This window comes from Bactrocera tryoni, unplaced genomic scaffold (assembly GCF_016617805.1).
Source record: "Bactrocera tryoni isolate S06 unplaced genomic scaffold, CSIRO_BtryS06_freeze2 scaffold_25, whole genome shotgun sequence".
NCBI classification, from domain to species: domain Eukaryota; kingdom Metazoa; phylum Arthropoda; class Insecta; order Diptera; family Tephritidae; genus Bactrocera; species Bactrocera tryoni.
Genome location: NW_024395977.1, coordinates 15,156,471 through 15,228,559, shown reverse-complemented (window position 1 = coordinate 15,228,559; position 72,089 = coordinate 15,156,471). Strand labels below are relative to the sequence as shown.

The window sequence follows — 72,089 nt, the reverse complement described above, 5'->3', positions numbered from 1 at the left end:
AATTGCCCGCCTGAAGTACAACAAAGCGGCAGGGGCCGACGGATTGCCGGCCGAGCTATTCAAACACGGCGGCGAAGAACTGATAAGGAGCATGCATCAGCTTCTTTGTAAAATATGGTCGGACGAAAGCATACCGAACGATTGGAATTTAAGTGTGCTCTGCCCAATCCATAAAAAAAGAGACCCCACAATCTGCGCCAACTACCGTGGGATTAGCCTCCTCAACATCGCATATAAGGTTCTATCGAGCGTATTGTGTGAAAGATTAAAGCCCACCGTCAACAAACTGATTGAACCTTATCAGTGTGGCTTTAGACCTGGCAAATCAACAACCGACCAGATATTCCCCCTGCGCCAAATCTTGGAAAAGACCCGTGAAAGGAGAATCGACACACACCACCTCTTCGTCGATTTCAAAGCTGCTTTCGACAGCACGAAAAGGAGCTGCCTTTATGACGCGATGTCTGAATTTGGTATCCCCGCAAAATTAATACGGCTATGTAAACTGACGTTGAGTAACACCAAAAGCTCCAACAAGATCGGGAGTGACATCTCTGAGCCGTTCGATACTAAACGAGGTTTCAGACAAAGCGATTCCCTATCGTGCAACTTCTTCAATCTTCAATCTGCTGCTGGAGGAAATAATTCGAGCTGCAGAACTCATTCGAGCAGGTACAATCTTTTATAAGAGTGTACAGCTGCTAGCGTATGCCGATGATATTGATATATATATTTATGGCTTAGTTATGACACTTTATAGGTTTTCGGTTTTCGCCATTTTGTGGGCGTGACAGAGGGCCGATTTTGCCCATCTTCGAACTTAACCTTCTTATGGAGCCAAGAAATACGTATACCAAGTTTCATCACGATATCTCAATTGTTACAGCTTGCACGGACGGACGGACGGACAGACGGACGGACGGATGGACGAATGGCAGACAGACATTCGGATTTCAACTCTACTCGTCACCCTTTGGTATATATAGCCCTATATCTGACTCTTTTGGTTTTAGGACTTACGAACAACCGTTATATGAACAAAACTATAATAATCTCCATAGCAACTTTATTGCGAGAGTATAAAATTAAATTTTAATACTTTTAGATGGCAGAAAATAATCAACGCACCGTTTGCTATCCATTTTTCCATTATTCTTAACTTTTTATTTCACTTTTTTTTAATAAATAAACAAATTTCACTATCAGCTGTCTAAATGCACAAGTCTGCCGTCTGTTACCATAAAATTGCAAAGCGCCTTAGCGTTGCTTAAGGCGCATTAATTTTGCTCGTCTGTCAGGGCTATAAAGCTTTTACAAAACACAAACGTTCACATCCGTACAAAGAAAACAAACGTCATCTTTTTACTATGTAAAAGAGGGCATAAACTTATATCTAGCGAGAAGTTTAAAAACTTAAAAGTTAACGAACGAAGTAATTTTCTCAGGTCAAAAGGACTTTGCACAAATTTTCTGTCACATGCCCATACATATACAAATCGCCAAAGCAAATTTAAATGTTTATATTGTCAGAAAAGACACCACTCAATGCTTCATTACAGCACATATTCCATCTCACCCCAAAGAAGCGCTTATAAAACAAGAACCACGGGTTTAACTGCAAAAGCATATCTCGAAAACCAAAATTCGAAAAATAGCCAAAAGACACCATGTTGCTCAAAGGCACAAAGAGTTCAAACGCTGCACAGCGAAACACAAAGTGGACTAGTTACAGAACCAGTTATCACCATACCAACTCAAGTTGAGAAAAAATACCTTAATTCACAATTAAGTAAATTGCAAACGTTAAGAAAACTTCCAATAACAAACAAAACTATAAAAGATCAGTATCGTGAGCACTTCTCTAAAACCACATTTGATCGAGTAAATAATGGCCGGTACATCGTACGACTACCACTAGAGCCACAATTTTCCAATACACCATAAATTGGTATAAAAAACAAAGTCAGAGTTACCTCTGACAGTTCAGATTAATAATCCGCGGGATGGCTTTCGCCAATAATGAAAAAACAATTCTGAACAAATCCTAGAGAGGAGGCGGGCTACTAAACGTCAAATTAGTGCATACGCACTTAATCATAAAACATAACAAAAGTGAATCAAAAGGTCAAAAAAATTGACACTCTTCATACAATATTGCCCCAAGGAGGCTTAAACTTTCAAATAAATAGAATCTCAAGAGCAAGTTAAGGGATCACCATACTCCCAATGCGATACAGTGACGTCGCTAAGGTCGCTCTTATTGTATTTATCCAAGCGCTCCTTATATGGGTGGATTATAGGAATCAGCTATACAAAGCATCAAATTAATTGTGAAGGATTCTCTACTGTACGAATCGAAGCCGTTCTCCATTCACGGCCACTCTCTCGCAAGATCCCTCTAATTTCATAGTCCTAAATCTAGGGATAAGAAGTACCCATTCTGGCCACATTTGAGCCAGACGTGGAGTTATTATCCTTTATAAGCCGAAAACATAGAAAAGGCAAATAATAAACAACCGGTACAACATACTGATGAAATAAGAAATTTTAAATAACCTCTAATGAAATAAATAAAATCAAACCACGTATACACTTTTTTGCCATAGTAATGAGTCGTCAAAAAAGCAAAATCAAATAAGCACGCAAAATAAAGTTGCTTCTTTTAAATACCTGCACGCAAATTAAAATGTATACAAAATACATGTATCATGTTTAAATCAAAATCCGTTCTCGGCATATCCGGATAAATGGGAGTATATTACAACTCCATCATCAAATACTTCTGCTGTCAGAATGTATTCTTCGCCTCGGCTACTCCACCAGCAGTACGCCAAAATACAGACAACAACATATTCGTGGAATACTAGGCAAAATATTTGCCTAGGGGGCCCAGGATGTTTAAATGAGTTCAGCCTGCCCCCACTCTACCCAGGAAAACTGGCGCACCCTAATAATAAATCAGCTCAATTCACCATCTGATGACACCATACTAATACATTACCACTCAACACAACTCACCACACTTCTACATCAATCAACCCACCCAACAAAAAGATGGGCAAAAAGGAAAGCGGACGCTATTCGATTCCCCACTGCGCCGCGTAAACATTACATTGGGTCGGAGATTATATCTTCCGACCTCCATCCGCGAGAAATCGATTGCCAGCTCCAGCAAATCGGAACAGGATTCTCGCCGCCCGTTTGTCGACTCTTATTTTCATTAAAATTAAATTGTGTAACATTTATAATTATAAAAATTATAATTCCGAGAATGAGATTGTGAAAATACAAACAAAATTCACTTTTATCAAACATAAATTTCGTATACTTTTATTCAAGCAATATAATGGAATAGCTAAATTGGAAATCTACTGGTACATATCTGGCTGACTTCGCAAATCACTTAACCCTCATCGAGACCCTCGGGTCTGGCCAGGCATATTTTGTTTTTAAATGTTATTAAATATATTTAGAGTGTAGCAAACGACTTGCGCTTCCAGGTAGCTTCCTAGAATTTTATTGTCTATAGAATTCAGGAAAAAAATTCAAGGATATAGTATCGAAAAGGACGAAAAATGGATATTATAATATTACACCTTAGTGCACCAATGGTGCTTGGCTAGACCCCATATATTTTGTATGAAAATATGTGAACTATGGTATGTTTCTATCACCTCGCACGGTTGATTTATCTGTTTTCATGTTCGTTACATGTCCAAATTGGTTTGTATGTTTATCTAGCACTCATATAAACATACTCACATGCATAAATATGTTCATTCGGGTCTATAGCAAGCTCTTTGCGCTCGACTTGTTCGTGCGAAAGCAGAGAAAAAGAGGGAAACAGTCAAAAGAAAAGTGTGTTTACAAACATTTTCGCTAGTTGGCGCTGAAAGCGCATAGTTCTAGTTTTATTCATCGCATCGGGTCATGCTATACCTTTTTGGAAGGCTCATTTCACGCGCTAAAACGTGTTTGATTGATTGTCGTATCTTTTAAGTCGTTCGTTAGTTATAGCGTCGCAAACATGGAGCAAAATAAAGAGAAAATACGGCATATTTTACAGTACTACTGCGATAAAGGCAAAAATGCATCTCAAGCCGCCAATAAAATTTGTGCAGTTTATGGACACGATACAGTTTTCATTTCCACCGCACAACGATGGTTTCAACGTTTTCGTTCTGGTGTAGAGGTGGTCGAAGATGCGCCACGCTCCGGAAGGCCTGTCGTCGAAAATTGCGATAAAATCGCTGAATTGGTCGAAAAAGACCGGCATAGTAGCAGGCGTAACCTCGGTCAAGAGCTGGGCATGAGTCATCAAAAATTCATTTCAATTTCAATAAAAAAAAAATTCAATAAAAATACCTCAAGACTTTTTTGACAACCCATTATTACTGTGAAAATACGCATATTTCGCTCCAGTTCTCATCTTGTTTTTTTATTATTCTGTTCGCTTTGGTTATAATAATGAGTGATGAAGTGGAATATGTGTATAATACACGATTACGTTCTAAAAACATCAGTGCAGATTTTTATGATCGCTTAACATCAGCATTGGTAAATGACATTCAAAATGAAAATAATGATGTTGTGCGTGAAGAAGTGGATCCATTCGAAAGCGATGACGATGATAGAGATGTCAATTATGTGCCATTTGAAGATGCTTTGGATATTGAAAATGAAATCGAAATCGAGCCGAATGAAATATTAGATAGCGACGAAGAGGAAGTAATCGATGGTGTACAAGAAGAAGAGCGTTAAACTCCAGCTGCTACTGAAACTTCTTACTACGGTAAAGATGGGACGGAATGGAAAAAAGAGGCTAATGAAGCAATTCGTACTCGTGCACACAATATTATGCGCTTTAGGCCTGGACCGAAGCAACAAAACTCTGTTCCTATTGAGGTATTCAAACAGTTTTTTACTATCAATATTTTATTTATTATCATCAGTCAAGGAAATCGTTATGGAAGAGACCAATTTACAAAATGGAATGCAGGAAATCTAACCTCAAAACCTAAAGTTTCGGTGGATTTCACTAGCACCGAACTTGATGCATTTATTGGCATTCTTATTGCTTCTGGTATATGCACAATAATATGCAGTTTACACCACTTTTGTGGCAAACAGATGCTCTTCCCATCTTTCGATCGGCGATGACACTCAATGGCATCACACGTTCATTCTGCCTACAATCTGATAAGGCTGCCGCAATTCGCGATATATGGAATTTTTTAAATGAAAACCTCGCCAGAAACTATGAGCCGCATGAAAATGTAACGATTGATGAGCATTTGTTTCTGTATCGTGGCAAGACAAAGTTTACGCAATAAAAATAGCCAAATACGGTATGAAAATCTGGTGGGCATGTGACTCACAAACAAAATACCCATTGCAAGGTATATTGTACACGGGAAAAAAGGATGGCGGAGAGCGTGAAGTGAACCATGGAGAAAATATATTGCTCAAACTTGTGAAACGGTACGAAAACACCGGCAGAACAATAGCATCTGACAACTTTTTCACAACACTGACAGGAGCCAAACGATTGGCTACCATTGGACTTGCTTTCGTCGGTACTATTCGCGCCAATAAGAAGTGTTTACCCGAAGAATTGAAAAAAAAAAATCCGTCTGGTCCGTTGCTTTCTACTCTTTTCGGGTTTCACGATAATCTCGTTTCGATTTGTAGCTATGTTCCGAAAAAGAAAAAGGCAGTCAATTTGATTTCAACCCTACACTACACAAAGGATTGTGAAGGTGAAGCCACGTAGTTTGCAAAGAAATCGACCATCTAGATAAAAAGGATGCACGACGCACTTTTCTTTACAATTTATCGAGAACATTGGCAACGCCCAATATCGGAAATCGTATGAACAATCACAATGTCATCAAACATCTATCTTGTCGTTTGGCTTTTGAATCCTTTTTCGGTCGTTCACTCAACATCCCATCACGATTAGTAGCTTCAACATCAAAAAGTGCTTACACACTCAAAGGAAGGAAAGATTGCAGACTGTTTGCAAGAAAGCGATAAATTGCGTCTTAAAACTCGATTTTTCTGTTCTAAATGTTAAAATCCAGTTTGTCAACAGCATTCGAAAATTGATTACATATGTTCTTAGGACCCATCATCATAAAATCAATTGAAAAATCGCTCAAAAAAGATTCATATGCTCCTAAATAAATCAAAAAATGAACTAAAAGGAATGCGTTGTATTTCATTTTAAAAGCCGCATACGAGTTTCATTTTTCTTTTTCAGGTAGTTCAGAGTAGCCGAAACCAAATCGAGAGGTAAGAAATTTCAAAAATGTGTCTATATTGTACATATATGAGCGTAAATACAACACGTATTTCCATACAAATGTATATAAACACATAGGGGTCGTTGGTCTCGACCAGGGTTAAAAATATATCATTATAATAGCATAGCTGCATCTTCGCCTAGTGCCTTTGCAGCCGCCAGTATTGCTCGCAGCAATTTTTTCTGAAATCGTTTTTCAAGCACATCCTATGTTCAACAGAGTGATTAAGATTTAACTGCAAAATCTTTAATTATTTACTGATGTCATCGTCTTCAGATACTTGTGGCCAGTCGTACTCAAGACCGAATAATCAAATTTCCAGAGCATGCATCTCGTAGCGTTTGTGCATAATATTGCAACTTGTGTTCCAGTTTCAGTTCCATAGGTCCCAGGTTGAAACACCTAAAACAACGAAGTGTTCCCGGAGGCGACAGATAGACTACACTATCTTAACTTAGTCCAAGTTGAGTGAAGCCTTGGAATCGGCATACAAAAGCTTTTTGTATAAGCCTGCGGGGTTTTCTCATACTTTTGACGCTTGTTTTCTCAAGGTTTTTATCCCAAACTCCTTTAGTAGTGCCTCGGAGATTTATTCAAGTGTTGTAGTTTCGTCTAGATCCTTACGCAATATTGTAACGTTCTGAGGTTTTTCACTCACCTCTTCCTCTAAGACGATTTTGAACGATTCTTGTGTTCTCTAATTTTTTAGTTCAAGAAGTATGTAGGTCTCTTTTTCCGTATGAGGACCGCTGTCGCTTTTTATTTTGCAGATAATGTCAGCACATGTACAGATATACATATGTGCAATCGTGTAATATCTTTTCTCCTTATACTAGTACAAATGCATCAGTAACTCAAATTAAAGGAAACCAAAATCTATTTTGGCAAATGAATAACTTTGAAGTCGTAGATAATTTCGTCTATCTTAGAAAAAGTGTCAACACCAACAACAATATCGGCCTTGAAATCTAACGAAGATTCACTCTTGCCAACAGGTGCTATAGTAGACTAAGTAAGCAATTGAAAAGTAAAGGGCTTTCTCGAATAACAATGATAAAACTTTAAAGTCCCTCATCACTTCCGTCCTGCTATATGATGGGGAGGCATGGGCAATGACATCATCTGATGAGTCGGTCTTAGGAGTGTTCGAGACAAAGGTTTTGTGCATTGGCAACACTCCAGCTTTGAAGGTTTTCGATTCAGCACCCGCCGGTGGAAACAGAGGAAGAGCTCCATTCCGACAGACCGGGTCGAGAACTACCTACCTGCACTTGATATCTCGAATTGGCGCCATATAGCGGAAAGAAAAAGAGACCGACGCGCTGTTGTTAACTCAGTTATAACCGCGTAAGCGGTGTCTACACCAGTAAAGAAGAAAAAAGTTGCATACTTCAAAGGCACTAATGATGCAACATTTTATCTCTTTATATTACCTATTTCTTAATTTATAAACTAGAAAGTGAAAGAGGCGTGGTTGTTCGATTTCGCCCATAACAATGTTACTTATGGAATTTGGTAGAAATCGGTCTAGCAAGTCTTGAGATATGTGATTTTACCTAAAAATCGGACGAAAAATTTGAAACCGGCTCATATAAAGCTTTCTCATACCGTGTTGTTAGTAAAATTTAATGTCTTTAACGTGTTTCGTTATTGATTCATCGTGTTTTTAGAAGTTTTTAACGGCATCGTTTATGGGGAGATGGCAGGGTTGCCATGTTATCCATTATCAATTTTAACTCTGTCGATAAAAGTTCCTATAAGAATTGTCCTAATCGAACCTATAACAGGTTTAGTGGTCTAGGATATATGTAGTTACAGTAAACCTATTAGAAAGATCACGCTCCCTTTTTCAAAATTTTATTTCCTACAAATGCCGCTGTGCCAAATTAAAGTTTCATATCTTAATTTAGTGCTTAGTTGTAGCACTTTATATGTTTTCGGTGTTTTGTGGGCGAGGCAACGCACTATGGTCGGAAACATCACTTTTCTTGGCCAAAACTATTAAAGCTTAAAATAACGGAATTTTTAATTGGAATTTGAAGTTGCAGTATAGTTTAAGTGTTTTTGTATAAAATAATTAATTTTTTTTTTAATTATCAACATTTAGAATTAAAATTTAAAAAAAATGTTTACATAAAATGTTTGTTTCTTTTCTTTCTGAGTTTTTATTTTTTTTAGTTTTAAATGAGAAAATATACGATACTTACAAGTAAATATGTTGTTTCTGGAAATTGAAAATATAATTTACATACGTATTTACGAAAATATTAAAATTTTATTAAACTCTTTAATTTAAATACAATTCATTATCCAAAAATGTATTTTCATGTTCAAGTTCTTCTGGATAATCGTCCTCGTCGCCCTCGTCGCCATTCATATTTTCTAAATTCTCAGTCGCACATGTTTCACCGATATCCTCACAATACAATAATTCCTTTACTTCTAGTGGCAGCGTTAAACGCTTCCTTTGGCGCACACGTGTATTTAAGCGAAGAGATGAAATTAATGGATCCGATGTGTCGAGAGCTCTATGAAATACATCGAAAGGATTATCAATGCGGCTAGTCTTACGTGCATGGTGCAGTCTGTCGCTTTTACATATTTTGTTTCGTGACTCAGCTGCATCCTCTCCGAAGTAACCAACAGGAAGTGGTGTATTCTGCATTATTTGCTTTGAGTGAACTATAACTTTATGTACTGTGGGAGTCATTAGCAACCAGGGGTACTTTCTTTGATATAATTGACCAGTTTGAAAGCAATACTCTTCAAATTTATCTAAATTTAGGGAAAATTGACAAGATAAACATATTAATATTATTCTCATTCGAACTATTAATTCAGTGTCTGCTCCTAAAATTTTCGAAAATTTATCATATTCCGTAAATGCTCTTCGCGACGTGTTGCCGTCATTTGTGGAACCACAACCACCTGCTTTCGGAACATCAACATGAAGACTTAGTTCTTTTCACAACTCATTCCGGATATACTCTTTTCTTATCTTAATTGCATCTTTATCTTCCTCCGATCTAATTTGCCATTTCTTTACTTTCATCTTGTATCCTAAATGTAGTACGAACTCAAAAAATCTAATCCAGGAGTGCAGTGGACTAATTCTGTACTTTAGATTTCCATCGATAGGATGAAATTTTACGCTGTTATAATCTGTGGCTTTAACAAAGTCAGTTTGGGTTCCATGGCATATTGGACATTTTTTATTTGATTTTGTATCGGTTAAAACATTCAAAACTTTTCCATCTATAACACTTAAAAACACTCTGAACGTTATTTCGATTATCTTACCAGCTTCGATTTCAACACGTAAGTTTTCAAGCTCTTGAATTTGTTTATTTAAGTCAGCAGCTTTCCTTAGTTTCACTCGTGTATTCTAATTTTAAAGGCCGAAAAAATCGTGTGGACTGCGGAAAACAATTATTCTAAATCGGAGCTCCCGCGCTACTCAAGAGTCTCAAGAATCACTGTTGTGGCCAAAAGACATGAATCAGCATTTCGTGATGTACTTTGATCAAGGAAAGATTGCTTATATTGAGATTGACCAGAGCTGCTGTCAAAACCGGAGCTAAATATCATTTCCGTTGATATGAAGTTACCCGTAATTGTCGCAAATACTTCCTTTTGCATCTCTATAATTCTTTTAGCCGTATGGTTTAAAGCATTTGTAAAGGAACCTTTGCACATTTGCCATCTACAAGTACACCATCGGGTCTGCACTTACTTTTTATTGCTAATATATTATCATAGGGTGGATAAATATTAGCGTTACGTTCCTTGCTAGAAGTCCGAATGGAACAGTATTGCCTCTTCGAAAAATTGTTTTCGAGAAGAAATGCTAACGCTTCCTTATCAGACATTACAATAGGTGCTTTTACATCATCGACATATAGCTTCCTAATCTTGGATGGTCTTGATGGACTTTCGATGGTTTCTTTTAAAACAACTGCCTAATCTACTTGTCCTTCTTTTCGAGCCGAAATTGATGCTGCTTGAACTAACAGATTTGTTTCGTTGTGTTCTGACATCGAGAGGTTTGCTGCTTGTCTTCTCTTACTTCGTTTAGATTTCTCAGAGTACTTAAGTTGCGGGCGTGCAGTTAGTGATACAATTTTTTCATCTGGGCTTAGTTCTACTGTGCATTGAGTCTCTGGGGAAGTGTTTTCTAAATTTATTTGCCTGTTTATTACAGTTTCTGAACAAAACCAGCCAGAATATTTAATTTTAAAATCATCTAATCTTCTATGACACTTTTCCCACTTTGCAGACAAATTATTGTTAAGCATGTGTGTTTTTTTTGTTAAATATTTATAGCATTCATCTGAAATGTCATCGGCTCCACATTTTTGTATAAAATAATTTATTATTTTTTCCTTTTTTCTGCTTGGTCAACCAAATAACAAAAACTGCTGAATTCTATAAACAAATGACGACTGAAAAAAAAAATTTACTCAAAAACCGCAAAAAACCGCAAATCGAGATAAACATTTTCAAAAACTAAACACTTCAAAGTAATTTGGTTTTTAATCTTATGCTTAACACTCCTAAACAAAATGTGTTAAGCTTACTCAAACTTAAAAAATAAAATAAATTCCAAAATGTTAAAGACTTTTGGAAAAAGTTATTTTATATTTTAGAGTATCCAACTTTAGAGTATTATATTTTACAAAATTAATAAACTTACCATCACCTTCGTATTCCATTTAAACTTTTATTTAACACGCTTTGTTTTCAGCTTTAACAAGCAATTGAAGTAAGCACTATAAAACACCGAACGCAATTATGTTTACAAATGAAGCAAACAAATTCAACTTCGATGACTCACCGAAAAACGGTGAATTGCATACTACAACAACAAAATTCATTTTTGGTTGTTTTGGAGCGTTGACTACTAGATTTCAGAAACAACAACATATTTCGGGACTGCAAATATTTTGACTTTTGGCCAACGAAATGAAATTTCCGACCATAGTGCAACGGTGTGATTAAAACTACTTATTCCGCCTTACTTTTTTGGCAATGAACGCTTATACTACAAAGTTGGATCAAGATAGGGTCGGCTTTAGTATACCATCCCAGGATTTCGGGAATAAAATGGGTATGGTCGGATAGAGGAGATTCTCCAGATCACGAATATATATGGTTTTTTTTAATGTTTATCAACGATTATGTTTCCTGTATTTAGGGTATAATATTTCTTAATTTTTTTTTTTTTATTTAAGTTTGTATAATATTTTGCTATAGTAACACTGATTATTTGACACATTTATTTTTACAAATTTGTTTGTAATTCATTTGTTATTCTTAAATAATCAAATTCAACAATAATTTAAATGTTTATTAAAAGCTATTTTTGCACTATATTATATAAAATAAATGTGTGCAAATGAATAAGTGATGTGTTAGTGTATATAAAAGTGAAAAATATAAGTGAAAAATTAATTATATATATCGAAAATATGTAATTAAAATATTGCAAATTTTCAACTTAAAACGCGAATAACTCGAAAACTATAAGCTTCCTGCGGCTATAACCATATATATTCGTGATCTGGAGAATCACCTCTATCCGACCATACCCATTTTATTCCCGAAATCCTGGGATGGTATACTAAATTCTTCCCTCAAGATATTTTCATTTTCAGTCAAGTTACAATTACAGTTTTGCTCTACGTACGGTCATCCGAACAGACATTTTCAATTCGTAATCCTGCTTATTTATATAGCTCAAGGCCGCATAGAAATAGAAATAGTTTTTGGAGGGGGCAAATAATTATTTTCTTGAAACATGAAGATTAATATATGAAATACTAGTCTAAACCCGCTCGCTCCTTGTTGTCAAAGACATCATTTATCGTGATAGCAATGTTTAAATGACTTCAGCCTGCCCCCCCTCTACCCAGGAAAACTGGCGCACCCTAATAATAAATCAGTTCAATTCACTATCTGATGACACCATACTAATACATTACCACTCAACACAACTCACCACACTTCTACATCAATCAACCCACCCAACAAAAAGGATGGGCAGAAAGGAAAGCGGACGCTATTCGATTCCCCACTGCGCCGCGTAAACATTACATTGGGTTTTTAACAATTCGATCTACACAAGTCACACATGGACATTGCGCTCATCAACATTTCGCTCCCGAGGATCCTGCGCACTACGGTCAAGTCGACATTAACGTAATACGACGAGCCTGCATGATAAAATCTTTTGGGTATTCGGTTTACTTCTGTAAAGCAATATACTGTAACGACATACGTAATTTACAATAAATGAATTAAAGTGTAAATATATAATTGTATTTCGATTTGATACGGATGTTTTATTTTAATCAACGATATTGTACGTATGTGATGTGTGCTTCCCATTACATTGGGTTCAACTTTAAACATGGTCCTTCGAGCCTTTCCGAAAGGCACCTCGGGTACTTTATAAAAAAATAAATAAAAACATAAAACTGTTGCGGAGGCGAAGTAGTTCGTAGTAAATAGTATTAACTGAATATGTACTTTAATTTACAACTATGTACCTCTTGCAACTCTGTATTCCTTTTCTATATTCTCTTTTCTTATATCCTTTCATAAACTGTAAAGACATGTTTATCCATATTGAATAAATTCAGGCGTTATTTAACCTTATCGCGAACGACTTCTTCGTGTTAAAATTCTCGAAGAACACGAGTCGCGAAAGTCAAAAGAAGACAAAGTGGAAGACAAAGTGGAAGACAATAAAGTGCTTTACATAAAGAAAAAGCAATGCTAATCGTATGTTGATCGTAATTTGTCAAATTCAAAGGAAACAAAAAAGTGCTATCGGTGCGGTAAGCCGGGACATTTCGCGAGAAATTGTAATGACAAACAACAAAAACAAAATACGTGTGTGAGTGAAGAAACAAACGAAAAAGCAAAAGTGGCTTTATGTTCAGTGGAAAAAGCATTTGCCGTCCCTATAGGAAATATGAGATGGTGTTTGGACAGTGGCTGCACATCTCATATGAGTGCGAATAAAAACATTTTTGAAAGTGTTAAACTAGTAAATGACGAACTAAGTTTGGCAAATAATTGCTCAACGAAGATAAGTGGTGTTGGTAAAGTGTGCACCACAGCAAACGTTCGCGGAAAACAAATTGACTCAGACTTAGAAAACGTTTTACATGTGGCCGATTTGGGTACAAATTTGTTGTCTGTTGCTAAAATTACTGACTGGGGTCAAAAAGAACGAAGCCGTGATTATGAACAAAGATAATGAAGTGGTATTGGAAGCCGAACGAATTGGCAATTTGTATTATTTAAAAACTTCGAAAGATTTCGCAAATTTGGCAAATTACAAAAACAATATTGATTTGTGGCATTATAGAATGGGACACGTTAACGAACGCGATTTGAAATCAATGGCAAACGGTTCGGTATATGGTTTAAAATTTAATCAGACTGAAGTACTCTCCGATTGTGAAATTTGTGCAAGTGAAAAGCAAGTGCGTGCAACTTTTCCTAGATCAGATGGAAACAGAGTTGGCGATCTGCTAGAGATTGTGCACAGTGACGTGTGTGGACCAATGAGGTGTAAGTCCCATGGCGGTGCAAAATATTTTGTGGCATTTATTGACGAAAAGTCAAGGTGGTGTGAAATATTTTTCATAAAACAAAAATCACACGTACTGGATGTTTTTAACCCTCATCGAGACCCTCGGGTCTGGCCAGGCATATTTTGTTTTTAAATGTTATTTAAATATATTTAGAGTGTAGCAAACGACTTGTGTTTCCAGGTAGCTTCCCAGAATTTTATTGTCTATAGAATTCAGAAAAAAAATTCAAGGATATCGTATCGAAAGGGACGAAAAAAGGATATTATAATATTACACCTTAGTGCACCAATGGTGCTTGGCTAGACCCCATATATTTTGTATGAAAATATATGAACTTTGGTATGTTTCTATCACTTCGCACGGTTGATTTATCTGTTTTCATGTTCGTTTCATGTCCAAATTGGTTTGTATGTTTATCTAGGTCAAATACTTTAGCCGCTAGAACGTTTTAAAGGTTAAGAAAAATGTAATTTTTCTCAAAATGTTACATTTTTTGCGAACACTATTGCCACGCCCATGGTTGGGATAGAGAGGAGGTTGAGGGCTTTCCTGAAAGCCCCAGATGTGAACTAACTCGCAAAATGGTTTTGATCCCTCCCCGGCCCCATACCCCCCAAACTGTAGTTAAACAAAATGGGGGGTATGGTGAAAACCCTTTTTCGCCTATTTCCACGCCCCTGGTAGGGCCTTCGTGCAATTTATTTGACCCACCTAGGTCAAATACTTTAGCCGCTAGAGGTTAAGAAAAAATTTAATTTTTCTCAAAATGTTACATTTTTTGTGAACGCTATTGCCACGCCAAGCGTGAACAAGGCAGTCAATTTGATTTCAACCAAATCGATAGGTAAGAAATTTCAAAAATGTATCTATATTGTACATATATGAGCGCAAATACAACACGTATTTCCATACAAATGTATGAAAACTAGCCTAGGTCTAGCCAAGCACCATTGGTCTCGACTAAGTGTATCAGACCGTTGGTCTCGACTAGGGTCAAGGTATCGTGCCAATGTGAAATTTGCGAGAAATAGATTTTTTGTTGCAGTACTTAATACTGTGCATTATAATAAACATTCCTTCAAATTTTGAAATCGAAATTCAAATTATTACGGTCGCTACAGCGTTTCTTGTATAAAGGGACAGAGTGGGGAACATAGCGACTCCAATCTTTAAGCGCGGTTTTCTCAGAATGGTGTTTTTCAAAACGGTTTTCAAATAAATTGTTCAAATAGTTCGCTATCTCGCTGTGGAAGGTTTAATGGTTTTTTGAAATCTTACTATTTTTGTTTACGAAAAAAAGGTCAAAAATCGATACTTTTTGTTCAAACCACCGTCATTCGTCAAATTTCAAGAAAACAAAAAAGTTTCTATTGGGCGATAGCAACTTTTCTACAGCTTAATAGTCTTTTTGAAATTTTTGCTTTAGACTAAACTTGCGGCCGCAAGCGTGGGCATCGTACAGGACCTTTTCTTTTTGTACGTGTCATTTCAACCATTTATTTAACTATTGTTTACCCAATAAATAAACATAATAGAATTTTTTGTATTCGTCATGAACGTATCTGTTTATAAAAAAATCGGAGTGATTAGTTAACATTAAAGAAAAATTGCGAAAATCAGTGTTTTCTCGGAGGGTCACACTAAGACGATCCCTTAAGGAATAGTACATACATATATATGGTCTCTACACATATATACAAGTATGCTTTTAAAGTGAATAGCACTGCAGGAGTAGAGCAGAATGTTTTGTTTAACATTCATCGAATGTAATTGCAAAATCGACTGCGAAAACCCAGATACTCCACGACAGAAAACACAGGAATATTTGTCGGCTATTAAGTGCTCATCTCTATACAACTATCACTATAATTCTAATACATATATGTATGTGTAGTTAAACAAAAACTACAGTACCCTGCCAGTAGCTGTATGATTTTGTTTTGTATTTTAGAAGAAAAAATGTTCAAATTTTTCTTTCATGAATATTGAACACATGATTATGTTTTGAAATCAAATTTTTTTTATTTATGAATTGTTGTGACTTTTAACATAAAACGATAGAAAGTAACCTATGCATGACACGAGGTTCCAAGTTACCTCATCACCAATTTTCAGGCAAATCGGTTCAGCCGTTCTAGAGTTATAAATCATAGCCATAAATTGCGAAATCGAGGGTGATTTAATATTATGGTGGAAAAATTTCAAATCGACCTCTGCATCTTTCCTACTAAATTGAAAAAACACATTATAAATCGTAGACAAGCGGGTGACATATGATACTTAATTGCAATGTATAATAAACAAAACCATGTGGGTCAAGTTTTTAGAATTTTTCGAGAACTTCTTCTGCAGTTCCTTCTATGTCATGATGCGTGTGCAGCAACGCCAGGCCAATCAATCTACTATACCACGTTACCATGTGACGAAGTATCGAAAAGAGCGTTCAGTGCTCGCATTCGTCACAGGAAGTATGCAGAATAAGCGAGGTCTAAATCTCAGTTCTTCAACGTTTTCAAAGCAATAGTCGGTAACTTGTTGTCTTTTGACTTTAGCTTCTGCCACCAATGGCGCTGCCAGTGATCAAGTTCATCTTTGAGTTTCAAACGTCACACGACGTTGTCATTATCTAAAAGAAGTTCGAATCTATCTATAAAGCAGCCAATAAGATTTTCCATTTATTTGGTTTCCAAAGCACAAACTTTTTCTGGAAGCAGGAAACTCAATGGAAATCCATCCAATACTTCTCTAGAAAAGCGCATCCGCAAATTCACCGATTGTATCGAACAGAGGAATGTACAGAGAGACCCTTTAGAATTATTCGCAAGTTCTCACACAAAAATGTTTAGAGTTAGAAGACCGAAAGAGGTTTGGAGGATGGAGTCATGTGTAGAAGTTGGAGGAAGGAAACATGTGTAGAAGTTTGGAGGATGGAATCATGTGTAGAAGTTCACGCAAGTGAGGAAAGTTCTATGATCGCCATTCACTTGGGAGTGGCCAGAAACGATTCTTTTATATATGACTCAAGCAGCTCACAACTTCCGGTATTTGACCAAGTATCCTCTGGGTAGCCTAAGAACATCCGTTCGAAGGCGAGATAAAGTCAGAAGGCGAAGCATCCCTACATAGGGTTGTGCGCTGGGTTTGGGACCCGCCACGTAAAAAAAATATAACAATGAAAAACTACCAACAGCCTCGGATGAGAAACCCCCCTTTTGATAACGACCATGGCAAACGAAATAAGGACTACGATATTAGAGCATACACCTGGAATGTCCGGTCCCTTCATTGAGAAGGTGCCGCTGCCCAGCTGGTTGATGTCCTCGTGAAAATAAAGGCTGACATCCCCGTCGTCCAAGAAATGCGATGGAAGGGACAAGGACAGAGACGAGTAGGTCTTTGTCGCATTTACTACAGTGGCCACATAAAGGAGCGCAAATTTGGTGTAGGATTCGTGGTGGTAGAGAGACTCCGGCGCCGAGTACTATCATTGACTCCGGTGAATGAACGTCTAGCCACAATCCGCATCACAGCTAGGTTCTTCAACATATCGCTGATTTGTGCCCACGTCCAGACGGAGGAGAAGGACGATGTGACCAAAGATGCCTTTTATGAGTGCTTGGAGCGCACTTATGAGAGCTGTCCCCGCCACGATGTCAAAATCGTGCTTGACGACTTTAACGCCAGGGTGGGTAAAGAAGGTATCTTTGGCACTAAGGTCGGTAAATAAAGCCTCCACGAGGAAACATCCCCAAATAAGTTGAGGCTGATCGACTTCGCCGGGGCCCGAAATATGGTTATCTGTGGTACTAGATTCCAGCGTAAGAAGATTCATCAAGCTACCTGGCTGTCTGCGGATCGAAAAATTACTAACCAGATCGATCATGCTGTGATATACGGAAGACACGTCTCAAGTGTTTTAGATGTGCGTACGCTCCGAGGACCTAACATCGACTCAGACAACTATCTTGTTGCAGCCAAGAATCGCATCCGCTTCTGTGCAGCAAAAAACGCAAGCCAACAAACATAAGGAAGGTTCGACGTCGAGAAGCTGCAATCACAAAAGACAGCCGAACGATTTTCTACTTGGCTTGCACTCCTGCTCTGTGAGAGCACTCGTCAACAACTCGGTATAGGGGAACTGTGGGACGGCATTTCAAATTCCTTACGTACTGCTGCAACCGAAACCACTGGTTTTCGGAAAGTACAAAAGAACAGCTGGTACGACGAGGAGTGCCGTGTCGCAGCGGAGAGAAAACAGGCTGCCTACCTCGCAACGTTATGGTTGACCACAACAGGGGCGGGATAGGATAGATACCGAGAGTTGAAGAGGGAAGCGAGACGCATTTGCAGACAGAAAGAGAAATAAGTCGAAATGCGTGAGTACGAAGAGCTTGATAAGCTACCCGACAGCGGTAATGCTCGAAAATTCTACGAAAAAATGCGGCGGCTTACAGAAGGTTGCAAGACCGGAGCATACTCTTGTAGAATACCCAAAGGTGATCTAGTCACCGATGCCCAGAGCATACTTAAATTATGGAGGGAACACTTCTCCAGCCTGCTGAATGGCAGTGAGCGTACAACGCCAGGAGAAGGCGAACCCGATTCCCCAATCGACGACGATGGAGCAGACGTTCCATTGCCCGACCATGAAGAATTTCGAATAGCAATTACCCGCTTGAAGAACAACAAAGTGGCGGGGGCCGATGGATTGCCGGCCGAGCTATTCAAACACGCAGGCGAAGAACTGATAGGGAGCATGTATCAGCTTCTTTGTAAAATATGGTTGGACGAAAGCAAGCGCAACGATTGGAATTTAAGTGTGCTCTGCCCAATCCATAAAAAAGGTGACCCCACAATCTGCGCCAACTACCGTGGGATTAGCCTCCACGACATCGCATATAAGGTTTTATCGAGCGTATTGTGTGAAAGAGTAAAGCCCACCGTCAACCAACTGATTGGACCTTATTAGTGTGGCTTTGGGCCTGGAAAATCAACAACCGATCAGATATTCACCATGCGCCAAATCTTGGAAAAAACCCGTGAAAAAGAATCGACACACACCACCTCTCCGCCGTTTTCAAAACTGCTTTCGACAGCACGAAAAGGAGCTGACTTTATGCCGCGATGTCTGAATTTGGTATCCCCGCAAAACTAATATGGCTGTGTAAGCTGATGTTGAGCAATACCAAAAGCTCCGTCAGGATCGGGAAGGACCTCTCCGAGCCGTTCGATACGAAACGAGGTTTCAGACAAGGCGATTCGCTTCTTCAACCTGCTTCTGGAGAAAATAGTTCGAGCTGCAGGACTAAATAGAGAAGGTACAATCTTCTATAAGAGTGTACAGCTGCTGGCGTATGCCAATGATATTGATATCATCGGCCTCAACATCCGCGCCGTTAGTTCTGCTTTCTCCAGACTGGACAAGGTAGCAAAACATATGGGTCTAGTAGTGGACGAGGGCAAGACGAAATATCTCATATCATCAAACAAACACTCACGTCACTGTTGACAGTCATAACTTTGAAGTCGTAGATAATTTCGTCTATCTCGGAACCAGCGTAAACAGCACCAACAATGTCAGCCTAGAAAACTTTTGCCAACGGGAGCTACTTCGGACTGAGTAGGCAATTGAGAAGCAAGGTTCTCCCTCGACAAACAAAAACCAAACTCTATAATTCACTCATAATTCCCGTCCTGCTATATGGTGCAGAGGCTTGGACGATGTCAACAACTGATGAGTCGACGTTGCGAGTTTTCGAGAGAAAAGTTCTGCTAAAGATTTATGGTCCTTTGCGCGTTGGCCACGGCGAATATCGCATTCGATGGAACGATGAGCTGTACGAGATATACGACCACATTGACATAGTTCAGTGAATTAAAATACAGCGGCTACGCTGGCTAGGTCATGTTGTCCGAATGTACGAAAACACTCCAGCTCTGTTAGTATTCGACGCTGTACAGGTCGGGGGAAGCAGAGGAAGAGGAAGACCTCCACTCCGTTGGAAGAAGCAGGTGAAGAAGGACCTGGCTACGCTTGGAATATCCAATTGGCGCCTGTTGTTAACTCGGCTAAAATCGCGTAAGCGGTGTCTACGCCAATTAGGAAGAAGAAAAATAAAACCGAAAGAAGCGATTTTTTAAAGATTTTTTTCTGAAAAAACTTTTAATCCAAAAATTTTTACCATTATTGGGTATTTTTTAACTGTATTTTAAGACTTAGCAGTAGTGAAAATATTTATTTGGAAAGGAACTACAGCCAATCTCAGAATCCACTATAACTGGATCCTGGAAAAAATCTTCAAATATATACTAAAAAATATATTTAGGAAGCTCGTATTAAAATTTAAGAGAAATCGGCTTAGACGTTTTCGATTAATGGTGGTAAGTGACTTTGAAAACAACATATTAAGAAAATAAGGCATCTGAAACGCCTTTTCAAATTTGCGTTTAACTTCGAAAATATTCACTATAGCGATATGAAATTTTCTGTGTGGATTCTTAAATATATGTACATTAGTAAGATAATATTTAAAAATATAGATTTTTTTTTATTCTAACAGTACATAACCCCTTAAGAAATCCCGGGTATATTGTTCAATTGCTTATGATAAACGGGCAGCATCAAGCCTAAATACAAGCCCAATCTGAATATGATACAAACTCTAACTCATTTTTCCGAAAAAAAATAAATAAATAAGTATTATATAAGCACAAGTTAGTTACAATAGTAAAAACCCGAAAAGGTTTTAATTTAGAAATACTTAATTCGGATTATGCATTTTTATTACTAGAATTAAATTAATATTATTAATTTACCTCCAATGGCTTCACATTTAAGTATCACGAAATCGCCTACATTGTATGGTCCAGCCACTGTTGAGCGTTTAAAACCATTTTCATCTCTTATGATGATTTCTTTAGGCAACGCTACAATAAAAGACATTAATCTTTAAATTATCGTAAAAATTTTGCAAGTAAAGATCTTACCAATTATTATTAACATAACTCGACTATTGTAGGTTTGTGCTTTGATGAAATCAACCCGACATCTGTACACCCCGGTGTCTGATATTTGGCTATTCCGAATAATTAGTTCCCAAGGATTACCCTCGAATAAAAAATAAGCTCGGTTGCCAAATATACTTTCATCTGACCACCTCCTTGCGGTTTTTGTTATTCCAGATCGTATATCAACACTACAATAACAAAAAAAATAACATATCACAATTACTATACATACATATCAATACCACTGCACAACACTAGGTTAAATTATTTTTCAATAAGCCTATTTCAAAGGTCAAAGACAAATATTTAGATTTCTGAAGGTAACTTCGAGAAAGGAGAAATCACTTTTTATACTCTTGCAACCTGTTGCTACAGAGTTTAATAGTTTTGCTCACATAACGATTGTACGTTTCACTTAAAACTAAGCGAGATAGATATAGAATTATATATACAAGTACATACATATATGAGTGATCAGGATGACGAGAAAAGTTGAAATGCGGGTGACTGTTTGTCTTCCCGTACGTCCGTGCAAGCTATAACTTGAGTAAAAATTGAGGTATCTTCATGAAACTTGGTGTGCGGGTTTCTTAGCACAAAAAAAAAAAAAATACGAGTTCGTAGATGGGCCCCGCTCTCTAATAAGTTCAATGTACATATATCTTATACCACTAAAGCTACAAAATTTACCCAAATCAAATACTACAAGAACTCCTACCGACGCACATATATAGGAGCATTTGCCTTCAAAAACCGGACAAAAATTAAAATAACAAACTTCAGCGACGCTACACAAAATTGATTTATTTAATACCTAAGTAACCGTTCTACAATGAACCGATTAAATTAATGACCTTCAGCCCGCTATATTGCCACACACGTAGTCGGAACCTAGATTTCGTTCAGAACGCATGTGCTTATTCTATTGTTCTCGAAATTGCAAGTGATTTTTTGTGTTGCGTGAAGTGAATTCTGGGAAATATTTTTTATGGATTCTGGACAACATGGTATGTATTTAATATTAATAATATAAAGATTAATTTAGTTAATATATTATTTTTTTTTTTTTTCGGGATAACAATTTTTTTTTAATTTTTTAGAAGTTAGTGTTTTTGTTATAGTGTCGGGCGAGGTCGAACTTTGAATTATTTTTCTTAGTAAACTGAAGGGTTTCTACTTAACATATTCCCCGTTTTTCCCCCCTTTAAAAAAGGGCGTTGAATTAGGTTGGTCACTTGCATAAAATGAGTACTGCTTTATTTATTTTTTTTAAATTAAATACAGAAAATCTGCTAAATAATTATATACTGGTGGTATATAGATGGTATAAGAGGGCTCTATCAGAGCCGGTGTGAAAATTGGACAATGAGCGTGGCACCGCCCACTTTCTGGTGAAATCCCATATCTCGGGACCTGACTGACCGATTTCGACAAAATTTAGAACGTGACATTCCTTTTATTTTCTTATGTTAGTATGTGAAAATGAGCAAAATCGGAATACAACCACGCCTACTTCCCATATAACACAATTTAAAATTCCCTTCGATTCTTTCACTTTCCAGTACACAAATAAAGAATTACTATAACGGAATAAAATTTTGCCGTAATAATTCCCTTAAAGTAAGCCACCTTTTGACCAATAATTCTCCAAATCCAACCAAAACTGCTCAAGCCCCTAGGTACTGAACATGTGAACCCGATACCAATAGTTGACTTTTGACCGAAAATATCTTTCAATTGAAATTCGCACAGAATCCATTTCCGGCAATAGTATTTCATTCTGTCAAAAATGGGTTGAATCGGGTCAATACTTTCCTGAGCCCCCATATACCTAATATAAAGATTTTAGAACTTATAGGTAGATACAGGTAGGTAGGTTGCTTCATATGATTGGTGATTGTACTCGTATGTAAGGTTCCTAAATGAAACCGAGCTAAAATTTTTTTGCGTATGTAGCATATTAGTAGTATGAGGGATAAGCAAAAATAGATAAAATCTGGTCGGCACTACCTCCCCTCAAATAAATACATATGTATATTAAATTTTAAATGTTCGGTTGCACCCCAAATTAGCCCTTCCTTACTTGTTTTATTTTAATAGGTATGTATATTGCATTATTATATTCAATAATGCATTTTTATTCATTTTCATTCATAAAATCACTTTAAATAATTTTGACCGGTTTTTGAGACCAAATGCTCATATATGCGACTGTGTGAAAATGGATGAAATCGGAAGATGATCCCACTCACCCTCCAGATAAGGTATTGCAAGGTATTGTTCAAAACTGCTAAAAGTGCAATAAATCAATAACTAATTACGACAGAGTCATTACATTTTGCCACCGAGATGGTGTGAGAAGGCTTTACGGGAGCCGATGTGAAAGTTTGACGATGGGCGTTAGGGTGGGTCGATTCCGGACTTTTTCGATTCGGGATTTCTAATAGTGCGGAAAAGTTGCCTTAGTACTTCCTGATTCCAATGCAACTTTTTGTTTTGAGATCGCATTGCATCTTCAACCCCAACTCCGGCCTTGAAATTTCGGAAATTCGCCTAAAATCGTGAAATTGTTTACCTAGCGCCTGAAATACGCATCTCATGGCAAAATGTATTAAACAAAAGTTATTTGTCACGTCATTTGCTACCGAAATGGTATGTGTGATCATGGCCGTAGGACGAACCGTTCCCGAGATACGAACGAAAAGGCGGCGCGCCACAGCGCAAGGTGTAAATTGTTGCAGCTCTCAGCTAACCTGTATTGATCACCCAGAACCCACCGTAGAGGTGGCTGCTCTCCGGGTTCCTCCTAAGCTCAACCCAACCAACCAACCATATGTAAGGCTTGTTTTAGTCTGAATCTGTGTCAAATTTATTGATAAAATCAGATTTTGTCCTAAACTTTGGCACTTGTTGCCTAGATTTCAGTGTAGAGCGTATAAAACGATCACGAGATTGGGCCAATAACTTTAGAAGATGCCTCTGTCACCAGTTTGACGGTTCTCTCGACTGCCACGGTGTGAGAGGGGAATTCACTAAATTTCCATACCTCTGCAGTATCTCCCGACAGCCCTTTTATGAGTTCTTCGTTAGAAACTGAACAAAGAACTGGTGGAACAGTCAGGGTAATAGTCTTCCAGTTAATCATATCGTAATAATTATTAGCTTTGAAATTCAGCTTTGGCACTTTATTACATCTAACCCTACCATTTACAGTGTCAGACTCTGCTTCTCTGGCTGCCAGAAGACGGTCAAGGGCCAACTTTCTGATTTCTATCCGTTCTTCAGTCGTCATACTAAGGAGAATGTTTTTTGGAAGAGCAAAGAAAGCATTCTGTTGAATGGATGAATCGACAACCTTGCGCAGTTTAGCAGGTAAGTATCTCGACCTCTGAATTGCAACATAGAGATGGCGCGAGCCATCTTTGATTGAACTGTTGAATCTTATTGAGAACCACAAAGGTGAATAAACTGTAAATATGTACTTGACCAAAATCTTTATTTCCTTTGTTGGTTTGTCAGTAGAAATGTATAATCTCAGAATTCTATTTGCACAGGTGAGTCAGCGAGATTTGCACATGTTACCTGGATGCATCGACGCTAAATCTGAGGAACATTGACCGGAAATAACAGCTTCTGATATTTTATAGAGATAAGCTTGGTCTGTGCTAAGTTGGGTCGGATTAACAACCTCAGAAGGTAATTGGCAGGATGGAAAACTTTCAAATTTGACAACAGGCAACTTCTCACAATCAGGGAGCAGTTTACCTATGTCGCCAGAGAATGTATTTGGACTCTTTGAGACACCATCTATGTGTTCGAAAAGAGCACGAAATGGAAGTTCGTTGAAATGTAGAAGACAAACAACCCACTGTAATGGCCTACCTATTCTTTCTTCTAGTTTCCGAATGATTCCACCTTTCCAACCTGTGTTCGTGTTGGTGCCATCAGCACTGCCAACTTCTAGATGTTCCACATCAACTGAATTGTCTTGTAAATGTTGCCATATAGCTTGCGTCTCATCCTCCGCTGACCCGGAAGGAGAGGTGACGTGGCCAAAGTAATGACAACCACGTTCCCCTATAAGAGAAATATGTTCCTCTTTGACAGTGTCGCGGTAGTACTTTTCACCTTCGCTGACTTGTGTAAGTGTATTGTCTTTGCGGTCGTCAAAATACAGCCCATATACAGAGTCATTACTTTCGGTGTTTTGGAGCTTAACTCCAAAACTTTTTTTGCTCGACTAATCTTGCATTTGTCAGTGACAAAGCTAGCCTGATCCTCTGTTATCAAACCTGCTTTTTTGGCATCCAGAAAAGCAGATGAAATAATCAAGGCCGCTGCTCTATCACTTACTCCATATCTTTGGGCAGCTAAAGCAGTGTGTTCTAATACTAGTGTGTTTTGTTTGATCAAACGTGCTTTTTTGGCATCCAGAAAAACAGATGAAATAATCAAAGCCGCTGCTCTATCACTTACTCCATATCTTTGGGCAGCTAAAGCAGTGTGTTCTAATACTAGTGTGTTTTGTTTGGTTTTAGAGGATGGAAGAGAAAATTCATCATCAGCATCGTTTTTGGAAGAATCCATGTGCGACGCACCTACATTGTTGTCGTCTGTATGAGAGTCTGGCTGATCTGAATGGTCACGTGTTCTAGCTGATACTTTTCTGGTAAGTGTTGATGTTGAATGACGTTTTGAAAGCTTTTCTTTACGTTCATTTTTCTTTGTAATTTTTTTTGTTTCAGGTAGATCAACACTTCCAATGCGATCAATTCTTCTGGTTCTCTGGTCCAAGAGAAATGGTTGTTCATTGATAAGAACTTTCCTTTCCTTTGGACAAGTGCAAGAAGAAAAATAAATGTATTTACAAGCAGCGATGTCAAATAATTTTCCGGCAGAAGTGACAAAGTCGTCTCTTTTAGGGCTCAAACCTATTGGGTTCCTTAAAAACATTTGTTTAAGAGTCAGAAATTTCTTATGGTATGTGGTGAGCATTTGTACAACTCTGGTGTGTGAAACTATCGCAATAGATGACTTTTTGAAAGAATTTTCAACCTTTTTTGCAACTATTTCTGTAACCTCTTTACTTCTAGTTTCATAGTTGTCGCCTCGGAGTCGCCCTATACGAAATCTTTCAAACTGATAACACAAAAGAACATCCTGGTAAGTAGGTAACTGGGACTCAGAGAGATTGTACGGATATATGCCAAACACAGGGCATTTCTGTCTAAATTTAAATTTAGATACAGACATTTTGAGTTCTGTGTTCTGTTGAGAGAATATAAGTGATAGCACTCGGCGAAATCAACGACAAGAGTGAAGGAACTCGATGAAAAAATATTTATGTGGAGACCAGTCCGAACGTGTCGTATAGCGCAGGGAAATGAATGTAAGTGATAGAACTCGGCGAAATCACCGACAAGAGTGAAGGAACTCGATGAAAAAATATTTGTGTGGAGATCTATCCGAACGTGTCCTTTGGCGTAGGTGAATGAATGTGAGTGATATCGCTCGCCGAAATCAACGTCAAGAAGTGTGGCCGCAAGCCGATTTTCAACTTGCGCTGTGGCGCGCCGCATTTTCGTTCGTATCTCGGGAACGGTTCGTAGTACGGCCATGATCACATATACCATTTCGGTAGCAAATGACGTGAACAAAAGTTATTTGGTTTTATACATTTTGCCATGAGATGCGTATTTCAGGCGCTAGGTAAACAATTTCACGATTTTAGGCGAATTTCCGAAATTTCAAGGCCGGAGTTGGGGTTGAAGATGCAATCCGATCTGAAAACAAAAAGTTGCATTGGAATCAGGAAGTACTAAGGCAACTTTTCCGCACTATTAGAAATCCCGAATCGAAAAAGTCCGGAATCGACCCACCCTAATGACCGTGACATTGCCCTGATCCTCTTTTTGACGTTTTATATCTTAAGGTATTTTGCTGGCTTTGATTCATCCAAGTTGCAAGAGTTTAAATGTGTGGTTGCACCTGAACTAAGCCCTTTCTTGCTTGCTTAATAATACTTTCAGATGTTATCTGTGTAGCAAACAAGTACGGAAGGGCTCAGCTACGGTGTAACCGACCATTGTATACTTTCGCAACTTGCAAGGATTAAGGCTAGGGTCTGAGTTAGGATGTAACCGAGCATTTTATATTTTGCAACTTGCAAAGCTCGGAAAATTCCTTTAAGTGGTTAGCCAAAGAATTAAACTTGGTATTATTGTTATATTTTATTTTCCGGCAGCTAAAATTATATTTAAAACATCTTCAAATGAGTGATATGCATGTGATATTAACTCGACCGAAGAGGCTAAATTTAATATATTGAGTTTATTTTGAAAACGTCAACCAGAGGATAGAAATTCTTTATATTAAGGATATGATCATTTTTACGAAAACTTATTTAGTTCCATTAAAATATCACAATTTGGCCAACTTGAACTTGAATTAGATAGAAAAACGGAAATCATTATCATCATGTTTTTGGGGCTGAGAAAGGGGCGAATAGGTCGGATTAATTTGTACATTGCTAACGTATACTTGAAAATGTATTTTTAAGGATTTTATTGCAATATACAACTCACAGACCTACCGTCTTATTCTCATTAGGTTTATTAGAAAAACGAAAATGAATGCATGGAGTATGTGGGAGTTGGACATGTTTTCGATTTCGTCTATTTTTGCCACTACCACATACTATTAGCATACCGCATACTAATAAAATGTCCCCACGATTTAATTGGGGAATTAGTCAGCCGTATGTCCTCAAATCGTTATATTAGTTATAAGGGGATAGGTCAAATTTTCGTCCGATTTTATTCATTTTAGGTACGAAGTCACACGATCTCTCACTTTATTGAGATAACTCACATATTGACCGATATATGCGGTACAAAGTGAACCGGAAGTTCAAAAATCTTTGTACTAAGTATATGAGAAGTAAGGTAACTTAAGTATTAACTCAATTCAACCATTAATATTATCATAGCCATATACTACAGGCAGTAGGGGTAGTACCGGTTTTATTTATTTTTACCACTACCATATACTATTAATATGCTACATACTAAAAAAATGTTCCCTGGGTTTCAGAAAGTACCTCACAAACAATCATATGGAGTAAAGTTGGCCGGATATTCGAAACTGCTGATATTATGTAGTAATATATGAAGCTTTCAAGTTTTCGTCAAATTTATCTATTTTAGGAAAAAATATACAGAGTTATGTGTAAAACTCGCTCTCATTGATATAACATACATATTAGCCGATATATGCAGTATGAGGTCACCCGAAAGTTCGAAAACTTCCATATTACGTATATGGGGATCAGGGAAGTATTGACCCGATTCAAATTTTGGTACACAGAAATACTACTGTCAGGGAAAAATTCTGTCTGAATATCAGTTGCATATCCCATATATTGATCGATATTTTTGGTCGAACGTCAACAATAAATACTGGGGACCACATGTTTGGTATCTAGGCGCTTGAACAGCTTTGATTGGATTTGGACAATTTTTGATCATAAGGAGACATATTCTAAACACATTTTTCGTTTAAAGTTTTGTTCCGTTATTTTTATTTCTTCCTGATTTGTACCCCAAGGAATTGAAAGTGCTATAGAAGTACGCGTGGTTGTACTCCGAGGCCTGAGATATGTGATTTGACATGAAAGACAATACACCACACCAACGCGATGCACTAATGGAGCCACCACACACTAATACACAAGAACATATACCACCCACGCAGACATCACACCTATACACGCAGGATGCTACACATCACAACTCTACACTACCCAACAATCAAAACAAACTGTCCGAGAATCTGAGGCTTCAACCGGCAACCCAGCTTCCGTAGCAGCATCATCACGCTTTTCGAACAGACATTAAAATTTAAATTTTTAAATTTTTTTTTCTAAATACCTTCGGACAAAATAGAAGTTCGTGGCATACTAAATTTGGTTATAATCCGTCGAGCGGAAACCCGCGGCCCGTCTTCCAATTTTTATCCCGCCTTCTAAAGCCTTCTCCTACTATCTATGGGTAAAATTTTACGTATATGACGCATTTAGTTATTGAGTTATCGCGCTTTTACTAGTTTTAAAGAACACCTAATATTGGAGTAGCGTGGGGTTATCAGCCGTGTCAGTAATCATGCCTAAGAAATTTTCCCTGAGCGAATTTGGTTATTATAGCTTAAGTGGTTTAGGATATATGTATATACTTTAAGCCAACTAGCGGGCAGAGACATTTCTTCAAAAATTTTAACCCGCAGGTGCGCCTTGCTACTGCGAGCCACTGTGCCAAAATACAGTTCTATATCTTAAATTAGTGCTTCGTTATGATTTTAAATAAGTTTTAGCTTAGTAGAGTTTTGTGTATGTGGCTGTGGTCCGATAAAGCTCATCTACGAACTAGTCCTAATTTTTTGAAGAAGAACACGTAAACAAAGTTATATTACGAATCGTAATTCAACGCACCTCTTTATCCTGATAATTTATACTACTGTGTTCGCGTGTTTTCCGAATCGGAATTACGCGTCAAAATATTCATTAGTATTTGAGATACGTATCGTTTTGTGAGGCTCTGAAAGTGAATTCTTCGATTTTTACTATGTCTGAATTTATTGAACAAAGAAGAAAAGCGATAATGCACCATCTCATACTGCATTGGTTCTTCGTGATCATTTCGCCACATTTTCAACTAATATCGTGCCGCAACCACCGCATTCTCCTCATTTACCTTCGTGTAACTTCTGGCTATTCAGCAAATTCACATGACCACTCCGAGGACACCGTTTTGACCCAGTTGAGGATATAAAAGCTGAATCGAAAAAGGTTCTGATCTGAGAACGACGGAAGATTTTTCCGTCACTGTAAAATTAGTTAGCATGAGTGTATTGCAGCTGGAGGGGATTACTTTGAACGAGATGAAATGGTCAAAATTCACCTTTCAATTTGATCATAGTAGTGTATATAAATACATACATACTATGTAAGGCTATATCTATCTCGATTAGTTTGAGGTGTTCGTAAAAGTTTACAATCAAATTTGATATCTTATTAACTTATGGTATGTTTATTATAAGTAGTATACACACTTTCACCCCTATTCTGTGCACTTGAAAAATTCAACATATTTCTAATTTGTCAAAATTTGAAATTTATCAAGCATTTCTAATTCTGTGTCTGAAATAAAAAGCTCTTTTCTTTATCATTTGTTAAGATGTGAAATGCTCTTGACAGTGCTCGTTATGAATTAAATATCTGATTGTGCATCTTGTTGTGAAAATGGAAGATATTTTACTTTTGTTATTGTTGTTAAACGAAGATGAAAATTGTGAGAATAGTGATCGCGCGCGACATTTAAAAAGTTTACGCGACGATAGCAATCCATTTTCTTTGAGCGAGAATACCTTTGTGCAAAATTTTCGATTAACTCGTGAAATTTTCCGTCGCCTAATTGATGAACTAGCCCCACACGATAATCAGAAAACTTCGCTACCTTTAACTGTAAGGGTTCTAGCAGGTTTGAATTTCTTTGGACACGGCTCATACCAGAAATGTGTAGGTAACAACGACAACTTGCCCATGAGTCAGTCGTCCCATTCGAGAAGTGTGCGGGCTGTAGCAAAACTTATTGTGAAGGTGAAGGGAGGAGAAATAAAATTTCCCAGTCCAAAAGAGGAAGAAACTTTTGTAAAAACAGGTATGCTGTTGATATGAATAATACTTGTTTTTATAAAAGTTTCTTCCTCTTTTGAACTGGGAAATTTTATTTCTCCTCCCTTCACCTTCACAATATTGTAATACAAATAATAATATACTAATTTAAGGTATTTTATTTTAAATATATTTCTAAAAAATTTGGAATAAAAAGCCCCATAGGAGCAATTGACTGCACGCATATTGCTATCAATATAATTTGAATAGAAATCAGATGTTTCTATCGGGTGATTTTTTAAGAGCTTGATAACTTTTTTAAAAAAAAAAACGCATAAAATTTGCAAAATCTCATCGGTTCTTTATTTGAAACGTTAGATTGGTTCATGACATTTACTTTTTGAAGATAATTTCATTTAAATGTTGACCGCGGCTGCGTCTTAGGTGGTCCATTCGGAAAGTCAATTTTGGGCAACTTTTTCGAGCATTTCGGCCGGAATAGCCCGAATTTCTTCGGAAATGTTGTCTTCCAAAGCTGGAATAGTTGCTGGCTTATTTCTGTAGACTTTAGACTTGACGTAGCCCCACAAAAATAGTCTAAAGGCGTTAAATCGCATGATCTTGGTGGCCAACTTACGGGTCCATTTCTTGAGATGAATTGTTCTCCGAAGTTTTCCTCAAAATGGCCATAGAATCATGAGCTGTGTGGCATGTAGCGCCATCTTGTTGAAACCACATGTCAACCAAGTTCAGTTCTTCCATTTTTGGCAACAAAAGTTTGTTAGCATCGAACGATAGCGATCGCCATTCACCGTAACGTTGCGTCCAACAGCATCTTTGAAAAAATACGGTCCAATGATTCCACCAGCGTACAAACCACACCAAACAGTGCATTTTTCGGGATGCATGGGCAGTTGGCCACCAAGATCATGCGATTTAACGCCTTTAGACTATTTTTTGTGGGGCTACGTCAAGTCTAAAGTCTACAGAAATAAGCCAGCAACTATTCCAGCTTTGGAAGACAACATTTCCGAAGAAATTCGGGCTATTCCGGCCGAAATGCTCGAAAAAATTGCCCAAAATTGGACTTTCCGAATGGACCACCTAAAGACGCAGCCGCGGTCAACATTTAAATGAAATTATCTTCAAAAAGTAAATGTCATGAACCAATCTAACGTTTCAAATAAAGAACCGATGAGATTTTGCAAATTTTATGCGTTTTTTTTTTTTTAAAAAGTTATCAAGCTCTTAAAAAATCACCCGATACATTTAAAAAAGTCGATAATCTTCTTATACATACTATATAAAAATGAATTGTGTTGCTAAGCGCACAACTCAACAACGCCTGGACCAATTTGGCCAATTCTTTTTTTTTTAATTTATTTAAAATGTTTGTTGAAGTTCAGAAATGGTTTTTACGGCAAGAAAAATTTTAATGATTGCAGGGAACCCCCTAAAAACAGCTTTTTTCTTGTCTCATACAAACGTTGTATAAAAACAAGTAAGGAAGGGCTAAGTTCGGGTGTCATTAGTGATAATCGAAATACCGTTATTAGCAACTTTATTGCGAGAATATAAAAATGATGCCCTCTGAATTACATGAAAATATCTGAGAGATTTACCGATATTTTAGGTGAAAAATTAGGTTAGGTTAGGTTAGGCACTGAATTCATCGAACACGAAGACCTTGAAAAGTTATAGTCCGATCACGGCAATTTTTCCACAAGGGATACCTCAGCTCAAATACCGTATTTGTGTAAAGTTTTATTCCGCTATCATCATTTGTTCCTAATGTGCTATATATTATACAGAGAAGGCATCAGATGGAATTCAAAATAGCGTTATATTGGAAGAAGGCGTGGTTGTGAACCGATTTCACCCATATTTCGTACATATTCTCAGGGTGTTAAGAAATATTATATACCGAATTTCATTGGTCGGTGGAGTAGTTCCTGAGATATGGTTTTTGGTCCATAAGTGGGCGACGCCACACCCATTTTCAATTTGAAAAATAAGCCTGTATGCAGCTTCCTTCTGCCATTTCTTCCGTAAAATTTAATGTTTCTGACGTTTTTTGTTAGTCGGTTAACGCACTTTTAGTGATTTTCAACATAACCTTTGTATGGGAGGTGGGCGTGGTTATTATCCGATTTCCTCCATTTTGGAACTGTATATGGAAATTTCCAAAAAATTACATGTGTGTTAAGTGATAAATTACAGATTGAAATTTGTTACGAAGCCACAAAGAGGTCGCGCTAATATCGGTCGGCGTTCTTTCGCGTTCGTATGGCAACCCAAGGCACATGACCGAGTACTCCCAGGATGCGATGACATAGATGTGGAATTATGGATCGCGGTCAATTAGCAAGCGATCGTCACGATGTCACAGCACGACTTTTCAAACAACAGCTGCGATGTTTGATGGACTTTATCTTGAAGCAACGTATATGTGGTGCTGTTAGATGCTAGATGTACTCTGTTGAGTGACACAAGAGAGGTTTGCCGCACGTACACACTCTTCTTTGGATGGTGGTTACAACAGATCAAATTGGTGAACTCATTTCTGCGGAAATTCCTGATGCAGAGAAAGATCAAGTATTATATGAAGTGATGAAAACCAATATGGTACATGGACCCTGCGCACACCACAATCCCACTTCGGGTTGTATGTCTGACACGAAACACTATCCACGTGCTTTTCTTTCGGAAACACAAACTATAAATGATGGATATCCACTCTATCGGCGTCGCTGACCAGACGACAATGGCAAAACATTCAGCATTTAATTTAGAAGAGTGAATGTCGCGGTTGACAACACATGGATCGTACTATATTTGCCATTATTATCTAATTCACATTCAAAACTCATATCAGTGTTGAGTATTGCAGTTTGGTGAAATCGATAAAATACGTTCGTAATTACGTCACCAAAGGAAGCAACATGGCGGTTATTGGCCTTGAACGAGAGGACATCAACAAGTTTCGAATGGGTCGATACGTGAACTGCAATGAAGCGTTTTGTAAGATGTTTACTTTTGCAATTCATGAACGTTTTCCGACTATTATGCATTTAGCAGTTCATTTGGAGAATGGCCATAGATTGTATCTCAAGACAGAGTTACATTACAGCCAGTGGAAACACCGCCAGCAACAAAATTAACACTGATAAGTTTTTTCCCAACTTTCACGAGTGATCCGTTTGCGAGAACATTGCTCTATTCGGAAATACCCTAATATCATACATGGAGTGCATCGTCGAAGAAATAGTTACGCAGAAAGCAAGACCAACCAGTAGATTGACATCCAGGTGTATTCTCAACCAATGCATTCGGACGAATTTACACAATCCACCCTAAAAACGACGATTATTCCTGCCTTTGGTTGATATTGATTAATGTACGCGGTTCAACTGAATGGTACGGTGCGTGAAACTTTTTGAGAAGCATGCCAGCAATTACAATTGCTAGAACATGATAATCAATAAAAGCTACTTCAAATGCAAATGAAGTTCGCACACTCTTCGCTTTGATCAAATATGGGATACGAACAAAAATGACATTGCCGAAGACATTTTACATTGTCTTCGCAAAAAAATTGGAATTAGGTCAATTCCGGTTGACTTCCGGTCCCGTAGTTCGATATCCGGTAGTTCGATATCAGTTCCATCCGCCGTTTATCAATTCACGAAAGATGAACTCATCATGAATGTTCGGACATTGGCAAAATTATCGTAACTACAATTCCTTGAGTGCACGCGCAATCTTAGCTACCAAAAATAAGATTGAAGATTCAAAGTCAAATTCCGGGAGACTTGCGCTCATACAAATCGAGCGATAGTCTTGACAATGAGGACGACGCCGTGAATTATCCAGTGGAATTTCTAAATTCTTTGGAGAAGCTTGGTATGCCACCGCATTATTTGCGTCTCAAAGCTGGATCTGTCATTACAAGTATTATGTTTCGCAATCTTCATGCGCCGAAATTTTGTAATAGAACCTTACTGATTACGCCGCAGCTATCAAATACAAGGCGCAGAATGCTTGATTCTACGAATTCCTTTGAGTTCCAACGACTTGCCGTTTCAGTTCGAACGTATTCAGTTTCCAGTGAAAATTGCATTTAAGATGACTATCTACAGGACACAAGGATAGTCGCTAGAAGGGTGTGACATAAATTTGGAAATGCAAGGTTTTCACGAGTTGGAAAACCATCTTTTCTGTACATCGGAACAGAAACCAAAAAATTTTGTTTATCAAACTGCGTAACATTGAAAAAAAAAAATGAAATGATAAATTACTTACTTTTCATTTCAAAACACATAATTTTTCGCAGTACAACGGCTGCGAGGCCAGCTAGTAATTTAATAAAAAAACTAACTGATTTATAAAATATTGAAGATTTTTAATTTTTAAATTTTGTATGAATCTATTGGTAATACCGATCACGAAATATTTCAAATAGATGGCGTTACTAGAATTAAATCTAGAAAATCCAGAAAATCAAGCGCTGAAAAGTGGTTCGCTAAACGAGGCGCAATGAGCACTGATGATGCTGGATGCAGTGGACGCTCTCAAGAGGCTGTTACCGATGAAACCAAAACAAAAAAAAAAACAAAGAGTTTCCGGTATCCGTAAGAGAAGTTGCTCGAGATAACAGGCACTCTAAAGTTATTAACTGAACGTGTACATCATATATGTATTTCACGAATATTCGGGTGAGAGAAAGCTTTGTGCAAGTTGAGAGTCACGTTAGCTCACTTTTGAATAAAAACAACGACGGGTTGATGATTCGAGCAGACCCTCGTCCTTATTGTCAAAAAACTGGAGACGAATTTTTCACTAGCAAAATCATTAACCATAGACATCAATAGATGTACTTGACACCGAATGATTTTGCTAGGAAAAAAGTCGTCTCAAGAGGAGCTTGTGAAAACCAACCGTGTAATTGACCTTGCCTTGCCTTGACGGAACACTCCTCTCCTGTTGGCTAAAGCTGGTCAGTTCTGAACGATTTCTTACTTCAGGCGGACTGCAGAGGTTGTTCGGAAAGTAATCGGACGGAGTTGATTTAAAAAAATATATTGAACCAATCATTACAATTCTTTAAAAACTTTCTAAATGAGCTCCTTCTGTGTTGATGCAGCGTTACCAGCGCAATTTCCAAGCATTGAAGGCGTCACGGAAGGCATTCTAATGAATAGTCTTGACAGTCGATGTGCATTCTGCTTGGATTCCTTCAGCCGGCATGTGCCACTCGGAAGATTGGCTCTTTGTCCGGGATCATACTCAAAGATCCATGACATGTAACCTGTGATTACATTATTCAACAAGAGTCTGTCATTTTCACTCTTGCTCAAATTTTCTTGGCACACTTCCACTCGCCGCAACTTCTGGCAGTGAGCACTTTTGGGACTATCTTCGCGCAAATCTTGCACATGTTCAAGTGCTACATCACAATGTCATGAACCACAGATTTTGATAAATTTAACATCAAAACTTTGCGTACACGAGTCACATTGTCGGTGTTTGTCGACGTCGCAGGTCTCCCAGCGCGGTCTTCGACAGCGACTTCTTGCCAGCCCTCCTAAAAGGCCGGGGCCACCGAAACACACCACTTCTTGCTAAAGCAACATCTGGGTAAGTCTGCTTGATCATATCAAACGTCTCTGTCGCACTTCGATCACGAGCGTTTTCGGTTGATGTTGACGGAAGTGACACTACCTTTCATCTCCAGTAACAATGTGTTTCAGAAATGAATCGATTTTGTTGTGATGCAGCAGCGAATCGCAAATGGAATTTCTCATACATCGAGCTTCTTTTTATGTCCAACTTTTTAAATGTTTCCAATCAGTTTTTAAGTAATGCTCAGAGTTTACAAGACAGACTGAATCGACCACTTCCATTATTGTATCGACATTTACGACATCTGGTCTTCCAGATCCTGCATCTTTGACTTCAAAATAACTGCAATGGAATCGACGAAAGCAAAATTATGCATGACTGGCTATACATTATCAGGACCATAAACACTATTAGCATTTTCATCCGACTGGCTTGACTTCGAATAAAACATAATCAAAATCGATTTACTGTACCACGCAGCGATACATTAATGCTAGACATCGTGTGGCAATGAAAAGTGCGAGTTGTAAAATATTGACAGGCAACACAAACTAACAACAAGTAGCCAATCTGTTGACCAAATGAGCCACACGAGAGGTAAATAAATGAAAAGCGTTAAACGAGAGATAAGAGCAGAAGTCAGAGGTTGACAGTTTGCAATTACGTCATACATGCTTACACAGACCGAGGTACACATAAATAACAAGGGAGTAGCCACGAGATCAAACGATAATTATGAGCAATAATTAAATAACAGCGCGATGGGTGGCGGTCGTAATCGGTATATGACAAAAGTAATTTTATACTCGCTAATAAGCAAGTAGACGCTTGCATAAACTACTGTTTGCACTTTTGTAATTTTTGTTTGATCTATGAGAATACTTGTATCCGTATACTTACTTTAGAACATGTAGGTGGCTTGACGACTAACATAAATCAACTTGCTGCTGAAATGAAGCAATTCGAAATCAAAATGCTAATTTTACGACAGTTAAAGTCGAGTTTGAGAAATTCACTAACGATAGCAATTAAATGACACAAGTAGATACTTTTTGACAACTAACGACTGTCATTAAGCAGCTGTGCTATTTCTGTGGGTAAATAAGCCAGTTTTGCCTTAAGAATTGCTGCTCGAGACAGAAAAAAATTTGGAAAATACATTAGAAGTAAAAATTTATTTTATACAAAAATGGCAGTAAATGATTGAGTATTAAACAGTAGAGTAAAGTACTTTTGGAAAACGACAAATACAATTTCATTTAAATTTAAAAGATTTTAATATTAAACATATATTATATATAAAGTAGCTTAGCAGCACGTTGCTTAACCAGCGGCGGATTTCAATGCACCCGGGCTCAATTTGCGGTTCTTAATCATGTAGCGTGGCTTGTAACCGTCCTTGTCGGCTGTGTACATTGTGATCGTTTCGGTGTCTGTCTTTTCATCGTAAACCGTGTAGGTACCCATGACAACGAGCTGCTCGTCCTCGGTGCCGGGATTCATTATGACACCGATTTCCTCACGTTTGCTACCATTTGGTTCTTCCAAGCTATTGAAAGTAAATTAAAATAAATAGTAATTAAAATAATTACAACATTTTCGCAACATTTAAGCTTAAGCGACACTTACTTAAAACGATAACCCTCCTTCGTAGGTGCCAGGCTATAGAATTCCGACATGACGGTAGGAAAAACATAATCCAGAAAACCGGCATTTACGGTAAGAGAGAAGGTCGCCAAAATGGCTACAGCAAGAAACTGAAAAGAGAACAGAGGTTTGGTAAGCAACTTTTAGATTTGCATATACAAATGTATGTATGTAATTTGAGGTTGTTTACTGCTTCTATAAGGTTAGATTCAGTTTTGCGAAATAAAAAAAGGAATAGATAAAAATTGAAATTTTTAAACAAAAAACCTAAGGTAAAAGGCTTAGAAACAAAAAAACATTCCTAAGAAATCGAAAATCGTAAATTTGGTAGAATTTTTTTACACGAGTATATTGGTATCGCACTTTTAGTAGTTTTTAACAAAACCGTTGTAAAGAGAGTATGAAGGGTTATATCCGATTTTACCCGTTTTCCCACCAACCTCAACAAATTTGTTTGATTTGTGAGATATATACATTATACGAGTACTTTTTTTCGATCCCATCCCTTTATAATTCCGAGCTTTTTACGTATCTATACTTCGATTAGTTTTAGGTGTTACCAACAATCCTTAAGTGAACAAAACTACTCATATAATACTCAGTAACAACATGTTGCGAAGGCTGTTTGTATTCACTCCGACAGTATGAGCTCAGAGCTCGCTAATTGTCCTCACTAGAAATATCATCTAGCTTCTTCATCATATGGCACGTTTGGCTGCCCGGTCATCGCGGAGTGGCTGGTAACTGCGAAGCCGATGAGCTAGCAAGAAGGGGCTCTCTTACCCCGCTCATATCTGAATGGGACCTCTCGTGCTAGCTGGCGTATTTTGACAATGCGCTGCTGTGCGACTTCGAAATATTTTTGCCCTAGACTCGAATGCAGGAGATCTATTAAACTACTTTCCTTTCAAAAAATTCATCTTGCCGCAACCGTCGAGTTCTTACTGGACATTGTCCAATAGACATTCATGCCCCAAGACAAAAAATCTGGTCGGAAGCAAGTTGTTAAAGTTGTACGAAGATTCTAGAATCACCTATTTCAAGAATATTTCGAAACCAATTTTATATAAATAAAATCATGATTGATAATATTAATTATTAATATTCTACCAATATCCTCTATGAGAAAGGGACAAACTTTTAGTGTGAAAGTATATTATAGAAACACTTTGTCTTTGTTCAAAACTAACTCCAATTTTTTGAAGGTCTTTACTTTCACACAAGACAATTGAATACCGGAAAAATATATGATAATATTAAAGCCATTCCATATTATGTTGTTATTGGTTGAACAAATATCCAACAAAGCACCGTAATCCTACGCGCGTGTCACGAAAACGATACTTATAACCTTCAAACCATAAGTCATTAACAAAAAACTCGTAAACATCGACGCTCATAAATAAATCATAAATGCTAATTTAGTGCGTCTACCAATGAAAACGCACATTCCTCATAATTTTGAGTAATCATTGCAAATCATTACACAATGTTTGAATACACACATGCTCACTAATGATGTAATAATCTGTTTGGCTTATAACCCTGACCAAATATGTTTTGATGTTCGGCTTCATGTTTGGCGTAAGCTCGTATATTCCACGTCATTGTTGATGATACTGATGCTGTTACTACGAGTATTTTGGTCGAGTTCAAGAGTTTTACTGACTTTGAACTGTTAATGGTTATGGACTTTGCTGAAAGTAAAACCAAAATATACATTTGTATATCTGGTGGTTACAGCATTACTGCTGTGACCGAACTATCATTTGCAATGTGTACCAGGAGCTTCTACATTTAGAAGTATGTATGTAAATCATTAACTGCCGAGCGGCCGCTGTTAGAAAGATTTTTTTATAGTGGTCGGAACAAGCATCGAATCCAGATACACCAAAAGTAATAGGACGCATTTGTAAACACAAATATGCATATACTACGACAACTAAGTTCCGCCACTTTTTTGAAGCTCTTTTGACAGAAAATTACACTGTTTTGTGACGCCGCATCGAAAAATAATTTTAACTGCATAAAGTTTCATTTTTCAATTAAAGTGGACTTTTCCACCAATATTGGTTATTGGTAACACACAAGTTTTACATACTCAAAAACGTTTTGAATGGACAGACCTGTATGTCAAACTTTATTATGGAGACAGCGGGGGACAACTTTATGGCAGCGATTGTATAATTTCAGTTTTGAACCGACAATATTTTGGTACATAACTTCTTTTAGTTGTTTCTGGTTGTTGTATTTTCATAGTCGATGAGAAAACTATACAACTTAATATGATAATTCAAGAAAGTAGTATCAACAATTATTAAATTAATTATAATTATTAAAAAAATATGATTTTTTCTAAAGCTTAATTGCACTAAGCAATGTCATTGTATGATCATGGAGACAGCATGTCAATTGAACATCTTAAGATTTTTTTTAACTTAAGTCTCGAAAAGACCTCCCAAATCTACGCAATCTTTAATAGAGTATCGTTAACTTAGAAAGATAAAAACTCTACTAATTATTGAAATCGAAGCAAATTGTAATACATTGTAATACAAGCTAAATAGCTAGTTTATAACATTAACACTCGAATTTTGATTATGAAGCTTTCACGGATATTTGCTCTTCCAAACAACACTATACACAGGGAATATCATTAAATTATTTTGTACAAGAAAAAAGAGACATACCTATCAAATATCTTTCCGAAATTTAATGAATGTTCAATGAAACCAAAACAGGTGTAGAATTTAGTTTTGAACTAAAATAAAATATTTTAGTAATATACTCTCGTAGGTAAAGGTCTGTGATATATTTCAAGGATATTGAAGAAAACGTAAGCACATACCAAGCATTATTAGAAGAAGGCGAATGAGAATCCTGTTGACATTTTATTTGAACTGGGTAGCTTTCGTCTGAGGTTCGAGTAGCATCTTCAATTCGAAGTTAGGCAATCAATACTTATAAGTTCGAGAGAGCTCTGTCGTGAGTTTGGAGGAAATATAAGCTTTTCAGCTTGTCTATAGCCGAAATTATACTTTTGAAAAGAACGAACTAAGTAAAAATAAGGTTCCTTAAAGAACTTGATTTTCTATCGGTCAGTTTGTATGGCAATTATTGGTGATCATTTCTCAATTTCTTTGGAGATCACACTGTTCTTTTGGATAATAAGTCAAGCCAAATTTCTTGAAGAGATCACTTGATTGCGATCGTTCAATTTGTATGGCAGCTATATGTGACAGTGAAAACGAAGTGTGCAAAATTTCAAAGCGATGTCTAAACAGGACATCTGCTGCACCGAAGCTAATATACCCTTCACAGGTGCATGGAAGCTATATGCTATAGCAATCTGATCTGAACAAATTTTTCGGAGATTATATTATTACCTTAAGCAGTAATCCATGTCAAATTTCGTAAAGATACCACGTCAAATGCGAAAGTTTTCCATACAAGCCCTTGATTCCGATCGTTCGGTTTGTATGGCAACTATATGCTATAGTTAGCCGATCTGAACAATTTCTTCCGATATTACATTACTTCTATGAATAATAACTCATGCCAAATACCGTGAAGATATATCGTTAAATTAGGAAGTTTCCCATGCATGCACTAGATTCCGATCGTTTAGTTTGTATAGCAGCTATAAGTTATAGTGGGTCCGATATCGGCACTTTAAAAAATTTCAAAACGATATCTTAAAAGCTGAAGGACTAATTCGTATATATACAGACAGACAGACGGACAGACAGACTTGGCTAAATCGACTGAGCTCAACATACAGATCATTTATATATGTACTTAATAGGGTCGCCGACGCTTCCTTCTGGGTGTTACAAACTTCGTGACAAACTTAATATACCCTGTTCAGGGTATAAAAACTGAGAGACTAGTTATAGTATATACAACGTCCGGTGTGTTTAACGTGGGTACCTGCTAATGACAGCCTTACCCCACGGTGCACAAGAGCACAGTGAATCTAATCAATTCGTTGATCAGCGCCACACTAACTTCAAGACCAACCTAAACCTTCTGTCGTACCTTGGGTCTGACACCCGGTTGTAATGCAACGCCACATTCAACTAACAAAGTGTCAGATCTTCACGCATTCGTGTTTTAACCACAACCACCACGATACTTCCCGAAGGGTCAGTCCGCATGGGCAGATTACAGCGAACTCCAAGAGCTCCTGCTCCCTGTGGTACCAGAATTAAGTCTGCGGTCAAACCTCGTATCCAAAACTACTATCATTTGAGCTTCCGTATTGCTGTGGACTGGTGACTAGGGGTTGAACCCCACATGCAAATTACACCCACACATCATTCACAAAAGAGCTAAGCTAATACCCAGTTAAACGCCTTCGCCGCCTGAACATTTTACCCGCAAACGACCAGAACTGTTCGGCATTCCGACTAGTGGAGATCACACCGCTAACGTTTAAACGGCCATCAGTGCAGCTAATTCACATACCACCCAGATCCCTAATGTCTATATATACAGACAGACGGACATGGCGAGATTTACTCACATCGTCTTGCTGATCATGTATATATGTATATACTTCATAGAGTCTCCAACGCTTCCTTTAGTGTGTTGGAAACTTTTAATTTTTTAGTATTTCTTTGATTCATAATAAATGACTATTTTACCTGGAATAAGCATTTCAAATATTAAATAATTTCGATATATCGTAAATTTCGTGACCGGCTTAAGATGACTATTTGCTAGACCTTCAGCGCGCGTGCGTTCAATTTCCATAGAAATATGCAAACATGCATCAGATAAAAACGCAAGAAATATTCAAATAGGTGTTTTTGTTTCAAACACAATGTCTTAGCTGAACCGCTGACATAAGTTTTAAACAGTATTATTTTATTTTAGCGCGAAAAGGTCAGAGACTGTGGTGCATAAATTAGCTTATAAAATATTTTTGAATTCCTGTAACCACTTCAGATATTTTATAAATTTAATTATAAATTATTTTATTCAACTTATTATAAATTTATCACTTCTGATCACAAATCTATACCCAAAAACAAAATTTTACTTTAATGCTTGTTCACACTTTGCAAACTTACTGCAGGGATTTTGATTCGAATTTACTCTTCACATTCTTTACACCAACTATTATTATTGCTTTTCTTAATTTTTACTAAATTTTTGTTGCAAAATATTTTATTGTTCACCAAAAGACACGATATGTAAAAACTTTTTTGTTGCTCCTTTGCGCGGTACACCAAAAGGCATTTTTGTTGTGTACAAAACTTACCAGCTTAGCAGATGCCATGTTGAGGCTGCTTGAAGATCACAAAACTGACTGAAGCTTGAAAAGCAATTTTATTCAATATTTCGCTTTCGTTTCGAATTTGCAAATGCCATAATTAATAGTTGATACCTAAATATCCAAATACCTGTATTCACATATGCATATTAATGATTTTTTAAGACATCTCTGCTCTCAGCTAGATTAGAAGACACCAGCGGTTCGACAGAATTCAAATACATACATATATGTATATATGTATGTACATGTTTTGCATACACATATGTATGTACTTGGGTGTGTTATACAAAATCTAATAGATTTTTTAAATTTCTTACTCTTCGATTAAACCGGTCTCAGTTGAAAACTGGACTTGAAACATACTCATACTAATCAAAGTCAAAATCATCACAACCGCCAACAAAACAACGAAAATGATGACATTCCGCAATGAAGAGCGAGTTAATCACACGAAAAGGGCAACAGCTCACGAACGGCTATAAATGTCTAATAGCGCTAATGATTTTATTGGCAAGAAAAAGAGAAGAAGTAGAGAGAGTGGTTTACGACATCGTAAGGAATTACTAAGTGTCTACTTTTAAGAGTATGTAAATTGTAAAAACATAGGAAATCCCACAGCCAATTAACGAAAATAAAAGTGATATGACAAATGCACAAAAATTCGTAATCAATTGTAAGCGGTGTTGGATAAATACGGACAATTAAGCCTTAAGGGGTTACATGGGTTTTCTCGGGTAAAAAGCAGCTTTTTTCAAAAAGTTTTTTCTTATATAAAAAACTAAATATTTTATTATAATTTTTTAAAAATTAAATATTTTATTAGAATTTTTATTGAAAAATACTATAAACAAAAAAATTCTGAAATTTTTGGAAATAAAGATTTTAAATTGGGGCAATGCGACGCCATTTCCGGTGACTCCTCGGAAAAAAGATGCACCCGCGTTGGCAGGATAACTGCTTACAGGATTATTTAAAGTGAAAAAATACGTGTTTTAGTTAAAAGCTTAACTTAGAACTTGGACCAAGGAAAAAAATTTCAATTGGATTATGGCAGTCATTTTTACAAAAAAAAAATAAACTTCAGTGTTTATTTCGCGATATTTTTTTTGTCAAATAGTTGTGATCAATAAAAAATCTTCGTCCAAGCCTTTAATATTGTATCTCAAAGACCGAAGTAAAATTTCATGAATTTCGTTGAGAAGTTCTCTAGAAAACTTGCCAACCAACTTCAAAAACACAGTTCCGATAAAAACGGGTTAGGGAGATGGTGCACTTAGCTCAGCTAGCCTCGACCGCACAAGTTCTCACGGCTGTATCTCCGAAACTTTTACTCGGATCAACTAGAAAATTTAGGACAATATTCCAAAGGTTTTGAAGAAGTTAATAAGGCAATGAAACCCGTAAACCCATGTTACCTTTTAATTTGCTGAACCATTTCGTGCTGCCGAAATTCCAACCTTTGGGTGGGAGTTGTCATGGCAAATCATTTCCTTAGGTTTTCGTAAGAAGTATGTTAAACATATCAGTTTACAAAATTTTGGCAAGCATTAGTTTTCCTTTCCGGCTTCGGTAGGAAATTGTCGGCATTATTATAAACAAAAAATAGTTGTTATCAATATATGCTTGAGGAGTTTACAACTCCCAATTTGTTCATAGTGCGAGCCCACTAGAAAACAACACTTTACATACATTAATAATCAGCAATCGTGATAACAACATTTTCTAGAGCAGTTTAAAATGCCTCCTTAAAGTTCAAACAGTGTTACAGTTGTTTTGCGAATATTTGTCAAAAGTTTTTGTCGTATCACTCAAGTCAATGAATTACGAGTTATCTTGTCGGAGATAAAGTTAGACTTGTGTAAAATTGTTTATAGGAACAAAAAATATTCTCCAAATAATTTTGAGAATATCTGATGAGTTCAGAGTTTTTGACTAAATAAAATTCTTTTGTATAAACACCACTCTCATGGGACCAAATATTTCATTTGAAATATTTATCGACCCACGCAATTATGTTATGTACTTTTATAACGTCTAAGTATTATTACACGGACAAAACAAAAAGCTTTTGGTTTGATTAACTTAGCTTTGAAGTCCTGACATTGAACATTTGGTGAAAGTAAAAAGGTTTATTATAAAGCTTTCTGATGTAGAATACTACGGACGCTATGAGCTTGAGACTACAATCTCATAAACAGAGACAGGGATATTGCTTCATCTTAAAGATTATTCTTTTAAGGATCTCAGGCGCGATAACGTCTCTAAAGAAGTCAATATGGTTCATAGATTCCTAAAATATAAGCAATCGCTTCATAACTGCTAAAAAACTGGTATGTGCTCTAAGTTGTTAGTAACCACAATTTGGAGTGATGAACAAAAACCAGCTTTGTGTATATAAAGAAAAAGAATGCAGTGACGTATCCAACTTCCTCGTATACAAATATTTGCAACTGTAATCGAATGTTTAAGTTTTAATTATGCAGTAGTAGCATTCATTCATAAAACGAGCAAAAAGTGAGTAACAAACCAATGAGGAAAATCTAAGTTTCTAAAAAAAATTATACAAATACATGTGCGTGTGTGTGCTTATTGTTTTTATTCGTTAGTCAATGGTGGGAAATCGCACAATTCATTGACTTTCATCCGCATTTTTGATAGCAAAGTCATGCAAATACGGTGATCAAGAGCAGTTAGCCAATTGAGTTCTTAATTAAATGCCGTCTTACGAAATTATATTTTATGACACAGTTATTATAGTTATTGCGAGGGCAAAGAGGCAAGGAGCATAAAACAACTTTTAATTGCCATGTGAATTTTTTACAATAGCACCTGGCCTAATCGTACTAAAGTACCAAAACCCTGTTAGGAGATCAACGTACGTATCTAAAACAAACTTTAATTGTAGGTAGTATGAGCTTGAGACTATCAAGTGAAGTTCAAAAACTGAACCTTTTTTTGACTCGTAAGTAAAACTTATGTAAATTACTAACAATTGAGAAAGCGAAATCGGAAGATTGACTCAGCAACCGCCATTTTGTATCAGACAGCTAAGAAGAAGCTTTTCTTATATACGTAAATACGTATTTAATAATGATTGAATGAAAACATTTGAGTAATTTCTTTACTCCTAAAATAAATTGTCGAAGTTAAGCAATTTTCAATTCATTCCTATATTTCAACTAATGTCTGAATTCCAGATTTTTAATAACAGGCGGCTGTAAAATCTTTTGAGAGAGGGAGAGCTGCTCAAATTTAATTCTTATGTTTTAGAATTTTAGGTACTTGTAGATCTAACTACCAAAAGGGTTAAATACTGCACGAGAACATGTTCGCCCGATTCGGAGCCGACAGTAAATTGATAGACACCTGAACAGAATATTAAATAAGAAAGCAAAGATAAAAAGAAGTAAGCTTTAGAAGAGTTAGGTTCTTGAAGAATTCTATATATTACTGTGGGCAAAAATAGTGCGGATTTCAAATTTAAATGTCGCGCAAAAACCCATTCGTCTAAATATTTTTTTTCTAGGTTGGTAAGACTGTCAGTGACATCTGTACCAAACTGTTTGTCTTTCTGAAGTACATAAAGTGCATTCAACGAGTTTAACGATGAGTGAAAGTATTCAAAAAAAAAGTTCCATTACGTTTTGTGTGCGGAATCGAATTTCTGGTGTGGAGACGTTCAGAATGTTGGAAAAGGCCTTCGGCTTTTCCCGAAAAAGTGTTTTTGATTGATACAACTTGTTCGCGTTGACGACGAACCACGTTCAGGTTGGCCATCAATATGTATCGACTGATGATCAACACGTCAATAAAATTATGGAATTAGTGCTTGAAAATCAACGATTAACAATCAGAGATCTTACTGGCATCGTTGGAATGTCGGAAGGATCAAAACCGTGTTGAAAGATAATTTGGGTCTAAAAACAGTGAAGCACGATTGATTTCAAAACCACACAATTTCTTCGAAAAACAGCGTCGCATTAACGTCCTTGAAACAATGCATTCCGACAACTAGGATGTCATAAAATATATTATTACTCGCGATGAGTCTTCGATCTATGTTTACGACCCGGAACATACGATTAATCAGCCGAATATCCTGGCAAAGGTGAGCCAATGCCGAAAACCCACCGTCAAAGCAAGTCAAAAATCAAGGTTAAGTTGGCAGCTTTCTTCGAGGTGGAGTGCACTCCGAATTTGTTCAGAACGGCTAACCTTTCAACAAGAAATACCATTTCAGTGTTATTCGTCGTTTGCGTTACGCATTTCGTAAAAAGAGGTCGGAATGGATTCTTCGTGAGTTCAAACGACCGCTCCGGGAAAAATGTTGTGAGTCCATTAAAGACGTTAAATCGGGATACTTACTTTAACTATTGTTTTGAGGATTGGAAAAATATGTTGGCACAATTGTAAGAGGGATTACTTTGATTAGGACAACATAGATTTTGAGGAATTGAAATATTTTTATACTTAGTCCAAATCAAATTGCTTTAAATATCTTACAAATGATTGCTTAAGTAACAAATATGCGCATCTGGAAATTAAAGGTAATAAATCACGTGGTCTTTTTGAATTACCAACGTTTGCCTAATACGTTTTCTGGTTTAGCCACATTTCAAGCAATATGTCGTCAAAATTCAAGATCGCGAAGACGACAGAAGTGACCTTCTAAGCAACCAACTAGTTTTGCTGAAATGCCTACACTAATATAAATATATGTTGTTTACCTGTATTTGTGCATTCAATTAGCCATAATTATTAAGAATCAGTATATTATATTGGTTTTCATTATACTTGTTTGCTTACAAATAAACACTAAATGAAACTCATTTCGAGGATTTCGAAAATATAACATAACAAGCATTAAATACAAATAGTGTGTTTAAATTTTCATCTGTTAATTAAAAATATATTATTATTTTATTTTGGCTTCCAAATCTCTCTACAACAATAGCATAGTAAAAAGAACTAGTGTGTCTATAAACCAATTCTTATCATGAATGCTATATATTGTGTATAAGATCATAACTTAGCTTAGCACAACATCTTTACTAATCACTCAAACTGCCCTAAACTATTGTGTAGTAAGTTTGTATATGGAATTACTATTTATAGTAGAGATAAAACATCAGATTTAAACACCCATAAACACCCGAAAAAATCTTCGTTACGAGTTTTCGAGTGAAAAAATTGAAGGTCCTTTTCGCATTGTCAATGGCAAATACCGCAGTCGATGGAACGATGAGCTGTACGAAATGTACGACGGCATTGACAAATTAAAAGACAGAGACTACGCTGGCTAGGTCATATCGTCCGAGTGCCGAGTATGAAAACACTTCAGCTCTGAGAGTATTCAACGCAGTAGCCGCCGGTGGAATCAGAGAAAGAGCTACACTCCATTGAAAATATCTGCTGGAGAAGGGCGTACCTTCACCTGGAAGTATATCTTTATTGAAAACTACATGAAATACCCGTTATAAACTGTAATGCTGAGCTTACTGACACTTCTTCACTACTCAATGAAAGCTCTAATGTTTAGAACACTCATGTGCACTCAATTTGCGGGGACATTTATATAGAGTAGTGTATTGTAAGGAAGTTGGTCAACAAGTTTAACTCTGTGATAATATTTGTGGTTCATGGAAATCATTCACTTTTTTCAAATGTTATGCTATCTTAAGTTGAGTTTTGAAATTGAAATTTCTTAATAATTATTAACTACAAATTTAAGTCTATAACACTGACAGTAATGAATAAAACTCAGTTTGCAAATAGTGCACGTTTTCGAAAAGTATTCATCATCCTCCAGATGATATAAGGTTAATAATATCAGCGTGCACGCCACAACTATTTCCGTTTTTATCTCCAAAAGAAGAAGTCTTTTCTCACTACTCACGCATGATCTGACAAAAAATGGCTAGCGAAAAAATATCTCTACTTGGATCACGCGTTAATAAGGAACCTTGTGATAGCACATAAAAAAGGTATTTAAGAGAAAAACAACATGAAGATCATTATATGTTGATGATCCACAAAACGACATGGAAACAAAACCGAATCAGCTTGAGACAATGAACTTTTCAATGAATACTGAAAAATTGATCTGACAAAACTGATACATCTCCATTGGGAGCTGAGTGGTCATAAAACTTTGAAAAAATTCGCTAAGCAACATTTTATTTAGATTATATTTAGATTAAATTTGTCTTCCCTACTTTACAAACACTAAGTAAATATAGATTTGTGATAATTATCAAAATTTCCATTGTAGAGATTTCCACATAAAATTATTAATTGTATTTGGAAACAGCATATGAAATATGGTACACTATTTACTGCCTTTGGCCAATGACTTTAAAACCTTGGCACTCAATCCACACTTCTTCGTCATAGGGTCAGTATTGCGACACTTCATCACCTTATAACGCGATTTATAGCCATTTTTATCGGCTGTATATATCGTCATAGTCTCAGTATCGCTCTTCTCGTCATAGGCCGTGTACATGCCCATTATCACCAATTCCTCATTCGCCGTACCGGGATTCATAATAACGCCAATCTCCTCGCGTGTACTGCCATTCGGCTCCTCCTGTCTAGGTAGAACAAAAGTGGTAATTAATGTATTAAAATAGTTATAGACTTGTTTGCCAGTTACTTGGAACGATAGCCCTCCTTTGTAGGTACCTGACTGTAGTACATGGTCATGAATCCAGGATAAATATAATCCAACATTTGTGTATTTGCGGATAGCAAAGAGATGATAAAAATTGATGCTGTCAAAAACTGTTTGATGACAATAGAGTTATAAAAGTTGATTTGTTTAAAAATTCTTATTGCGAAAGATCAGAAATATGTATACAAAGAGATTTTGTGTTATGTGTCTCGAGCTTGAACAATTTTCCTGCCAAAACTGATTAATAATTCGGGGTCAGGTCAGGGGTAATAATATATTTATGTATTGATTATTGGCTCTAAAAGATTACTAAAAATTAGGGAGTGTGTTAAGCTGATAGAATATAAATTGAAACCATCCATGCAAAGCTCGGGTGAAATGCGAATGTGTTGGTAAGCAATATTAGAAAAAATTGCGTGATCCAAACAGTTTGCTGTAGGAAGTACCCCGAGGAATATTTTATATTGTTTTACTACTAATTCTCTATAGCTTTCAAAGGAATAATTAGTTGTCACTAATCTATTTGAGAATTACTCAGTTGTATCAAATCTATCTACAAATAAAGATATTCAGAAAGTTCAACCAAAATGAATAATATTGAAAAAATTACTCTGAAATGCTTTTATCTACAGCTAACTTGTTACGTAATTCAATTAGAAAACGAAAAAGTCCTTGATCAGATCTTTCGATCTAATAATATGAAAAGCAGTACGCTCAGCAAGTATAAAGGAACTGTGGAATGGCATTTCAAGCTCCTTACGAATGAATAAACGAACAGCTGGCAGGATGGGGAGTGTCGTGTCGTAGTGGAGAGAAAACAGACTGCATACCTGGCATCGTTACAATCTACCACAACACGTGCGTGATGGGCTAGATACCGAGAGTTGAAGAAGGAAGAGGCACGCATTTGTAGATAAAAAAGAGATAGGCAGAAATGCGTGAGTATGAATAGCTTGACAAGCTGGCCGACAGAGGTAATGCTCGAAATTTTACGAAAATATGCGGCAACTAACAGAAGCTTTTAACACCGGACCGCCAACGATCGTGGGATAAGCTTCCTCAATGTCGAATATAAGATTCTATCGAGTTTACTGTGAGAAAGATTAAAGTCCACCGCGAACCAACTGATGAGATTTTATCAATGTGGCTTTAGCCCTGCAAACTCTGACGTTGAACAATACCAAAAGCACCGTCAGGATCATGAAGGATCTCTCCGAGTCGTTCGATAGCAAGTGAGTTCGATAGCCATTCGTTCCTCTTCTGGAATCTGTTCCTGGAGAAAGTAATACGAGCTGCAGAACTAAATAGAGCAGACGAAATATCTGCCGTCATCAAATAAACAGTCGACGCAGGGGATGACCTCAACTCCGTTGGAAACATCTGCTGGAGAAGGACGTACTTTCATCTGGGATCTCCAATTGACGCCGAACAGTGAAAAGGAAACTCGGCTATCATCGCCTAGGCGGTGTCTACGCCCAATAAGAAGAAGGAGAAGTGCGCTTTAAACTATGTATAAGTTTAAATATTCGAAAGAACTGTCAACTTTTAATAGAATCACCTTCGTTATTACTTGCAAATTAATATAACTTTGAAATATCAAACAATATTTTCTCATTATTTCGTGCTCCTGCAGTAATTACTTTACATATTTAATAAACCATATTTCAGCCAATATCGAAATGTAATTGAAATTTTCCTTTTAATATATTACAATGTTTTCCAAGCAATATAATAATATAAGGTTTCACCATTAATAGTCTAATTCTAAGCTTCTTCATATGTTGTATCCTTTTTTTGACTGATCGCCAAGATTCTTTTGGATCACTTACCAACTTTACGGACACCATTTTGCACTGTACTACGTTAAAGATCAAATAAACGACTGAAGCACTGTAATAAGAGGAGTTAACACGAAGGTTTCCAAATCATCTGTCACTGAATCCATCACTTCAGATATGCATATTTGTAATTTGCAACTAGATATACGCATGCAGTGGCAAGTCATATAAATGCACTTTTTTGTAAGGCTACAAAATTTCTTTCAAATGTCAAATCGAAAACTTTAAAAAGTGACGAATCGAACAACGAATGGTGTAAGTCATATAAAGTGAACTAATTAAATAGAGATTAAAAAGAGCAAGCTGTCATATATCATTGCAATAAATTCGGCTGAATAATATGCCTGTTGAACCAAATTCAAGACTAGCACGCAAAGTAATAACAACTTAGTATAAACTTATTCTGAACCTAAGTTGCATTTTTACTACATTCCAGTGTAAATATAAACATATGTGCAAACCAAATAGGTAACAACGAGATAAACAGGCGGGTCCAAACGTCCTACTGCAGTGATACGCAGATTTGAAAATCATCTTATGATGCTGTAATAAGTAATCAATTAATATACTCCGTTCTTGGTGATTTTTTGATGATTAGTTACTTTAAGTTGTGCAAGCTTGGAGACACTATGATATAAATAGACACCTGCTATCACAAAAGTTCAATTAATAACGTCTCTAATTGCACTTGCTGTTCAACTGTCATGTAACAGTCATGCTGCGCATATCTATGAAGAATGCGATCTGCACATCGCACCCGTGTTACCCTCAAATTCTTCTGCTTCTTCTTTTTTATTGGCGTAAACACCACTTACGTGGTTATTGCCGAGTTTACAACAGCGCGCCAGTCGTTCGTCTTATTAAATTATCTACGACATCAAAGCTATGACTGTCAACAGCTAGGTGGGAGCCAAGTCGCAAGTGCGAGAACTGTTTGATGGCAGAAAATATTTAGTCTTGTCCCTTACTGTTCGAAAATATCAAAGTTAACGTTTATTGTGGAAGTTTTGAAATAGCAGTTACAACAACAGCCATAATTCAGCTTAGTCATTGACTTATTCTTCAGAATAACAACTGATTCTAATACTTTCAATTACTATAATTAAAATGCTAAATACTTCTTAGACCACCGGTTCCTTAATAATTACTAAATTTTCTTGAAAGATTATTATATAAATAACATTTGGCTTGCATGAATTCCAAGAAACCCAATCAATAATAGAAGTACTTATTAAACATCCACTTTATTATTCTCTGAATGACGTTATCAGAATATATCTGTCATTTTGTCATAAATAAATTGAACATAATTTTTTCAAGAAGTTGTGTAGAAACAATTTCTTCACCGATAAGACTGGCATATAGTACATCTCCCGTATAGAAATTCAAAGAGCATACTAGCTGGCCCTCTTCCAATCAGACATCCACATAACCGTACACACCTGTGCAGTGTTTTTCAGATGGATGAATGTAAAAGCGATCAACTTCGAATATCGAATAAGAGATGTCGCCGAATAAAGAATAAACCAAAAAAATGTAGCTACTTAAAAAAGTAAACCTCTTTTGGTCTACACAGTATGCTTGGTATGTACGCTTTCCACGATCCCATTAAAAAACGTATGAAAAATAGATAATAAACAGAATTAAAAAAAATACGCCAGATATTCGGAAAAAGCTATATACTTCAAATTCTTTAAAAGGTGAGAGTCTCAGTTTATTTGCTTTCACATAATTTCTCAAAAAACGCAATGATCCAAGCCAAACGTGTTTAAATATTTGTATAAATCACACATGCACGCATCTATAAAGAATAAATCTTTTTTGTTTTTTATTATTGAATAATATTGCCTAATACGTTTTCTGGTTTAGCCACATTTCAAGTCACCGACATGTCGACAAAAGTCAAGATCGCGAAGACGACAGAAATGACCTTCTAAGTAACCAACTAGTTCGTTGGAATGATCAAATACATATTATAATTTATACACCTGTACATGCGCATTCTATTAAACATAAATATAAAAAATATCGATTAAGCAAATTATTAGTTATGTGACAGTCATAGTTTGGGGCCAATTTGGAATTAAATTGAACATTCATTAATTATATGTCAGATATTTTTATTTTATATTTATTCTGCTTGCTATCTTTGTGCCCTCTTGTCAAAAATTTAACATGTAAAAGCAACAACAAAGTTATTCCAAGTTTTTTTTACGATTTGTGTACCAATTTTTCCATTTTGAATGGTTCCTCTCAAAAATTAAGATATATATTAGGTCTACAACTAATGCTCACGCCGTTTTTTTTTTGTAAATTTAAGGCTTTATCGTATAAAAACGGTTACAAAAATGTTCTGGCAGCATGCGTATTCCGTGACGAAAGAACTCCTCATCTTTCGAGTCGATCCAAGTATCAATCCAATTTTTGACTTCTTTATAAGAACTGAAGTGCTCGTCCGCCTACTATGATCGAGCGAATTACTGTCCGTGTGTCATCGATCGGAACAAGTGGTAGTCAGATGGCGCAATGTCTGCCGGATGGGGTAAGATCTATCATTTCAGCGTCTCCAAATATTTTTTGACCACCTTTGCGACGTGAGGCCGAGCATTGTCATGCTGGAGAATGACTTTATCGTGTCTTTCCTCGTACTGTGACCGTTTTTCTTTTAGTGCTCGGCTCAAACGCATCAATTGCGTTCGGTATCGATCTCCTGTGATGGTTTGACTTAGCTTTACCAGCTCATAATATATCACCCTCAGCTGGTCCATGACTTTCTTCGCTTAGAATTATCATAGTGGACACATTTTTCGTCGTCAGTTACAATGCGATGTAAAAATCTCTTTCGGTTGTACCTTTGAAGCAGCTATTCACATGCAAAGAAGCGCCGTTCGACATCTCTTGGTGTCACGTCGTAAGGAACCCAGTTTCCTTGTTTCTGAATCATCCCCATTGCTTTGAGGCGTTTTGATAGGGCTTGCTGTATCACTTGCAACGATTCGGCCAATTCTTCTTGGGTTTGAAATGCATCTTGGTCAAGTAATGCTTCCAATTCAGCATCTTCGAAAATCTTTTCCCTTCCACCACCATGCCAGTCTTCGACTTCATAATCACCATTCTTAAAACATTGAAACCATTCGCGACATGTTCTTTCACTTAGGACAGCCTCACCGCACATATCCGAAAGCATTCGATAAGCCTCAGGCACACTTTTTTTGGAACTAAAAAAGAAAAGCAAAATTCCCCGCAAATGTCGAGAATTCGGCTCAAAAAGTGACATTTTCACTTGACAATAAGTTTGAGATGCAAACAAATCTCTACAAATATTTTGTTGGGTTAATGTTGACGCAAATGTCCAAGATCGATAGAATATAGACATCTATTGGAAAACGGCGGAAGCAAAGTTGTAGACCTAATATATTTTTCGGAATAATATAACACGGACAACGTCAGCACTGCCAGTTTGTTTGAACAACTGGAATAGTTCACTTCTTTCCAACACTCGGCGAAACGAACACGTCAATAATTAGACATCGGCTTTGATTATATATAAATATATCTTTATAAGAACACAATAAAACGAGTAGAAATCTGTGAACCAGTGTCATCACAAAAAACATAAGGTGAAAGTTCGAAGTATGGAGAGAAGCTCTTTCTAGTAGTCAAAAAATGTAGTTACGCTCGGTAGTACGTCGGCAGCTTTCTATAAAGTAGAGCAATTCATAATATGGTGAAACGTCACTATTTAATTATAAAGGGTGATTCTTTTCGAGTTTTCCTACTTTTATAAAGAAAAAACACATAAACTCCAAAGTTAATGGGCAATGCCTATTATCATTTAAAAGAATACTCTTTGGAATTAATTTTTAAGATAAACTCTTTCAAATTTTGAACGTGGCTACGTCTCATCATCATAAAATTTAAAATTTCTCTAGTTTAAACAAATTCTCTACAAATATCGAGTACAGATCCATAATTTCTTAAACATCCTTATACATCTTATCTTTTCTAGCCCTATCTCGCCAATTCAACAGTAAATAAATATCTCAACTAGCAAGAAATACTCTTCAACCATAAGAACCCCATATTAATTAAATCACGTCGCATAAAATTAATCAGCTGTTCGAAGGCATCGACCAGTTTGATGACAGATAACACATAACAAAAAAAGATCAATCAAACATTTATAAAAGTTGTGGTAGGAAAATTCATATTGAAATCATTGCAGCGAGGTCAATCAAATAAATAATAATTTTTATACTCTTGAAACAAGTTGCTGCAGAGTATAATACAAGTATTTTTATTCACCTAACAGTTGTACGTATCACCTAAAACTAATCGAGATAGACATAGAGATATATATACATATATAAATGATCAAGATGATGAGTAAAGTTGAAATCCGAGTGACTGTCTTTCTGTTCGTCCGTCCGTCCGTAACTTGAGTAAAAATTTAGATACCGTGGTCAAACTTGGTAGACTTATTGCATAGCAAGTTCGTAGATGGCCGTAATTGGTCCACTACGCAAAAGTGAGGGGCACCTGTGGGCGAAAAATTTTGAAAAAGTGCGCTTGGGCGGAACTTATTGGTTTTATATACAAATCTTCTAAAACACTTAAGCCACAAGAATCAAATAAATATATCAAGATGAGACTTTACACAGATAATGGCCTTGAAGTATGCCATCTTAAGACTAAAATTTGTACAAATCGAACCGAACCTGTTCACGCCCCTAGGAACCGAATATGTAGAACCCAGTATCTATAGTTGACTTTTTAACGAAAATAACGGTCAATGTATATGATATACAATTGAAAACTTGAGAGAATTAGTTTCTGATTACAGTATTTCTGTGTGTTAAAAATATGTTTAAACGGGAGAATATTTAGCTTAGCGCCCATATACCTAACATAAAGATTTTGGCTTGACTTTACACCGCATATATCGGCCGCTATATAAGTTATCTCAAAGAAGATAAGATAACGTGCTTTACTCACAACAGTGTAGCTTTGTACTTAAACTGGATAAAAGCGGACGGAAACTTGACCTAGCTACCATCTAACAAACATATAACAACCGGGTGACTTTGCTCCATATGATTGGCGGTTATACTCGTATATGAGGTACTTTATGAAACTCATAGAACATTTTTTAGTATGCGGCATGTTAATGGCATGTGCTGTTGGCAACATAGAGAAAATCGGGTTGATACTAACCAACTCCCATATACTACATATAATGATTTTCCTTTTTCTAACAAACGTTATGTCGATCAGTGTTTGCGTGTATGTTGGGGTGTTCCTAATTTTTCAAAGTTTTAAATTTCTATCGCATAAGTCTAAATTTTGTCCATTTGCCTCTAAACACTCGGAAATATATTTTTACCTTATTTGGAGTACAATAACCCGTACCGACTTGCATCGAATCATGTTTATACAAGGTACATTCCAAAGTGAAGAAGACTTTTTGAATCTAGCGGCCTCTGCTATCTTTATCGATTGTCCAGTGAGAATTTCATGACATTTCATAGATTGGAAGTGAAGTTATTGCGTTTTAAGTGTCAGTATGTTTGTATTATCGGTGCGAAAACGAGCTTCGAACAAAGAGCCAACATTAAATTTTGGCGACATCACGATCACGAGTGGTTTCAACGTTTTCAAAGTGATCATGAGGACATAAATGATGATCAACATGTGGGCCAATCAAAATCCGTGATCACCGGAAATTCCATCGAAACTGTGCGTGAAGTCATCAAAAATCAGCCGAAATCGTCATTGAAATTCAGGGAAATTGAATTGAACATCTCTAAAACATCGATTTATCACATTCTGACCGAACATTTGGGCTTACGAAAGATGTGTGCACGGTTTGTTCTGCACAAATTGGCTGACAACCAAAAATTGTCGTATTCACCTGAAATGGCACCGAGCGACTTCTTCCTACGGCCAACGAGCTAAAACACTCGTTTGACACGCTTTTGGACAGTACAAAAAGCTGTATTGAAGCAGAAGAAGACTATTTTGAATAAAATAAATTGATTTTGCCGAAAAAACCATTTGTTCTGTTTTATTTTTTTGGAAGGCACTTTGTAAACATACTATGTTGCGCGGCCGTAGCAGTGCGTAGTCGCGGCATTTGTAATTTGTTCTCCATTATTCTCGTAATTAACATGTATTGTTATATATTTTAAAGATGGCAATGGAATTAATTAAGCAGTAATAGAAAATAAATAAAAACTATACAGGGAATTACTACTCTTTGCTTGCCGCTATAACGTTTACGAACTGGTTTTAAAATGTGCCCTCGAAACAAAAATCCACGAAGTCACAAAAAGCCCTGATATACCATTGTTCAAAAAGTTTAAAGACAACTGGAAAACTTTTTACACTGCTGCCATTGAAACAAATACCGATATCGTCACACGATATTTTTGTAACACAATAATAGAAGATTTGTGGAAATTTTATAATCAAGAACTGCAATAAACCATTAGACGTGGCGATTATCGGGAACTGATTGAACTATCTATAATTTTCTTCGGAGGAGACAGTGAAAAAAATTTAACATTAGAATTCTTTGAGCGATGCATCAAGCAAATTGATTGGCTAGAGTGGCTTACTCTTTAAAGATATGTTTGTTGCAATCTCACTTCAAACTTAGTGCCAAGGATAAGCGAGCACTTCAAGACGTCTGTTTATTCATTGCGGTTTTATATGTAAAACCATGGCTAGGATGTAGTCTGGAAGTGAAGGCACCAAATCAACAAGATTTTTGAAAGAGGCTTAAGGAATATAAAACTGTTGACAAATTGATCTCCAAACCAGCCCTGAGAAAGTTTTGTCAACATCTTTGGTACTTGTAGTGAATTTCCAAAGATACAGTTTGTATGATTCTGGAAAGAGATACCCACATATATTCCATCTAAAGAAGATATGTCTGATTATTTGTACAGTAAGTAGGAATACAATAAATACTTTTTATTGTTTAATGTATAGTTATTGTATATTTACTAAATAGTACTCTTTTTTAAACTGTTTTCAATAAATTGTTAATAATACTGCCTTATTTATTGTTGCAAGAAAATCATTAAGTGATTTTGTGTCTGTCAAGAACACAAATTTATTTGCTCAATTAAAATTTGATAAAAGTTTCTTCTGGAGGCTCGTTTCTACATGCGATGAAGATGCTACCTATTCAGTGGCGAAAAGGAAAGTGCTTTCTTTAACGGAAGTTAATGTTACAGCTGAAAAACCTGTAAAACTTACGCAAGATTTTGACCACTGCAAAAGAAGAGCAAAAGCAATTTTCCAGACTGTAAAAAATACCCTCAAAAGAAAATATTCTGCCTGATCTCTAATTTTCTATTCTTTTAATAAATATTTCATAAAAAATTTAATATTTCAATTGCTTTAGCTATATAACGGAAAGGGTTAAAAACAGCAAATTTCACGATTTTCAGAGTTCTGTCAGCACGGGTTAATGCTGACCTAGGGATATGAAATTTTGGATTTAAGTAAGACTAGGTAGCTGAAAAAGAAATAGGAGGTATGCATTTCGATATCTAAAAAAAATCTCCTTTATAAGGGACACCCTGGTGTATATGTAGTATATGTATGTAATTATATAAGGAAGCAACGAAGAAGTTGACACACATAAAACCCACCCATAAAACCCAAATAATACTAATCCAAGAAAAGACTAAGATCATGTTCCGGTTCCGCGAAAAGCCTGGATTTTTGTTGATCCCAACTCAAAGACACAAAAGATGACAAAGAATAATAGAGCAAAAATATGAAGTGAAAATTGAAGGATTACTAAATTATGTTCCCTTTTGAAAACATTAAACAATATATTTTCATAACTGTTATTGGTTAGTAGCACTAACTTAGTTGTTGTATTTATAATCATCTGTAACTATTTTAATTTCCATTTGCATCCATGCAATAACAATTATATATGGTTTCTCACAGTTTCTTCGCTTAACCAGTCGACGTCATTAAGAGCTTGGAACTTAGTTTACGATTCTTCAATTTAAAACGCGGTTGATAACCATTTTTATCGGCTGTATACATCGTTATCGTCTCGGTATCGGTTTTCTCGTCATACACCTTGTACATGCCCATTATCACCAATTCCTCATCCGGCGTATCTGGATTCATAATAACGCCAATTTCCTCACGTGAACTGCCATTTGGGTCCTCCTGCCTGGGTGGATCACAAGTTTTAATTAATGTGTTAAAATAGTCAGGGACTTTTTTGTCAATTACTTGAATCGATAGCCCTCCTTAGTTGGCACTTGACTGTAGAACGCGGTCATAAGTGCGGGGTAAACATAGTCCAACAATCCGGCATTTGCGGTGAGCAATGATGTGACAAGAATTGAGGCAACGAAGAACTGTAATAAAAAGTTTTATGTAAAGTAAAAGTTAGATTTTTAAAAATATATTTCTTTGTTGAAGGCTATTATGACAAAACCACAAAAATATATTGGGTGGTATAATTTTACCGACGGCGGTCTTGCAAATCGAGCTTCATCAATGTTTTCGTGATTCAATATTCATCCAAATTTGACCGGTACTGGTATATAAGTCTTCGAATAGAATCACGGTAACAGAAACATTGAAAATTTCGCAGAAGTGTTTTGGAGAGTCTACTTTGTCACAAACACAAGTATTTGAGTGTCACCAAGCATTCAGTGAAGGTTCTGAAGTCGTCGTATTATTGTAGTTACATTTATGTAGATTACATCGATCAATGGTTGAGTTGTATTCAAAACGAATCAAAATTCGAATATATCGGTTAATATCTGAGACATAAATGGCATAAAGTGAATATAGTACATTAGAAAAAATTAGTTTGGTCCCAAAAATTCAAGGAAACAGTTCGTATGTTCCTCAGATCACCATATATACAATCTGACCAACCTCCTAGTTGCTTTTAGTCTATTCACAACATTCTCGTTATACAAATTTTCGATTTTACCAGAAAATATTTATTTTCAGTCTTTGATTCTTCCAAATTGTGAGCGTTCATAATGCTCCGCTCCACTAGAACTAGCTCTTCATTTCCAATATGCTTAAAAATACATAGCTAAAAAACAATGCGTTGATATATGCTTTTTGCTAACATTATTTGGTTACAATTGGTCAGGTAGAAAGGACACCTTTTCCACCTTGGTCGAGTTCGAGGCCGACCTAAAACGTCTGTCGTACTGTGGGTCCGGCTCCCGGTCGCTGTGCGACTCCACACTGAAACGAATTTTCAATTCTGCCAGCCTTTCAGTTTAAACCACATCCACCACGAATCTTCCCAAAGGCCAAACCCAATAAGCTGCTTCCCGTGGTACCAGATTTAAGCCTCGGGTCGAACTTGTAACTTTTACTACTACCAGTTGAGCACGCATCAAACTCAATGACTGGTGACTTTTGTCGTTCGAACTTCAAATAACTATTAATTTGAAGGAATCTCATTCAAAGTCTATAATATCAATTCAAGCTGAATATAATAGCACTATTTAGAACAAAACTATGCTAAAATTTCGAGGAAAGCCAAATAACAGACATAGCGCATATTGAATGTTAGTCGCCTTATGACAGGCATACCTTATCGGGGGCAATTCTACAGCGTGCCCGCTGCGGGAAACAGAGCTATAGTTAGTTATAAGCCCAGCTATTAAATATTTTCATAAACATTTAATTATATACATAGTTTATAAAATCCGCTGATAAGAGTTTGGAAGGCGGAAAATTACTCATACGCCCAGTTGTTGATGTAATTTACTTGATTTAATTTGCATTCCAAATGATAAGTATATCACTTAGGTCTTCAGGTCATTCAATAAAAATTATTAAATAACAAGTAAGGAAGGGCTAAGTTCGGGTGTCACCGAACATTTTATACTCTCGCATGATAAAGTGATAATCGAGATTTCATTATACGTCATTTATATATTTTTAAAATACCGTATTTTTGTAAAGTTTTATTCCGCTATCATCATTGGTTCCTAATGTTTACATATTTATACAGAGAAGGCATCAGATGGAATTCAAAATAGCGTTATATTGGAAGAAGGCGTGGTTGTGAACCGATTTCACCCATATTTCGTACGTGTCATCAGGGTGTTAAGAAAATATTATATACCGAATTTCATTGATATCGGTCAAGTACTTCCTGAGATATGGTTTTTGGTCCATAAGTGGGCGAGGCCACGCCCATTTTCAATTTAAAAAAAAAGCCTGGGTGCAGCTTCCTTCTGCAATTTCTTCCGTAAAATTTGGTGTTTTGTTAGTCGGTTAACGCACTTTTAGTGATTTTCATCATAACCTTTGTATGGGAGGTGGGCGTGGTTATTATCCGATTTCTTCCATTTTTGAACTGTATATGGAAATGCCTGAAGAAAACGACTCTATAGAGTTTGGTTGACATAGCTATAGTAGTTTCCGAGATATGTACAAAAAACTTAGTAGGGGGCGGGGCCACGCCCACTTTTCCAAAAAAATTGCGTCCAAATATGCCCCTCCCTAATGCGATCCTTTGTGCCAAATTTCACTTTAATATCTTTATTTATGGCTTAGTTATGACACTTTATAGGTTTTCGGTTTCCGCCATTTTGTGGGCGTGGAAGTGGGCCGATTTTGCCCATCTTCGAACTTAACCTTCTTATGGAGCCAAGGAATACGTGTACCAAGTTTCATCATGATATCTCAATTTTTACTCAAGTTACAGCTTGCACGGACGGACGGACAGACGGACGGACAGACGGACGGACAGACGGACGGACGGACAGACAGACATCCGGATTTCGACTCTACTCGTCACCCTGATCACTTTGGTATATATAACCCTATATCTGACTCTTTTAGTTTTAGGACTTACAAACAACCGTTATGTGAACAAAACTATAATACTCTCCTTAGCAACATTGTTGCGAGAGTATAAAAAGTGTCAAAATCCTATCGCACAACTAGTTTCGCAAGTTCATTTTGTTCCAATAAAATTTTCGGGATGAATTTTAGGCTAACATGTTTATTTTTGAAATTATAATTATACATAAGAAACAAAACGCACAACGATTTTAATTGAAAATACTTATAGGTTTCATCAGTGTATAATTTTTTTCTTTTTTTGAAGCTGAGAAAATGAAAAAAAAGTTGCTTTAATTAGAGTCACTAGTCAATTTTAGTTTTACGACAAATTAGTTTTCGGAACGACTTCAAGAAGTATCGTTCAAAAAACACAGTTTTAAATATACGAACATATTTATTTATTCAAACCTTAGTGCTTCATAATTCTTTATTTAACTTTAAACACATTTTAATCTAGTTTACAGATATTAATAACGCACACTAAAATTCTTATAAAATTTCAATAAGCTCATTTGTAAAAGTTGTTTTGAAAAAAGTACAGCACAAAAGAGTCTCTGTCGCAGAATTCTCATATAACAGCAAAATTAACGTTTTTAATTTTCTTAAACCCGAAATATTTTCACCAACATTTCCTTATAAATTGGTAGTACTTTCGAATCATCAAACGATAGATTCTCATGTTTTTGTATTCCTCATTCTCATTTCACTTTTTTACTTTTCATTTTATAATACAAGTATGTACATTAGTGGTTGAGTTATTATTAAATTATTTTTATATTAGTGCCAAACATTTTTAATAATTCTCAACTAATTTATATACATATATTTTTTGCATCCTTTCTGTAACTCATCAAGAAGCGTCTTTGAGTTCACTCACCAACTTTGCGGACACCATTTTGCACTGTATTACGTTAAAGATCAAACCATCGACTGAAGCATTGCAATGAGATGAGGTTAGCATGAAGGTTCTCCAACGCATCTGTCACTGAATGCACCATTGCAGATATGCATCATTGTAAACTGCAAGGTGGTTTTACACATACAGTAGAAAGCAATAAAAATGCAGCTAAGCAGCATTTACATAATTAATATTCTTAAAACAGTGCAGAGATGTTAGGGTTAGCTCGAATGCTATGACAAACATTTCTACAGGAAAAACAATGTTAAATTGGTTATGCAGTGAAGTTTTTATATTTTTTTATACCCGGAACAGGGTATATCAAGTTTGCCACGAAAATTGTAACACCCAAAAGGAAACGTCGAAAATCTTATCAAATATACAGGTATATCTAAATGATTAGCGTGTCGAGCTGAGTCAAATTTGCTATTTCCGTCTGTCGGTGCGTCCGTACGTATATATGATTTTGAACGACCTTAACGAAATTCGTTTTGAAGTGATCTACAACCCGATTGAATTCACCACACCATCGATAACCACTGGTCCTTCATGGAGCTTCATCGTCAAAAATTTAATTAATTATATCTAAGCAATCTTGGTGAGTTACTCCATGTATCCCTACATGAAATATTAACTTTACTGTAACTGTCAATATTATTATCTAGTAAACTACCCAAAATTACTTTGCTATCTTTACAACTTGTCATATGCAATGATAGCATAGATAATGATATAGTGATATACATTATACAAGTATTAGAGAGATGGCAAGAGAACTCGAATTCTCTCGTAAGTCCTTTCGAACAGTTTTGGTAGGTCTTTTGGGTATGAAAGGCGTTCTTGCTCGACTTGCCCCACTAAAGTAGATTCTTTTGAAGTTATACTTCTTATACGAGTTCGGAAATGGGTGCGTTAAATTCATAAATGCGCAACCTCTACCAACAACACAATGTTGCCAGCTTATGCTATTGTTGTTTTTGTAGAACAATGTTTCAATTTTTGGTTGGTGACATATTCAATTAAATATAAATTCTGTTGGGATTCGAACCTACGTGATCGTCGTAACTTTTCAAGCGCTTACCACCAACACCACCATTGACACTTGTATTGCGTTGTCCCAATTATGGTTTATATGTATAACCATGAAAGAAATATACAATGGATCGCCGATTGTGACCTCTTTCCTTGCTGCTGCGCATATGTATGTTTGTATGCTTGTGTATTATTGAAGTTATCTTCTTTTTCTTTCGTTTGTCTTTCATGTGTGCGAATTCTCAACTATTTTGTGTGACTTTTGTTTAAAATACTCTGAGTTGGCCTTTGAAAAATTAAGACTATACTTCACAGAATCATTTCTGTAGTTAGTCTTCATTTACATTTTTTGGAAATCGACCCGCGATGACGAGGCATATCGTTTTATCTGAGTGGTGATTTTAATGAATAATTCCAAGGTTTTACACAAAAATAATGCAGTCAATAAGTACAGTACGCTTATGTATGCTTGCGCATTATTTTTCTTTCGTTTGTCTTTCATTTTTGCGAATTCTCAACTATTTTGTCTGACTTTATTTCTTTCGTTTCTGTTTCATTTCTGCGAATTCTTTGAATTTCTGAACGCGCACATGCGTATACATACATTCATATGAGCATGTGCAGATACACAAGATAGGATAGAAGATGTATGCCTTTTAACATCGTATACTATACTAATAAATATTTTTCTTACTAATAGAAATTAAATTTATCACAGCAATATTATGTATATGTATATTAGGTATATTGCTGTGATAAATTTAATTTCTATTAGTAAGAAAAATATTTATTAATATATATATATACGATGTTAAAATGCAAAAATTAAAGACAAAGTCCGTCGAGATTCGAACATGCGTTCACATTGTGACTTTTCATGTGCTTACCACCAACACCACCACTTTCGTGGCGTTGTCTTAAGTATGGTTTGGTTATGCATGTAAGATATATACGATGGTTCAAATAATTTTGTTTAAGTATAGAAATATGCTTTTGTAGAACATTTTCTTTAACAAACATACAGACAAATGTGCAAACGACATAATATATGCATGATTGTTTCGCATTTTGCTTCTACGCCGGTCCAATTTCTATACAAAAATCGACTGAAATGCATGAGAAAATAAAATGGACAACTAGGGCAAATAATTTTAAAAAAATTTATTGATAATTAAATATAAATGAAAATACATGTAAATTTACTTAAATTTATTAAAAAACTTATTTAAATTGATTAAGAAACTTATTTAAATTTATTGAAAAACTGCAAAGAAAAATAAAAAGAAAATTCATTTTACTTTGGCCCAGTTTTGTGCGCAATACAAATGCAACGCCAATAATGAATTCAAGAAATTGTCTAAACACTATGATATAAGATATACAAATTATAATTATGACAACCCAATTCGAAGAGTACTTAAGAGAGATGGTTACGCTGCATATTCCCTTCCGCAACGAAGAGACAGAACTACTTTCCGAGTCAAAATTCCTTAATTTAGACTTTGCTTTATAAAATGTGCATAATGAATTTAAATGTTCTAGTTTTCTTTCATACAAAATGATATGCATTTCTGAATATCAGTAAGAAGTATAACTTCTTCCGCGCGTAGGGACTCCACGCACCTTTTTTTCTATAAAAGTAACGTAAACAGGTCTCTTTGGACATGACTAGTTTGTAAGTTTGAAACAAACAAGTCAACAATCATCGGAATAGAGGGAAAACATGGATCCGAAACCAACTAAAAACCACCCCAAAACCGCTCAAAAAATAACATGATGCTCATTGTTTTCTTCGATATCCGTGGTTTGGTGCATCATGAATTTGTTCCGGAGGGATAGACAGTCAATAGAGAGTTCTATTTGGCCATATTGAGGCGTTTTTGTCGAAAACGGCCGGAATTGTGGAAGAACAATTCATGGATTTTATACGATGATACTGCACCATCGCAACGAGCGACGATTTTGACCGAATTTGAAGTCAAAGCCGCAATGAATACTATTGATCAACCACCGTATTCGCCAAATTTGGCTCCGTGTGATTTTTTCTTGTTCCCCAAGCTCATGCAGTGAGCTAGTCAAATATATTTTTAACTTAAAATGTAATTGTTTTGCTTGCCACTGTACATATGTACATGTATGTTAGATAATGCATTTTCACTACTACAATTGCAGCTATGCAAAACAAATATTTGTGTTCACTAAAAGATACTCAGTCACAAGCTTTCTTAGACAAATTTACACAAACGTATGCTAACCCGTGAAAATGATACTTCAAATCTGTGACCATTTGTCTACCGAAAATTCAGTAATGACAGGTGCAATGCAAAACAACTCGCAGCCACGCTCATTATGTTATTAAATAAGTATGCTCACACACCTCAATTTGAGTCCATTCATTTTGTTATCTTTCGTCAAACTACATTCAAATAACTTTTTGTTATTTTTTTGTTTTGTTTCCACTGTGCTAAAACCCGTTGCAGAAGCTTGCCAATGCCTGCTGCTGCCACACGAATCTCAAGCACGCGACCTTAACGGCGAGGAGGACGTGCGGTTACAGCGAAACGCGTAATTGCAGTGAGGGGCTGGTTATTATCGAGAATTATGATGTTGTAATAGTTAATCAATTGTATGACTCGGCTATTGGTGATTCCATAAAGTTAATCAAACCAATTTTTTACAGCGAGAGGTAAGCAGTTCAGATGTAGCGGTATATTAATATATTAAGCATCCGGTGCACATTCTCTTTTGTTTTGAATCGGCGGTGTGACTACCTGAGCGATGTAAGATAAAAATTTCAAGCAAAAATGGGCGGAGCTATGCGCAATGCAATTTTTCGAAATTCTCTTATTGTATTTGTATATCTGATTTAAAAATTGTTTGAAAATATGTACAAAACAAAATTTTTCACGCTTTTGTGGTTTTTAAAGTTAATTTGATATGACAGTGCTCATAGCCACTTTTGGATTTTACTTATTTGATATTTTGTTTAAATATAAGTTTATCTTACAAATCTTTTAGGACTTTTGAATATGTTTATTGTTAAAATTTGCAGGTTATGTTAGATTAGGTAAGATGACTGATCCCTCAGCATGTCGGAAAACCACATTTAGACTGTTATGTACATTCTGAAGCCAAAAAAACTCATATGCATAGTTGGATCTCAGCTAGTGACAAAAACGTCCTGAACCTATCACAAATCAGCTTCGGTGTTTTATTTTTAATTCCGCTTTTTTTCCTTTGGATATATTTGTTTTCGTCTGATCGGGCAAAAACAAGACACTTGAGGAGTAGCGCTGTGGAGATTCTATCTCATTTTCCTCCATACAGCTAATGCAGCTTGCATCCGGTCAATCTTACCGCATTAAGCCCGATTGAAGAGTGTCCAGTTTAACAACAAATGAAATGTGGCTCTTCCTGAAAGCGAAGAGTTTCCTAGACCTCTTAGCTCGTAATTAAAATTGTTTATATGTCAAAATATTATTTAATGATAATCATTTAGGTAAACATTAAGGTAAGTCGAAAGCTTTTTCATCTTCTTCTTTACTGGCGTAGACACCACTTACGCTGTTATAGCCGAGTTAACAACGGCGCGTCAGTCGTTTCTTTTTTTCGCAATTTGGCACCAATTCGAGATACCAAGTGCAGCCAGGTCCTGCTACACCTGATCTCTCCATCGGAGTGGAGATCTTCCCCTTGACCTGCTTCCCCCGGCGGGTATTGCGTCGAATACTTTCAGAACTGGAGCGTTTTTATCCATTCGTATGACATGCTTCTTGATTTGCGTTTTGGAAACTGAACGTATCAAGTGGAACTTAAGGGTGTGCTATATAAGAAGTAGACGTGATTGTAGTTAGATTTCGTCCATTTTCACAATGTGACATAAGAATTTAAAAAAAATGCCACTTACTAAATGTTGTCGGAATCGGTTACCCGGGTCCCGAGATATGGGATTTCATCAAAAAGTGGGCGGTCCCACGCCCATCATCCAATTTTCTTACCGGTTCCTATAAAGATCTTTTATACCATCTCGGTGGGAAAATTAGAATCTCTGGCGTATTTAGTTATTGATTTATCGCGCTTTAAGTAATTTTTAAGAGTACCATTATGTGGGGAGTGAGCAGGGTTATCCACCGATTTCATGCCTTTTCACACCGTCGGTAAAAAGTCATCGAAAAGGCATTGCCTTGTCTGAAACCTCGTTTGTTATCGAACGGCTCGGAGAGGTCCTTCCCGATCCTGACGTAGCTTTTGTTATTGCTCAACGTCAGTTTACACAGCCGTATTAATTTTCTGGGGATACCAAATTCAGACATCGCAGCAATAAGGCAGCTCGTTTTCGTGCTGTCGAAAGCGGCTTTGAAATAGACGAAGAGGGGGCGAGTGTCGATTCTCTTTTCACGGGTCTTTTCCAAGATTTGGCGCATGGTGAATACCTGGTCAGTTGTTGATTTTCTAGATCCAAAACCACACGGCAAAGGTCCAATCAGTTTGTTGACGTTCGGCTTCAGTCTTTCACACAGAACGCTCGATAGAACCTTATAGGCGATAGTGAGGAGGCTTATTCCACAATATTTGGCGCACACTAAAATTCCAATAGTCGGGCTTGCTCCGACTATATTCTACAAAGAAGCTAATGCATCCTCCTTATCAGTATTTCGCTGACGTATTTGAATAGCTCGGCTGGCAATCAATCGGCTTTCGCTGCTTCGTTGTTGTGTCAAATATAATATATCTCTGTTCAGTGTAGGAGAAATATTTGAGATTTTGATTGGATTTTATAAGTGAGTCAAAATACGGATTAGAGCGTTATAGAATGAACTTGCAACTAAGCACAATAAGCAGATGCACAAGAAGTAAACAGATGGTGTCGCCGGTCTATTATTCAGCATTCATAGATCTGGCCTACAACCTTCTACATGCTTGATCCTGATGTTACAACCACATATGTATGTATAATTTAAACGGTATACTGAAAACAGCTTACAATCTTAATACTATTAATACAGCTTACTAATAACCCTTCCTATTTTAAAATATTGTGTGCTTCTAATAATCGGCTAAGCAGCAGCACAACCAATCACTCCGAGTAGACTAAATTGCCACTTGGATTTTGTTATATAAATCATATAGTTAGTATCATATTCATGTTTTTCGCTTTATATACATACAAGTACAATGAGCCGATACCAAATTGAAGCATATCGATTCATAAAATCAGTAGCACTTATGTAAAGAATACACTATTTGCTGTTAATCGTTAATAATATATATTTAGTATATTCGGTTAGTGTTTTAATAAAACTAAGTGAACAATATATTTTACAATTTCGCCTAAACTTTAGATCTAACAAATTTGCAAAAGAATCTAATGCTAAGCGCCGTTCGAATAATTCATAAACTATGGTGGTAGTTTCCAAAATTTAATTAAGGTCGCTAAAAAAAACTAAATTGTCAGGTACCAATAACCACAAATTTATTATATTTTTGGTCATTAAGCACACGAATTCCAACCATGCGACCTTGACGGTACGGAGGATGAGTGGTTGCAATAAAGCGGCTAATTGCGTAGTGAGATGCAGATGATGCAAAATTTATTAAAAAATACATATGGACATATAAGTGGAACAGTTAGACACCTGCGAGTATAAAAATTATTTTTTAGTAAAGGAAATTGTTAATTCGCTTTTCATGCCACAAAATTAATGAAAAAAAATACGAATGCAAGAATAAAGCAAGACAACAACTAACAAGAGGTCAAACATAACTGGACATTAAGCATCCGGTGTGCATTCTTGTTATTTTAAATTGACATTCTAATCGCTCAACATGACGACGTAAGAAACGCATTATACAAGTATTATACTCTGTATGGATTGCAGTTAGCTTTAATATGATTTAACTAGAACATCTCGTTGCCATAAAGAATCAAAATTGAAGTCAATAAACATCTCAAATCAATATTATTTTGACAGTTATAGCTCTTTTACTTTGTTTTTAAGAACACTTCACTTTGTTTATTTTATATCCAATACTGGTTGCTGTTATTGTACCGGTTATTTAATCCAGCTTGGGTGGTAAGGTTCAGGTAGGTAGTCATCGAGGATCTCTAACGGTACGAAGAAACGTGTTGTTTTGGTAGTTCGGACCAAAGGGACAGGGATGTTATATGAGTCGGATTAGCTGGGCATACAAAGAGGTGGTTAAAGTCTTACCGGAATTTATCCGTATTTTATCCGAGCAAGGGCTGTTATATCTTCCAATAATCAACACAAAATCTATCTTGAATGGCTGTTTTCGTTGCTTTTATCTGAGCCACTTTTTAATAGACAGTCGACAGCCAATGTGTAGCAAACTTTCAAAGCAGCGAATCCAACTATGTAAAGTAGATAGTCCGAGTTTCAGTAAGTCATTGTGTCTTAGCAAATTGTAAATAGTAGCGAAGGTCTACGTTAGTTTAGGCGTCGCTTTACAAATGGCGGATATTAGTAAAGATTAATCAGCAATTACCCTAAACTTTTCCGTCGAACATCTTATATGTAGGTATGTATAGTATATCTCTATACTTTTATATCTCGTATTATTGTATAGAGGGATGTGAGATGAGTGGCATTAGTAGGACATGCAAAGAGGTAGTCAGTGTCATGCGAAGACTCATTGTACGCCGGATATATATTGGATAAGTCGGGGTCTATCTTGGATAAGTAGATGTTTAACCTACTACAATATGCAGAACGAAGCTGCGCAAGGGTCGCTCTCGTTTCTTTCGGCAACTCGAGTTTTTCGTCTGCATTGGGCGGTGGTTTGACTCCTAATACGCCGTTCACTGAGAGGGAGTCAGTGAAGGTTTTGATGGCTCCACTTTGAATGACAGTCAGTGCTAGTCGGAAGTTAGTTGCGTCTGAAGTTTGGTAGACGTAGTTAAGGAATGATCTCTTGATGTTCCTAGTAGGCGGTTTCACTCCAAGTAGGTGCCTGCAGGGTGTTTTCTACGAAAGCAATCTAGCAGGAATTGCCGGGAGAGAAGTTCATTATGCTTCTTAACTGGGAGTATATTGGCCTCACTATGTAAGTGATCGATTGGAGACATCAAGAGGCATCCCGTCATTGTCCGGAGTGCAGTGTTCTGACAGGTCTGAAGCTTCCTCATCTGCGTTTCACTGTATCCAGGCGACCTTACAGGTTCGGCGTAGTTGAGGACTGGCCGGCCGATTGCCTTGTAAGCTGCCAACAACGTTTCTTTGTCCTTTCCCCATGTGCTGCCGGTTAGCGACTTTAGGATTTTATTACGGTTCTGTACATTAGCGATAATCGAGTAAAGGAACATAGACTATCAAAAGTTACACCTAAAACCTTGGGATTGTTGACAGTCGGAATCTTGACGCCATCGACTGCTATATTAAGGTCAAGTTTATACTCCTTCGTCCAGTACAGTAAAAGAGATAGCCGCTTACCTTTGAACACATGCCACGATTCCATTGCCCGACGTAAATATCGTGCGTACGAGGTTATGAAAACTTCTTCTGGTAGTTGTTTGTTTCGAGATATAGAAACGGGGAGACGACACCACCCTACGGGACGCCTTGTTTAATTCTTCTAAGTTTAGAATTTTCTCCTCGAAACAGTACGGATGATTGACCACCGCTCAGGTAAT

The 72,089-nt window shown here is 36.6% G+C and overlaps 4 protein-coding genes and 1 pseudogene across 5 annotated transcripts in view; 1 reads left to right on the top strand and 4 right to left on the bottom strand.

The window, feature by feature from the left end:
- LOC120780465 (nephrin-like) overlaps positions 1 to 21,105 on the bottom strand; it is a 791,640-nt gene extending 770,535 nt beyond the window's left edge. For both annotated transcript variants that reach the window (XM_040112743.1, XM_040112744.1), the window contains exons 1-2: positions 20,897 to 21,105; positions 20,726 to 20,836 (exon numbers count right to left, since the gene is read on the bottom strand). In XM_040112743.1, coding sequence (XP_039968677.1) covers positions 20,726 to 20,836; positions 20,897 to 20,912 — 127 coding nt within the window. In that variant the 5' untranslated portion in view covers positions 20,913 to 21,105. The remainder of the gene's footprint in view (positions 1 to 20,725; positions 20,837 to 20,896) is intronic.
- A 16,410-nt stretch (positions 21,106 to 37,515) lies between these two features.
- LOC120780644 (endocuticle structural glycoprotein SgAbd-9-like) lies at positions 37,516 to 43,185 on the bottom strand. The gene is made up of 3 exons (XM_040112909.1): positions 43,120 to 43,185; positions 37,836 to 37,963; positions 37,516 to 37,755 (listed from the first exon to the last, which is right to left on the bottom strand). The coding sequence occupies exons 1-3, from the start codon at positions 43,135 to 43,137 to the stop codon at positions 37,530 to 37,532; spliced, it is 372 nt and encodes a 123-aa protein (XP_039968843.1). The 5' UTR covers positions 43,138 to 43,185; the 3' UTR covers positions 37,516 to 37,529.
- A 6,277-nt stretch (positions 43,186 to 49,462) lies between these two features.
- Positions 49,463 to 51,654, bottom strand: LOC120780757. The gene is made up of 3 exons (XM_040113012.1): positions 51,637 to 51,654; positions 49,790 to 49,917; positions 49,463 to 49,727 (listed from the first exon to the last, which is right to left on the bottom strand). The coding sequence occupies exons 1-3, from the start codon at positions 51,652 to 51,654 to the stop codon at positions 49,463 to 49,465; spliced, it is 411 nt and encodes a 136-aa protein (XP_039968946.1).
- Positions 51,655 to 59,495: 7,841 nt separating this feature from the next.
- Positions 59,496 to 63,434, bottom strand: LOC120780576. The gene is made up of 3 exons (XM_040112838.1): positions 63,386 to 63,434; positions 59,911 to 60,038; positions 59,496 to 59,848 (listed from the first exon to the last, which is right to left on the bottom strand). The coding sequence occupies exons 1-3, from the start codon at positions 63,401 to 63,403 to the stop codon at positions 59,623 to 59,625; spliced, it is 372 nt and encodes a 123-aa protein (XP_039968772.1). The 5' UTR covers positions 63,404 to 63,434; the 3' UTR covers positions 59,496 to 59,622.
- Positions 63,435 to 64,736: 1,302 nt separating this feature from the next.
- On the top strand, positions 64,737 to 64,835 carry LOC120780991 (annotated as a pseudogene).
- The last annotated feature ends 7,254 nt before the right edge of the window (positions 64,836 to 72,089 follow it).

Excerpts from the sequence above, each read along its gene's own strand:
- LOC120780644 (XM_040112909.1), bottom strand. Across the intron at positions 37,756-37,835 it reads AAGGAGGGTTATCGTTTTAA|CTTGGAAGAACCAAATGGTA; the intron begins GTAAGTGTCGCT and ends TACTTTCAATAG.
- LOC120780757 (XM_040113012.1), bottom strand. Across the intron at positions 49,728-49,789 it reads AAGGAGGGCTATCGTTCCAA|ACAGGAGGAGCCGAATGGCA; the intron begins GTAACTGGCAAA and ends TGTTCTACCTAG.
- LOC120780576 (XM_040112838.1), bottom strand. Across the intron at positions 59,849-59,910 it reads AAGGAGGGCTATCGATTCAA|GCAGGAGGACCCAAATGGCA; the intron begins GTAATTGACAAA and ends TGATCCACCCAG.